Below are 72089 nucleotides of genomic sequence, written 5' to 3'. Positions count from 1 at the left end.
TATTTAAGGCAATATTTTTCTCTCTCTCCATTTCTTTTTGTTATTCCTATTAAAATATTTGTTTTTCAATATCAAAATATTTGTTTTTGTTTTTCCTAAATTAAACATGTTTTTACCATGTATTTTTATTATGTTGATCACTGCACCCTTGCGCAATTAAATCACATCTCTATATTAGCATAATTACGTTATCTATATATTTTCTTAATTTTTTGAAGGTGAATTATGAACTACTCGTGTTCGGAACTATATAACCATCAAGTATAATTTATTTATTTTTATTTTTTTTATTGTGCAAAAGAGGGGCAACTCCCAAAGAAAAACAATTTTTGTAAAAATTATTATGTTGCAAAAGAGGGCAACTCAAGAAAAACAAAGGTAATGGTAAATAAAATGGGACATATCTACCTCTACAACATCATCATGGAGAATGCAACGAACTACAAAGAATGTGTATCATTCCTTTATTCAAATTATAATTATTGCATTATTTTACAATGTAAATTTATCTTATACAACAACATGAGTCACAAAGGCAATGTGAATGTGGAGCTTGTGCCCCCCCTCCCCTCCACAGCTTGCGATACACTCTCCGATACACTCTCCATCTGAACATCTTAGATCTGGTGTGCAACGCCCACCTACTCCAAGTACTCCAATTTCGTGAGGTAACCTTGAGCTCGAAGCATTAATTACTGCTCTCATGATAAAAAAAAAATTAAAATAAATAAATATAAATTTATAATCCATGATAAAATTTGCACTATGTAAGGGTATGTGTGTGCTTTGGCATGCAATATGTTTCATGTGTACGTGTACAGTAGTATCATTTAAAAATGTAAATTGATTGTAAATGTAAACTTAATTAAAAAAATAAATTATTGACAGACAATACTAATTTGGATACAAAAATAACCTCTAGCACTTACCACAAGATAAAATAACTAATAGAACCAATATGAGAGTCATAAATGATGTTTTCGAGCATTTGTTAAACAAGAGTATGTAGTATAGTTTCTTATTATAAAGTAGGAAGATGGAGAATTTATGGAGATGTGATGAAGTTTTGGCTCTTTATATACTGTAAACTAGTTTTGTGTCCGGACGATGCTCAGAATATAAAAATTTAGGATAAACTTTTTGGCTATGTTAAATACAATCATATAATCCTTTTTGATATGCATGATATAGTGTACTTTTTGTAGTTTTATTTGTAATAGATATCTATGTTATTATTAACTTAAAATTACGTTTATTCAATTAATATTATATTTACATATTAAAACGCATTTAACTAATTCTCTATTATTTTTTTGAATAAATTAAATACTATCTCCGTTCCTGAAAGTTCGACTCACTTACTATTCATGTGGTCAAAACTTTGACCACATTTTATGATTTATACAATCAAAATAAATTAACAAATTTGATCTTATTAGATTCCCCTAATGATAAATTCTTCAAATATCAACTTTTTAAATTTTTACTTATACATAGCCGAAGTTATTAATGGTCAAAGATATTCATTGGAGACCGTGCAAATGCAAAGTGAGTCGAACTTTCAGGAACGAAGGGAGTATATTACAAATGGATTTTATTTTAAAGAATTTTTTAAAACAAATTTTATGATGGAAATAGAATCGAGTTATAAGATCTTTATAAAAAGTTATGATTAATTTTTTTTATATGAAATATTATATGTATATCGATAATAAAACTCTATACAATATTTTTATCTTACAAAAATTTATGTAAAATCTGTTTACTTAGCATCATATGTGTCACAATAATACTTATTTATCGCTTATGTAGCGCGACACTTGGCGAAAAACTGGAACACCAAGTGTCACTTTCTCGTGGTCTCGCAACGAGATCGACTTTATTTATTAGTGATATGATTGTTCTTATATTATCTGTACATGTAAATCTCTATAATTTAGTCCCTAGAAATTTAAATCTCTTTATGATTTACTCCCTAATTTAATATATGTAATTCTCTTTATAATTCATTCCCTAATTTATGAAATATCCTTTTGGATATTCACATATTCAAGATCATCATTTGTAATAACCTTTTGGACCTTCACAAATTCAAGACCATCTGTATTATCCTTTTAGACCTTAACAAATTCAAGATCATCATCTGTATTATCCTTTTGGCCTAGACCTCCACAAAGTCAATATCATCATCTGTAATATCCTTTTAGACCTTCACAATTTTGAAACAATCCTATGTAATATCCTTTTGGACCTTCACATTTTTAAGATCCTCATCTATAATATCCTTTTGGACCTTCATAAATTCAGGATCATCATCTATAATATCCTTTTGGATCTTCACATTATTCAAGATCATCATTATTTTCACAATTATAATATCTTTCCCATTTAATAAATAGATTTTTTGGACTAAAAAAAAATACCACTTACTTTATTAGTTTATCTCTAATCACAATTTACCAAATTGAAAATTAATTACGAATTAGATTATTTAAGTTATAAAACAAGCGATGATCCTTGAGTACTTCCTCCATATTTAATTACTTGTTTCACTTACTTTTTGCGACTGTATCTTATTAATTACTTGCTCCATATTTTTTTTCCTGAAAACTTTTAACAATATTTTACTAATTTTCTTCCCCTCATATCATATTTTAATATTTTAAACTTTATTCATTGAACTTTCTAACTTACCCTTAAATTTTTCACCGGCCTTTTAGTTTATTCTATTTTCTCTCTCTAACTTTTGTCTATAATTTTTTTTTTTTTTTTTTGACGGAAATGAGCAAAATTATTAAGTAGAAGAAAGGCTAAAATCAGCCATGACAACCTCATGTATCTCACTAGGATATTCTTCCAACCAAACTCTAAGAGAATTAAAATTACAACTAAGCTTGGCTAAGCTATGGGCAACCCGATTACCATCTCTCTTCACAAAAGCATAAGTACAAGCATGGCAGGAGCTAGCAAGCACGAGGATATCTTTGATGATTAAGCCAAAAGCTGTCGGTTCCACCCTACGCTTTTGCAAGCTGTGATACAACTCGATATTATCAGTCTCTGAGCATACCTTCATAAAGCCCGACTCTATAGAGATCACTAAAGCGTGTCTCAATGCCATAGCCTCGGCTATGTCTACAGCAAACTTGCCTTCAACCTGCAAGCATGTAGCAGCCACAACGTCCCCCACATCATCACGCATCACAGCCCCAATCCACCATATTTTAAGTGAAATGTAGCGTCAGAATTTACCTTGATTATACCAGATGGAGGAGCCTTCCAACGACATTCCAGAATTTCAGAAGTGGAATGGCTGCCATCTTGCTCTTTGGCATTCTTGAATTCACCTACAATGCTTACAACCTTATGAATAACATCAACCACTCATTCCTACGTAATCATATTCCCCTCACCATACTCCAAAAGATATTCCACCAGGAGGGGTCTTTAAGAGCCACACGCACCTCACCACACCACTCCGCAAAGCTGCTCCCATGAAACTTTTCTACTTCCAATCTCAAGGGAGAGAGATACCCACATCATATTTGCCTCTCCATAGAACACCATCATGTGCAGGATTGACTCTTGCGAGTCTCAACACATAGGGCATGTAGGATCAACAGCCATACCCCTGCTAATCAGTGTAGCACGAGCAGCAACAGACCCCCTAATAGCATGCCAAAAAAAATTTATTATATTTGTGGGGATCTCAGCATTCCATATACAATTCCACTCAAAATCTGTTGGAAGCATGGTGGACACACAAATATATTTCAGACAGTAATATAGAGAGGAAAACAAATGCACTAACAATAACTCTTATATGTCTTACAAAATGCGAGTCTTACTTTTCTACTTTTTTCTTCTTAGTACAAAATGAATTACATATTGCGTTTATATAATATTGGTGTATGCTAATAAATGAATGTTACTCCTAATAATTCTCTCGTTCTCACATTTTAATAGCTTTGCTTGTTTTTCTCATTTCCATGAATATATTGATGTCAAGTTTATTTATCTATTTTTAACACTCCCCCTTAAACTTGACTTTCTCACAATACCAATTGCTTCTGCATCCTATTAAAATCTTCAAACTTCAATGGCTTCGTAAAAGATATCTGCAATTTGATCCAAAGAATTTACTAACTTCAATTCAATTTCTTTCTGATCGATGCACTGCCATATAAAATGGAATCTTGTATCAATATGTTTACTTCAGTCATGAAAGACAGGATTTTTCGCCAAAGCAAGAGCTGACTTGTTATCAGTCATAATCTCAGTGGGTTCCTTTTGTGGCAGTTGGAGTTCCTTCAATAATCTCCTTATCCATATTGAATGGCATGCACACGAAGTAGCAACTATGTATTCTGATTCACATGTAGATAGTGTAACAATTGGTTGTTTCTTTGAACTCCATGAAACAACATTGTTTTCGAGTAAAAACACAAAGCATGTTGTACTTTTACGATCATCAATATCTCCAACAAAATCACTATCACAATATCCCCAAAGCTTGAAATCATGTGAAGTAGAGTATAACAACCCATGATCTAATGTGCCTTTCAAATAGCGGAAAATTCTCTTTGCAGTATTCAGATGAAGAGTAGATGGATTCTCCATAAAGCGACTTACTAGTCCAACAACAAATAATATGTCTGGTCTAGTACAAGTTAAGTATCTTAAACTTCCTACTAGACTCTTAAATAAGGTTGGATTTACCTTTTGTCCATACGGATCATTCTTCGACAATTTCACTCCACATTCCATTGGAGTGCTCACTGGATTAACATTCAACATATTGAATTTCTTCAATACTCCTTTTGTATAAGCTTCCTGTGAGATAAAAATTCCTTCATCACTCTGAGTTACTTCAATTCCTAGATAATAGGACATGAGTCCCATATCCGTCATCTCAAAATTCGCATGCCATTCTTTTCGTAAAATCTTCAAACATTTCAATACTACTTCTTGTGAATATAAGATCATCCACATATATGCAAACATAGAAAACATCATTGTTTTTCTTTTTGACATAGAGTGCATACTCATAAATGCACCTTCAAAATCCATTTTCTTGTAAATATCTATCGAGCTGACTATTCCATGCTCAAGGAGCTTGCTTCAACCCATATAAAGCCTTTTTCAATCTATGTACTTTATTCTCTTGTCTCTTGACAGCATAACCTTCTGATTGTTCAATGTACACTTCTTCTTCTAGAAATCCATTTAGAAAAGCATATTTTACGTCCATTTGATGAATCTTCCACTGAAATTGCGCTGCTATTGAAATTAGCAACCTCACTGTCTCTAGTCGGGCAACTGGGGCAAATACCTCTTCATAGTCTATTCCCTGCTTTTGCTTGTAACCTTTAGCAACCAGTCTTGCTTTGTATCTTTCAACATCACCATTAGCATTCCTCTTGATTTTGAATACCCATTTGAATCCTATCGCCTTTTTTCCTTTTGGGAGTGGTGTCAATTCCCATGTTTCATTCTTTTGAATGGCTTGTATTTCTTCATTCATGGCATGAATCCATTCCTTTTGTTTCGTTGCTTCATTAAAGTCATTGGTTCAATATCACTGAATAAGCAAAATAAAGAAGTATTATCTTCTAACCTTTTTGTCATTCATAAAAATCGGAAAGACTTTTATATTTCTTTGGTCCTTCACTTGAATCAGTTGAATCTCCATTTAAATGTAATGAAGGTGATAACATTTGAGGAGATGATGGTGGAGTAGTGGGAGCAGAAACATGTTGTGTTGAATTTTCTTCTTCAAAATAAGGAAGAAAGTTGTAAGATTCTTCCTCTTCTATGCTCCAATCCCATGTCGCCTCTTCATCAAACTCTACGTATCGGCTAATTACTGAATTGTTGGTGTTTGGATTAAACAGCTTATAACCCTTAGACTTTTCATCATATCCAATGAAAAGAAGTTTTTTACTCCGATCACCAAGTTTAGATCTCAATTGCTTGGGAACTTGTGCATAAGCAATGGAACCAAATACTCGAAGATGTGATACACTTGGCTTCCATCCACTCCAAGCCTCCTGAGGTGTCACATTCTTTAAACTCTTTGTTGGTGAACGATTTAACAAATAAACTGCACATGCAACTGTTTCTACACAAAATTCTTTTGGGATATTCTTATTTTTCAACATGGATCTTGCCATGTTGAGAATGGTTCTATTCTTCCTTCCAGCAACCCCATATTTGTGGTGTTCTAGGAATAGTAAGCAGCTAGAAAATTCTTTGGTCTTCACAATATTTGTTGAATTCATTAGATGTGAATTCACCACCTATATCAGTCCTTAAGGCTTTTATTTAATAACCACTTTCTTACTCTACTAATGCCGTGAACTTATTGAAAGTTTCAAAAGCTTCAGATTTGTTTTCTAAGAAATAAGCCCATGTCTTCTTGCTATAATCATCAATGAAAAGCATAAAATATGAACTGTTACCGAGTGATGGGGGTTTGATAGGTTTCAAAATCTGGAATGCACTAACTCAAGTGGCTATTGAGCTCTTGAACTAGTTTATTTTGGAAAGGGCTTCCTTGAATGTTTGCCAAGCAAACATGCTTCACAAAGTTGATTCGGATGATCAACATGGGGTAATCCTTGTACCATTTTCTTGTGACCTAGTTCCTTTAGTCCTTCAAAAGTAAGGTGACCAAATCTCATATGCCACTTCCAAGATGGATCTTCAATACACGTCTTCAAACACATAGGTTTAATTGTTTGTAATAAGTTTATCAAGAACATTCTATTCTTTGTCATAGAGACTATGGCTATAAGCTTAGAGTATCTATCACGTAGCCATAACTTTTGTCCCTCCATGATTATTTTACATCCATTGACCTTCAAGAGTTGACCCACACTTGAGATATTACTTCTTAAGTTAGGAATATAATAGACATCTGGAATTAATTTGTGACTAGAATCCTTTAATTCAATCATTGTTATACCTTTTCCTTCAATCTTTACTTTCGAGCCATCGCCAAAAGTAACGTTCCCTGTCACAGCCGTGTCAAGATCAACAAATTTGTTTTTGTCTCCTGTCATATGATTACTTGCTCCATTGTCAAGATACCATGTGCAATTGTCATCTCTCTTGTCTTCAATTTTGAGAGCTAACAGCATAGTTGAATCTTTTGCATCTTCTTTATCTTCAATAAGATTTGTATCTTCCTGCATCTTTTGTGAATAACATTCCCACCATATTTATCACAATTGTAACATTGAATATTAGTAATGTTATTATTTCTTTGAAACTGGTTCGTTCCTCTACCTCTTCCTCGACCTTGACCAACCGACAATTGCTCTGGGGCAGCCACAGGGGCTTGGGCAGAAGCCTCCCCTTCGGGAAAGAGGACTCTAGATTTGGATTTTCCGACGTCAGATGTGAGGTGCAAGTGGTGATGATCACCCTGGGGTATGCTCTGGTAGAAGTTTCACCTCTATAAAAATTATTGGTGTTTTGGTCTTCTCTTCCTCTTCCTTCGCCACGCCCATTTCCACGTCCACGTCCTCGTGAACCGCCTCTACCACGTGATTGAAATCTTTGCTTATCTCGTGTATCTCCTTTATTATTAAAAGAGATTTTAGCTTGCAACACTTGTTGCTCATCTTCCTTTATACCTTTTTTAACTATTCTTTGTTCATAGGCTCTAAGAGACCCATTTAATTCGTCAACCGTCATGGTATCCAAGTCCTTATTGGCCTCTTCGATAGCAACCACTACATGGTTGAAATCTGAATTAAGAGAACATAGTATTTTTTTCAACTACACGAGAGTCAGGCATTGACTCACCAAGCCTCTTCATTTGATTCACAACGTATAAAACTCTTTAAAAATAATCTGAGATGGATTAATTATCAGACATCTCAAGGTGTTCAAACTCTCCTCTTAGAGTTTGAAGACGAACCTTCTTTACTCTACTTACTCCTTCAAACGAATTTTGAAGAGTATCCCATGCTTGTTTGGAGTTGGTTGCATTAGCAACTTTCTCAAACATATCATCATCCAATCCTTGATGGATGACCTTAAGTGCATTTTAATCCTTTTTCCTCTCGGTTTCCAAAGCTTGTTTATCTGCCTCATTTAATTTTGAGTCATCTTCTGGTTGTATAAAACCTTTCTCAACAATCTCCCAAAGTCCTTGTGCGCTAAGAATAATTTTCATTTGTAGAGACAACTTATCATAATTTTCTTTTGTGAGTTTGGGGTATTGAAAAGCTACGACATTATTTTTTGTTGCCATGTCTTATATATAACGTGGCTCTGGTACCACTTTGTTGGAAGCGTGGTGGACACACAAATATATTTCAGATAGTAATATAGAGAGGAAAACAAATGCACTAAACAATAACTCTTATATCTCTTACAAAATGTGTTTCTTACTTTTCTACTTCTTTCTTCTTAGTACAAAATGAATTACATATTGCGTTTATATAATATTGTTTTATGCTAATAAATGAATGTTACTCCTAATACTTCTCTCATTCTCACATTTTAATAGCTTTGCTTGTTTTTCTCATTTCCATGAATATATTTATGTCAAGTTTATTTATCTATTTTTAACAAAATCAATCCTAGCCATAGAGGTAGTGGCTTTCTCACGAACATTCTCCATACTAAGCATGTTGTAAGCGCTTTTTACAAAGAATGTGCCATCCTTTGACCAGTGCCAAGTCTAGGAATTTGAACTATCAAAAAGAGGAATGGGGATATTGCAGATTTCACGCAATTCCAGAGGTGAGAAAATGGAACTCAGAGTATGTAAATTCCACTTTCTGCTATCCATCAAATCACACACAGTTGCACACACAAAAGCGAGGGAGACTAGGAACCCAAGGGTCCTTCCAAATGTCAATAGATGCACCATTCCCAACAATCTTCCTTATGCCCTTAAAACATCACGCGCCCCTAAGATCGATCTCCATGTGTAGCTCGAGTCAGAGGCAATTTTTGCATCCATGAAAGAGGTGTTTGGGAAATATTTGCCTTTAAGAACTTTAGCCATTAAAGAGTCCTTGGTGAGAATACGCCACGCTTGCTCAGCCAAGAGATCCCTATTGAAGCTTTTCATATTGCGGAAGCCGAGACCACCTTGCTTCTTTGGAATGTAGAGCTTTTCCCAAGCCACCCAATTCTTCTTTCTCTCATCCCCTTTTTGACCCCAAAAGAAATTACGGCACAATTTCTCAACCTCATTTAGAATACTCGTCGGAATGGAGAAACATTGCATAGCATAAGTCGAAATTGCTTGGGCTATTGATTTAATCAAAACATCCTTCCATGCTTAAGATAAGTATTTTTCTTTCCAACCCTTCACTTTTTTTCAGATTCGATCTTGAATATTTTCAGATTCGATCCCGAATGTTTTTTAGAGCTACCAATGTAGATTGGTTGGCCTAAACATTTGTCATGTCCTTGACAACCTTAAAAGATAACTTCATCTAACAAATATTTGTCTGTAATTGTACTTTTTACTTTTATTTTTTATTTTAATGTACATCATCCACTTTCTCTTTCCATTTCTTAAATACCGTGAAAAAACACAAACATAAACTATAAACTGGGACAAAGGAAGTAGTAGTTAGAGGTTAGCTGTTAAAATAGTGGGTAAAAGTTAGTTGTCAAAGCAAGTAACAATTATTAGTATAAATGTTTGGCAAATTTAGCGTGTGAACCCTAAAATACGTACATATTATTTAAGAAAATTACCAAATTTTGTCAAAAGAACTTTCTATTCTAGAGTAAAAAATTCAAAAGTTTTTCACCATTTTTCTGTTAAAAATGGGTTATCTAACAAAAGGATCCACAAGAGTCAACTACAACATTCTGAATGACTCAAATGTTAGTTCATAAATTGTTGAATAAGGTAGACTTTAATTAACTTATTGTAAGATGAATTAAGGGCATGTTCTGTTCACCTTCTTTTCACTTATGTCAGGTGTAAAAAATTTCAGATAAGTTCAATTCAAAGTGTTAACTAACTACAAATTACAACTAAAATAAGTTTTCATAAGTTCTAATAAATTTAGATAAGTTCAAGTATGTCTAGATAATTTCAAATAAGATAAATTACGCTAAGTTCAAATAAGATAAAACACATTTAGATAAGTGACAATCAGGTATGACGATAAATAACACCATCTTTATGTTGGATCAAAGTGAAGAATGCTTATGGATTACTAATTAAGGCTTAAACACATAAAACAACTAGCTTGACCCAATATAAAATGAACCAAGCATGCTAAACTTAAGCCCGATCAGTAATTAGGCCTAATCCCGAGATTAAACCTAATTTTGACGGACTTAGAGGTGCATAGGTTAAATCTAAGGCTGCCACAGGAAAAACCGCGCACAATTCAAGTTGTCGCACAGGCCTAAGATTAAGAATTTCATAAATATACTGAATTGATCTTACCATATAGCCACGTGCAAGACAATAGGTTGCGCCACCCATTGCAGCGCAGCTTAATCACTTGCGCGCAGCAGCCTCGCGCGACCTTTCGAGATACGCGCGCCACCTATCGCAACAGAATGTTCAAAACCCTAAACTCATTCATTCCCTATAAATAGAGGTTCAATATGAAGCTTTGAACACACATAAATTAACCCGAAAGTCAGCAGAAACTTTGTGAACTTATGCACTTATCATCCCCCTTGTCCTAAACACTCACCCTTTTTATTATTTGTTCTTACGATGGAGGTTCCCGAACAAGAAGGAGTCCATAAGTGTTCTAAACAAAGATCTAACAAGGAAAAGTGGTAAATTCCCGAGCACTTAGATAAATCACCTTTTCCTTTCTTGTTTTGATAACCTTTAATCAACTAATTAGTGTTGTTTGATCACTTTAAACAAACTTTTAATTAATCAATTTCACATAGTATTTTGCGTTAACAAGACTAGAATTGAAATAATTAATTGATTGTTTTATCATTTAAGCCAAGGCGAATCTTGTTTATTTTTGTTCTTTTCACGAATTCGAATTACAAAGAATAATGACATTCGTTGCAACATAATCTTTATGTGATCAATGTTTGTAAATAAAATCAACTAACTTAGTTTTAGTTGGTGATGAAATTGTGAAAAAGGAAGAACTAGTAGAGGCCGCGCTTGGGCTAGAATAGTAATTCCTCCCTAAAAGGAACGTTATTTTAGTACCCTCGCTCCCGAACTCATTTCTGGTACAAGTAGACCAATTTAGGCATGGGTAAACTTATGATTCATGCTAAATATCCCTTGAACCCTACTTGGGAGAAAGGCATGAATGAGGTTTATGAGTTTTCCTAAAGTTCATTGGCGACTCCTTATTACTTTCTTACAAAAAAGCGTAATGATAGAATCAACTCTAATTCAAGGTTCCACAAACAGTTAGGAATTCAAATCCTAACACACCTTAAAAAGTGTAAAGTCCTAGGCTTTTAAAGGGTCATGGGCATAGAGGAGAAGGATCCCCTACGACGGGCACACCCTCCTCACAGTGGCAACTCCTCTGGGGACTTAGAGGTTACAAGATTAGCTTTTGGTTATGGTTCAAGGTTTCCAACTTAGGTTACCTATGAGTTGTAACGAAGGGTAACTTGGATAATCTCTAGTTAGAGAGTGAGACTTGAACGCACAATATCTTCCTTTTTCACAAAAGTAAAAACCAAATAAGCAACATTGCATCATGCATAATCATAGCACACTTTAACCATTGGGGATTGACTCATTGACTAGGGGTCGCCAACACTAGGCTTCTATCCCGAAATCAATAACAATCATCCCACCCATATCGCCAACAAAATGTTGGGAGAATCACGACATGGGTTAACACGTTGAGTGATTGATTCGTGCATCGTTCTTATGATATGGTAACTTTGGACACCCAAGCCTTGACCATAGAATGGCATTGTATGCTTTGATGGTTCCTTTTATGTGCTTATGTGACTACATGAATATGTGCTTATATGCTCTGCGTCTAATCTAATTAATTCCAACTTGTTATCTAGAGATAGTAAAAAATTCGGAAAAAAAATGTGGTTCGACAACAAAAAAAAAAAAAAAAAAAAAAAAAAAAAAAAAAAGAGCAAGGTCAGAGTTGCGCGCGGCTCTTCCGCGAAACTCTGGCTCTTGCGCGCGCCCACTGTTCAATGTTAATTTTGACTCATTACGAGCAATGTTATACGGAGAGAACGATATTACCGCTTCAAGGTTAATCGTTAAGTAGGTGCTAATAATATCTCTTTAGCTAACAAGGTTGTCTAACTTAGTTGCTTTTACTTTGTTCGTCTTTTCTTTTTAAAAAAAATCCAAAAACATGTTTTTTATCGTTCTTTTATTTTTGCGTTTTGAAAAAATAAAATAAAATAAAATAAAATTACGCATGTGGCAGGCACTACTCTCGAAGTTGCACTCTCCACCTTAGTGCAAGACGGAAAATTGTGCGCGATACTGTTTTCGATTATGATGATTCATTTACGTACTTTTTAATCAAACTAATGACATAACTTCTTATAAGGTTCGTCATTAGAAGTTCGCATCCATTAATTGGACGTCATCAATATTCCCATTCTTAAACGTGCCTATTTTCGTGGTCGTCATCTTTTAGTTGTAATTAATCAACCTTGATTGAAGAGTATAATTTATTTACCTCTTCTATGGTTTAAAAAGAAAATCCTGAGAACCTTACTTGGGACGATTGCCTCACAAAAAAAAAAAAAAAAAGAAAAAAAAAAAGAGAGAGAAACAGAGCGAAAAAAAAAATCAAGGAATCGTTCTTAAAAAAAAAAAGTATGATAGAAAAAAAAAACTCAAAAAAAAGGAGAGAATAATGAATGATAAATCCGAGAAAATGATTTAATTATTTCTTGGGTTTTACGTTTAGAGGCAACCATTCTATTTAAACTTATAGCAATTATCCTTTAAAGATGAGCAATATGAGAATCTTAAAAAAAATTTAAAAAATAAAAAATAAAGATCTCTATCGTAATCTAAATGATCAACAAATACCAAACTCTAGTATATTGATCATTTAAAGGAGCGTATTCAGGTTGATTAATACTTCTAAAAATTTGATGAACACATCAATCCAACTTTCCCTTTCTTTCTCTTCTACCTTTTTTCGAAAACAGTTCACTTAAAGTAAAATCCTTAGATGATTACCTTGTTGAAGTCAATATAAATCATGACATTTCATTAATGATTGTTCGTGAATTTATTGACATTTTTCATTAGCATACTTTCTTAAAGTGAATTCATAATAGAAGGATAAGAAAAACAAACATTTTTGACTTTCGTTCATTGTTTGACTGCTTGGAAGAAAAAACTTTAAGTGAACGCGCTCAATTTCTTGTGATACACATTACTAGATCATATTTCACATTCGCATCTTAATCCAATCATGGGTGACAAAGCAGCATTGGAGAAACTTAGAGAGGAACTCCAAAACCTAAAGGCCCTACGAGAAGAAGAAGCCCAAATGAAGGCTCATAGAAAAGAAGAAAAGGCTAAAATAAAAGCAAAGAAAGAAAAAGAAAAAATTCTGCAAGAAAAAGCAAGAGCCGAAAGTATAGAGGCCTTGGAGAAACTTTTCCTTCGAGCTAGCTCAGGGACTAAGCTATTCAATTATGAGCTTGCACCACAACATAGTGGCAAGACTCTCCCAGAAAAGTTCTTGACTACGGATTTACCAACCTTTAAGGTTACGGACAATCCTAGGACTCACTTAATGAGCTTTCTTGGAATTATGGCATTGAAATGGGTTGAGCATAGCTTATATGCATGTACTTTTCCTCTTTCATTGGACCCAACTGCTAGATCATGATTTTATAACCTCGATGCAAAACAAACTTCCACTTAGAGTGACGTTATAAAAGCATTTTTAGCCTAATATGGAGATAACATCAAGCTCACAGCTACCTTGCGCGATCTTGAATCACTCAAGCAAGGGGAAGAAGAAGGCTTCATTCACTTCATTTCCAGGTGGCGATCAAAGGTTGCTCTTCTTTCACAAAGACCTCCGAATCATGAACTTGTCCCAAAGTTCATAGACAATATGTCTCCACTATACAAGTGTCATTTACAATACCTTGGTTTAGACACATTTCATAAAGTTTATACTGTGGGAACATTAATTAAAAGGGACTTGATAAATGAAACCATGAATCATATAGATGGACTAGATTTTTAGAGAGGATCTCACCTACGTTGGAAATGGACAAAGCTCGAATTGAAGACGCAATCTCAAGAAGTTGTCAACAATTCAAGATTTAGCATTTTAGGTCTTGTTTTGTTTCTTTCCTTTTTGTTTTCTCTATGATAGACTAAGAGATTTATGCTGTCGAATCTACTTATTATGTACTCTCATTAATTAATGAATAAAAATTTATATTTTCAAGTACGTCTGTCTATCTGTCTTTTCAATCACTTTGTTGTTATTAGCTCAAATTAAATGAAATACACTTACAAACAGGAAATATAAAAAATAAAAATAAAAAGACATACGTACTCTACACTTTAAGAGTCTTGATGAGCTTTGGCTTACAAGATGCATCGAATGAAAAGAGGCCCATCTTTTGGCCCACTGAGAACTGTGAGAAGGGATATGATGATTACACCAACACAGGAGGCAACTTGAAACTCCATGAAGATGATCCCATGTTTTTAACCTTAGAAAAAATCCATCTTTTTGGCAGCCCTTTTGAGCCTCGTCAATTAAGTCTTACTTATTACATTATTCCAAACCTTGGGATGGGATAGTGCAAAGAGATAGAAATGAAAATTTGGGGGAACGAAATATAAGAGGGGGACACAAAGTTAGTCTAAACCTGAAAAGGAAAGATCCAATGCAAAAGAAAAAAAAAAGTTCTAAAACCGAAACCAAACATGCCAAAACAAGAGAGAGAAAAAAAAAGGAAAGGCAAGAGAAAAACACCTAATGTAGAAGTGGTCAAACAAACTAGGAAGATTTGACAATGTATGCCTTACTGCCAAGTCATCACGATGATTCAACTATTAAGTCAATAATCCTTGCTTTTCGAAAACGTGTCTACTTCTCTATCTTTATTATTCTTCTATGGGAAATTTGGATTCCACTTCTCTTTTATGCAAATCCATCTTTTTTGTTCTTTTCTTTTTTAGGGGGTAAGTCGGGATAATCCTTCCCATTGGCAACTAAAAAACTCTGAAAATGGTAAAAAAAATTCCTCTTTGCCTCAATGGGGGCTCAAAAAAGCCAGGACATCCCCACTTCTCTCTATTTACAAATTTGAACACGCTAATTATGTTACAAAATCAATGTCATGCAAAGCTTATTACGAACCATCTTAATAACTTGAAATGACAAAGGGGAGAACATTACTTCCGACTTAATCAAATAATTCATGATAAACGTATGCCAAATCCCACAAATTGGAAACACAAATCCTAGGGCTTCGAATATGAGAAACATCACTAGGCGAAAAATGGTAATCAGCACCGGTTCAAAATCCCCATTTAGCACCGGTTTTGAACCGATGCAGATTTGAGGGATGCCAAAAACCAGAAGATTTCGCACCGGTTCAAAACCGGTGCCAATTCTTAGATTCCGCACCGGTTCTTGCTGTGAACCGGTGCTAAAAAAAATGGCCCAAAAAATAAAAAATAAAACTTTTGGCACCAGTTCTGTTTCAAAACCGGTGCCAAATATGCCCTAAAAAAATTAAAATATATTTTTTTGCATTTTTTTCACTTAAATTGATATAGAAACACTAACATATATATAAAGTTACATATTTAACTTATATATAGAAAACTGTTGAAAATTGAAATGTCTAAGCACCAATAAATGTATACTCCATAACAAATGTAAAATTCTCTACACCCTGAAACAATAAAGCATATAACCTAGCTATTAACAACGTTCCCACTGTCATAAACATGAATTATAATATATCATCAAATAATTGATATTCCAGATCCTTAGCATACTCCAAGTCATAATCTTGTTCTTCATCAGGCATCGAATGCAGTCAGATGGAGCCTGTTAAATATTGCCATTTACCAATGGTGATTCATTTCCCATAAGAAGCTCCATGAAACCAGTGTGTTGTAATTCATCCTCACTTTGCTACTGTTTAGCGGCAGAAAGTAGCATTGGTTGCTTGTGGTGTCTCTCTTCTCCCTGGTGATGAGTTACGACAGAATGCTGGTCTGTTCCTATAAACTGTGAGGCCATCTCCTTTTGATTTCCCTACTCCTCGTTTATTTTTTGAACTTCATCTCCAATTGTCAGCCTATCTTCTGCAATATGCTTAATGTTAAGGCGTAGTTGCATCTTTGGTTAATAGGCTGTCAGTAATGGGGTGCAGTAAAACAAGACCAAAAAGAGAAAATATACAATTCAAGAGGCTCGAGGCACAGCTAACTCGAGATAACTTTTTGGAATAATAAACCTGACCATGTAATAGCAACAGGAAAGAGCAATAAAGAACTGCAAAGAATACCTCTGATAGCAAGATTTTTAGTTCTTTCATATTCTTTGGCCAATTTACTGAGCACTTCTAGGTCAAGTTCCATGCCCTGTTCCAAAAATTCAAGCTATTAAGACACAATCAGCAGCAAAATTGCTTTCACAGATCCAAATTAAAAAGGCTTAGAGTACATCAGACTTGCGTATTGTATCAACTAATAATTCACCAAACAATTTTGTGAGAATGTTCAAAAGATGGCAGAAAAAAGAAGAAAAGAAGAGAGAGAATTCCTCAGAGTAAGTAATTACATTCTTTAGTAAAAGCTATTCTGTAATCTAACAAGTTTGCATGGTAGAGCGGAAGTAGAAACAGAATTAGATTTTTTAAGATTATAGCCAAAAAAAGTTACTAATGACCTCAAGGTGGTTCGTACATGATTCAAAATAAACAACTTTAAGGATTAAGCCAATTACTACACCAACTAAGAAAATAGAAAACATAATTGAGTGAGAAAGAGGGGAAAGAGAAGAAGGCACACCAGAGGCCTAGACATATCTAGGTCTAAAATGTGTGTGTGTGTGTCAATGTGTGTGTTTTGATCAATATGCCTTGGCATCAAATTATATGATAATGATAGATTATAAAATCACTTCAACAAGCTCAACCCCAACATTCCCACAATTCAATATGTCACAAACATCAAAATATACAGAACACATACAAATTCCAAATTATCAACATCAATAAAGCAATAAAAATTCAACAAAATTACGAATTCTCCCCAAAAATACCCTCAACATACATCAGGAAGTGCAGCATCAAGGTAGGAAACATTGATCTCAACAGAAACACCGTTAGACGGAACTCCAACAGTGAAAACATCAGCCGAACCCACCAAATCCACCAAAGACGCAATTGCACCACCATAAAGAGTATTCGCAGTATTCTACAATATCATCCCCAAAACAATTTCGGAGATTCAGAGTCAAATTAGAAACCCTAATTACAAAACCAAGCAAAAATTATCATAAAATTTGAAGAAAGAGAAACGAACCAGGAGACGTTGAGGAACATTGAAAGAGCAGAGAATACGACCATGTTCGATTTGATCAATGCGAAGACCATGAATGATGAAAGCGTGAATATAATGCAAAACCACCACCACTAGACTCGTAGCAGCAGCTCACGACCACGAAACCACCACCGCAACCACGAAACCACCACTGCACCCACAATACCACCACTAAACCCAAGAACCCACCACCACTAGCACCGACCACCGTCACCATAATCATAAAGAAATAAATAAAAATCAGAAATCCTATCATCTCACATTCTCACCATTAAATTCAATAAAAATTTCAATTGTTCATCATTAATCAAAAAAATAAAAAAAAACATAAAACCTAGATTTCAAATCGAAGAGCACATACCTCGAATTTGTATTTTTGAATCAATAATTGATTCAAGTTTGTTGTTGTTGTTGTTGTATTTGGTTCACATTGATGGCGGCGGCGATGGTGGTTGTGCTTGGTTATGGAGAAGGAGAAGGAGATCGAAAGAGAGAAGAAAGGAAAGGGAAAGTGGCGGTTATGGAGAATGAGATGAAGGAGAGAGAAGGAGGTTGAGGAAAGTGCTGAGAGAAAGCTCAGAAGCCCCTTCTATGGAGACTGTCGAGTACGCTTCAATGGAGGAGAGAGAGGATAGAGAGGCAGATGAGAGAGGAGGAAAGATCGAGGAATCGAAAGAGAAAGAAAGAAGATTATAACCGGTTTTTTTTTTTTTTTTGCAACAGCTTTCGCACCGGTTCGAACTTTTCGCATCGGTTTTGTTAAACCCGGTGCGATTAACTCATTTTTCGCACTGGTTTGGTTAGAACCGGTGCGAAAACTCTTTCCCTTAATCCCGCCAATTTTTTTTCGCACCGGGTTTAAAAAATCGGTTTGGCGATGCTCATTTAAGTTTTTCTACTAGTGCATCCCCTAGCATATGTATACATGAATTGCAAAAGCCACCTAAGTCTACACTTGGGGGCTACAAAAATATAGGTCTACCCTAACTTTTGAAAAGAATTAAGCCCATATTTTGGAAAGTGATTCGAATGATTTTACAAATTATTCTAACATTCTATCAAACCTAAGTTTGATAAATATTCATTTTCAAACCATGGTGCCTACTTAATGAGAAGAACTTCACTTTCAATATAATTAGCAAAATATGACAATGATGACAAACACAAAAAGAGACGATAAGATTGAATATACAAAACTTTGCTCACATTTTCATATCTTTTCGAGATAAGTTGCAAATTAAAACTTGCCTTCATCAATTTTGGACAAAAAGTCACACTCAATTACAAGCTAGGCTTTTCTTTCCATTTTGGGTCCAGTTTTGAAAATAACATGTTTATGTATTTTGCGTACAAGAAATAATGGCTTCACTTTATTTTCAAAACAAACTTTCATTTAATTTATTGGACCCTCTTCAAATTTTGAATTCTATTTTGAAATAACGTGTTTCCTACTCTCTCAAAAACTAGTCTTCAAAATTCTCTTTCTGAATTTTATTTCAATTTCTCAAAATAAATAAATTTTCAGAATTTCCATAACCTTTTGGACAATACATGCGTATACATAAATATTTCCAAAAGGAATGAACTAAGATTTGACTTCTTCTTAACTCGAACTTGTTCTCGCCTAGTCATCATGCGAATATTGGCTTAGGGATGGTTAACGAACCACCTACAAGATCAAAATCAAAGATTGATAAGAACAAAGAAAATATATATTGGAGACATTGTTCTAAGTCAACTCTGAGAATAATCTTACCTCAATGATCTCTACAACGTTTGGACATTAGGTAAAGTTTACTAAACCTTAACAACAATTGTTTTTGGTTTATAAACAAGCAAGGAACTAACTTGCTTTCTTAAACATGACTTTAGCTAAAATGCGTAAGTCATGTTACAATCCTAAATGTTCCCAAGACACAAAATATGGGATACATAGACCTATTTCAACATCGTGATTATATATATACCCTAAACAAAAGCAAGTCTTTGGAATTACCCGAATTTCAAGGCTCCAACACTTGAGAAATAGCAAAAAATGCGCATAACCCAACACATGGGGGCTCCAATATCCACAATAAACAAAATGAGATATTCATGCCATTCGAGCTACTTTCGAGAATCGCCTAAACTACAAATAGTTTACGCAGATCTCGAGCCTTACAATGTTCAAATGCATCACAATGATTCAATAATCATTTCTTTCCTTTGAAAACTAACTTTGCAACTGAACTTGGTCATAGCATAAGCTACAAACATATCACATATTTGATCCATTTTCAAGTTCAACTTCAATAACTAATCTTAGTGCATAATTGTTGTTTCAATACTTCAATTTACTCTAGAGATTAGAGAGTATGACTAGTATAGAGCGAAAGAAACAAAATCATGAGTATAAAAATAGAATTCAAACGCATACAACATGCCTGCTCATACGAAAGTTTAATACTCAATTGTTCATCATGAAAATTGTATCAAGACGCTTCAATAACACAAGACAAACAATTTCATGAGTTAAAACGTAATTAAAAGACTCCTAAGTTCAAAATTAAGGGGTCTTCAATCAGTAACAATATCTAAGCTCAAAGGAAAGAATTCAAAAGTAGCGAGAATAGAGGAAAAGTTGAACAACATTTCATTTTCCCTCTTACTTGTTCTAACGAACGACCAATATTACTAGACTTAGCAAATTTCCGTTGTTAAAACTATGAATGGTCGAAAACGATCTAAACACACTCGTTTAATCGTTTCCAAGATCCTAGTTGTTATCATAATAAGACGAAACACAAGATTTCTAGACCCATTTCGAGCAACATGAAAGGGTTTAATTTTTAAAAACAAACATGTCATCGAAGCCACCAAAAATTGGGGGCTACGATACTCAAAATTATAAAATGGGGGCTCATAAGCCCGAAATATAACCAAATTACATCAGTTCGATGATGTCTTCAAGAATTTCCTAAACTAACTAGTTTTATGCAAATCTTGAAATCATAGTTTTATAAGTGAATAATAATAACTGTCGATTATTGTTCTCATTAATTAAACCAATTTTGTAACTTAAGCATGAGCCACAAGAACAATTTCATCAAAGTTCAAAGTTTCAATCCTAATTTTAATGCATAATTGTCGTTCCAATACTTCAATTTACATTAAAATTGACAACTATAGTAAAAAAAGTAAAAAAAAAAAAAAAAAAAAAAAAAAAAAAAAAGAGAGAAATAAGTTCAAAGCATAAATTCGGAAATCAAATGAAGAAAAAACATATTTGCTTGTGTATACTCATACATGACTCCTTGACCACTTCACATGAAATTTGCTGCAATATATTCCTTAAACATGTCACAATGACATAGTACAAACAAATTCATGAAAACAAGTAGAATCGAATACCCCCAATTTCAAAAAATTAGGGTTCTTCTTTCGATTTTCCCTATTTTGTTGACCAAATTCAAAATTTGGTACAATGAACAAGGAGCAAGACTTACTTTCCTTGGCTTCAAACGATAGAGAAAATGGAGCTTTAGAGAAAGAGATTCGAAAATGGCGAATGACGAAGAAGAGCACGAGCCGCGGATCATGTTTCTTCAAAATTGTTCATTATTTAAGTTATGCGCGCAACTCACAAAGTTGCGCGAGACAACTGCGCGCAACTTCTAATATGGCGCTCGACACCCCAGTGCAACCCTCAAAGTTGCGCGCGGATACTGGTCAGCCAAAATGACCATTTTTCCGGTTTTTGTTTTGTCTTCCAAACCAAACGTTTTAGCTCGTTGGATTCGCGCCACGACAGGTTTTCTCACGAAGTTTTAAAACATTCAAAAACCTTTTATTGCTTGGCATCCAGTAGTTTCTTTTCTTATTTGATAGTTTTTTGCATCATCCTGCATGCACACCGTGCTTTGTGCCTGCCCCAAGGAAATGTTTTGGATGTTTTTCGTGAAGCGTCTTAAAATATCCTGTAGTGGTGCTTTACGCAAAAGCTCCCATAGACAGTTTGGCATTTTCTTGTGCTGCCCCTTTTAGAAATGTCACGTTTTTTGTATTTTTGTCGTCCATAACAAAAGTACTGTGTTATTGTGCAGCGTAAAATTATATGGCGTATGTGCTGCCTAAAATTGCACTAGCGACGTGATCTGCCTCCCGTTCGAAAACGGTAAAACTTCTTTTACAAACTTTAGGCGTTAGCTTAAACGAGTCAACAAGAGCGCCGAACCATCGGGGCCAGACGCCCCCCGATTGGAAGCAAATACGGTTAGTTAGTAAGCACCCTAGCTTTACCGGACAGTTAGGCTGTCCTTCCACCCCTGTATAAAGAACTGGTCCATGCTGAAGCCATCTAGACACGTGCCCCCTGTCCTGAGACACATGCTCTCATCTTGTGGACAAAGCTGCTGAGAAAGTTGCCGATTTTCTTCTCTTTCACTGGATTTGGATATGTGCCTCCAGTTCTGAGACATGTATTTCTATCTTGTGGACATCGAGTATTTGTTTTGGCAGCGTATGTCAATCTTTTATTCAAGTGCTAGGATACAAATGCTAAACACACCCCATTTATCATCTTTTACTTTGTTAAAATCATGGACTAAAGTTTCGATGACATATCGAGGGACTTTAGATCGCCGATGACATATTGAGAGGGTATCATCCTCTTTACTCTTTTTAAACCCGGTGCCTTCTCATAACATGACATCACCCAGGATCGCCTTTACTCATAAAAGTGTTCTACATTGGCAAAGGGTCAATCTAGATTCTTTAGCGCACTAAACCATAAAAATAATAATTTTTTTGGTCTTGACAGCTACTTGTCTCGCACACTTAGCAAATCGAGAATAGTTTCAACATTTTCAACATTACTGAATGATTCCTCGTCCTTGAGGAACTTCGCAGAATGAGTCTCGGATTTATATCCTTCACTACTTTGATCATCGTCTATCCTAGACTCGATCAAAGTGGGGGCTAACTGTAGACATCTACTTTTGTCCCCCTGTCCCGACCGAAAGTGCTATGACGATAAATAAAACCATCATTGTGTTTGATTAAAGTGAAAAATACTTATGGATTACTGATTAAGGCTTAAACACATAAAACAACTAGCTTAACCCAATACAAAATGAACCAAAGCGTGATAAAACTAAGCCGGATAAGTAATTAGGCCTAATCCTGAGATTAAACCTAAATTCGACAGATTTAGAGGTGCCTAGGTTAAATCTGAGGCTGCCACAAGAATAGTCGTGCGCAACTCAAGGATATATTTCATGGGTAAACTTGCGTAAGATTCAGAATTTCATAAATATACTGAATCGAATCTTACCATAAAGCCACGCGCATGATAATAGGTTGCGCCGCCCTTGCAGCGCAGCTTAATCACTTGTGCGCATCAGCCGCGTGCGACCTTCTGAGATGCGCGCGCCACCTGCTACGACAGAATGTTCAAAACCCTAAACTCATTCATTCTCTATAAATAGAGGTTCAATACAAAGCTTTAAACACATTGAATTTAACCCGAAAGTCAGCAGAAGTGAACTTATACACTTATCATCCCCCTTGTCCTAAACACTCACCCTTTTTATTATTTGTTCTTAAGGTGGAGGTTCCCGAACAAGAAGGAGTGCATAAGTGTTCTAAACGAAGATCTAACAAGGAAAAGTGGTAACTTCCCGAGCACTTAGATAAATCACTTTTTTCTTTCTTGTTTTAATAACCTTTAATCAACTAATTAGTGTTGTTTGATCACTTTAAACAAACTTTTAATTAATCAATTTCACATAGTATTTTGCGTTAACAAGACTAGAATTGGAATAATTAATTGATTGTTTTATCATTTAAGCAAAGGCAAATCTTGTTTATTTTTGTTCTTTTCACGAATTCGAATAACAAAGAATAACGACATTCGTTGCAACATAATCATTATGTGATCAATGTTTGTAAATATAATCAACTAACTTAGTTTTAGGTATCACGTTGCATATATTGTTTGGTGATGAAATTGTGAAAAAGGAAGAACTAGTAGAGGCCGTGCTTGGGCTAGAATAGTGATTCCTCCCTAAAAGGAACGTTATTTTAGTACCCTCGCTCCCGAACTCATTTCTGGTACAAGTAGACCAATTTGGGCATGGGTAAACTTATGATTCATGCTAAATATCCCTTGAACCCTACTTGGGAGAAAGGCATGAACGAGGTTTATGAGTTTTCCTAAAACTAATTGGCGACTCCTTATTAGTTTCTTACAAAAAAGCGTAATGATAGAATCAACTCTAATTCAAGGTCCCCCAAACAGTCAAGAATAATTCAAATCCTGACACACCTTAATAAAGTGTAAAGTCCTAGGCTTTTAAAGGGTCATGGGCATAGAGGAGAAGGATCCCCTACGACGGACACACCCTCCTCACAGTATGATTAATATGAATTTTGTTATCGAAAAAAAATAAATAATCTATTGTAGACATAAAAGAAATCTTTCATTTGTGAGTAGTTATGAACTTATTATTTTTTTTAATGATACTTTATTTTGTGATTGTGATAGAAGGGTTTTTTTTTTTTTCTAGTTATTTTTAATTTATGGAATGGAGATGAGAAAAATGGAATACAATTATTTTGTTAAACTACAGTCAATATATAGAAAAGCTTGAAGACAAGGGGGATGTAGATGAGAGAAAAAGTAGAACTTAAGGAAGAAAGGTGGGTAATCCGTATCACCTTGGAGAAGAAATGGTTGAAACTAAAGGAAAAAAATAATGTTTTTGTAAGTTGCAACATTCATGTATTTCAGGTTTATCAATACATAATTTCAACTGTTTGTATTTTTAACTCTATATTTATAAAAATTAAAATTTTATAAATTAGACATTGAGATAAATTTAACAAAAATAAAGTATTACTAAATGTAATTGAAGTTGTATGTGAATAGAGCACACTATTGAAAGGTTGCAATCAAAAAAAAAGAAAAAGAAAAAACAGTACTCCTCACAGTATAATTACCATTTAACTCCTCACAGTAAGCTAACCAACAAGAATACAAGTTATTTGATCCATATACGAACCAAAAGATTCCACATCTAAATAGGATATGGATTCAAACCCCGACTGAGTGAACATAACGATAATACACCTAAGATCTTTTGGGCACTACATATACAACAAGCACACCACATAAAATGACTCGTGCCGTCATGCCACCCCGAGCATATACACAGAGGGGTATGATGGATGCTTGTAATTATAAGACAGGTGGAGGAAAGCCAGTGGAAGAGGCTGATCACCTGAGACTGACATTCAGATTCAGTCATAGTTATATTTCTTGTAAACAGGTAGAAAGTGCTGGTTCCAATGTAGAAATATTGGTGCATATGCTGTCTCAGGTACAAGGTATTGCAATATGAATATTACAAAGTATCAACTGTAGGAACTGCTAAATTAGTAAGTTCAGATATAACACTCTCAATACCTAGGTTTGGTTAGTACAGCAGCAGAATGCTGAGTGACAGTAAAAGCAGCTCAAATCAATGAATCTGTACTTCAGTGTCAGTTCAAACTGGTTTATAAGCAAATGTATCCATCTTTAATCTAGTCTCTCTTTAGAGTTTTAGTCACGATTGTCTTGAAAATTTCAATGGCAAGATAAGAGAACCCTGTGATACCCAGACCTATTAGCAAGATAAGACGGTCATAAGCAGCATTTTGACGAGTATATACTCGAAGTCCAATGACATCCCAATTGCTTTCAGTCCAGACAGGGTCCGCCATGCTCATAGGATCTGTAGAATTCGGAGGCAGTAACTTCCAGGATCCAGACTCATACTGAAGACGGGTTGAAAATGCAGGGACATACCTGAATATATATGAAAACAGATCAATTAATATGACAACAAAATCAGCATAAGAATACTTTTCCACCCTATAATGTTACCCCAATCTATCATCATACTAAAGATGTTTTATGGTCCAAATATTGTATATAATAATAATGTTTTTGCCACCATTTCTATTTCATTTACAGCAATTAGTCTTGGGGAACTCAAGCATCCGTCTTTAACTCTAGGAATTATAACCTTTTTATTTGGACATCCCAATATACCCCGTGACAATAAGTTCAAGACAGAGGGTTTAGTTTTTTGGGGTCACATAGATGCAGCATCAATCATATTATACAATATTAGGGTAATATATGCGAGTTGTAATTAAAAGAGTAATGAATAGAAACTGTCACATATTAAAATGGAAGAAGCTATAGTACATGCTTCAGTCAAGCTAAAATCAGCAGACTGTCACATATTAAAATGGAAGAAGTTAAAGTACATGCTTCAGTCAAGCTAAAATCAGCAGTTTCTGGCACTGGAAGTCTGTAACAGCAAGATGCAGTAAACATCAAAACTTACTATTGGTTTGGAAGTCAGATATATGCTTCAATTGCTCTAACATAGAGCCAAATGGTCACACATTTCTTATTCAGAGAGCTCATTAGAATGACACAGATGAGGTCTTTTTCAAAAAGTCATTCATTTCTATTGCAACTCAATAACTGAGTTGCTAGAAGAAGCATTTTTGGAAGACTTCTGATCATTGTCAGTCGCTCATAATCAAAATCTTTCCCTCCCACTAAAACATGAGTGAACTAATACGAGTGTATATATAGCAGTATCGTTTCTACCTGGTGGTGGATTTAACGCAGACACCTATGTTGTCAGTCTCTGCTTTAATGCAAACTTCACTTTCGCTCCTACAGCCTTGTTGGCAGTTCAAACTAGTATTCTCCATCTTCATGGCTGTCTTCTCAGCTAAAAAGTTCCAGATAAATCTGGATATATCGCTGGAATACCCACGATATGGAGGAGATGAAGGATCAGTTACAATAACTCCAACATAGCTGCTAGGGCATGCACCCGTAGGCAAAATATAATTTTTCACCAGCCCACAAGACAAACCAGGATCACATTTCAACAGACAATCCAAAAGTTCATCTACCAAAGAGGCATTAACACTGATAGAATCCAGATCTGGGATTTTCGTGTTTTGCATGTCAGTGGCAAGTATGTAAAGAGAACGGGCAACAAGGGATGCAGCAGCTACAATGGATGTGGAGTTGATGTTTGCTGCAACAATATGAAAATTAGCAATTCTAGTTTAAACAGTATTTGGTATACATTTCCTGTAACACAGAGCAAACTACAGGAATAGATATTAACTCACATATATCATCAAGGTGACTGTGATAGAATCCATTTGCAAACATGTCATCAAAATCTTCTAAGACGACACCAGATATTTTAGAATCCTGTAAAGGCAAATGAACAGAATTAACAACAGTTAAACAGAATCTTGGAGCCAATCAGTGGACATTCTCAATCCCACAAGTAAAGTCATTTGCAAGATTTAAGATTCAGCCTTCAAAGTTCAGAGATGGTAAACAAGAAAAATAATGCCTCCTCCGTCTCTTCAGTATTGCAACAAGGAGGGCAATTTAAATATTTTTAATTATATAATGGTAATATATTGAGAAGAATCTAGCAAAACGCCAAACAGAAGAATATGTGAATATAGTGTCAAAAGTGCAAACGTTGCAATATTTAAAAAATGGAGGATAGATAAATCATAGAACTACAACAGGAAAGCTAACTTCTGAAACATCAAATTTCAATATCATTCACAAAATTATACTTTTTAGCAAAGGTTCTTCTGGGGTTTATTTACATCCCTGAAGAATTTCTACAATCCTTGACAATCCTGGATTTATTAGCACATGTCTATTATCCGCTGAACTGTGACAGCTTCCCTCCAATTTTTTACATAGAGTCTATATCTGGATAAACGGAATCAATGAAGTATAGAAGCATCAAGTGATTATAGTAAAACAAGGCCAAAACTGATAAGTACGTAAGCTATGTAACATTCTACAATTATTCTCAGGTGACAGTTACGTCTGTTTAATAAGCTCTTCAGCTAACTCACTATTTTATGGGATAATGTCCAAAAGATTGCAAATATTCCTAGTGTCTTTGGACAATCTGGAAAGAGAATAAGGTTGAACAGGTATATAGCTAAAATACAATGGGCTCAAAACAAGGGCAACTGACTTTATGGGGCCTCATCACTGCAATGGCTTTGAGCTCCATCTTAGATCTTGGCTAGCTCTAATTGATCTAACATAGAACTGGATTAAATTGGCAGTTCTAGACCCATAGCTACCATATATTAACAACATAGTTGGAAGATAGTGCAGCATTTTGCAAGTCATCAAGCTGAACACACCCCTCTGCTAATGCACTCCAGAAAGAAAAGTAAAGGCATGGATGTGATTAGTAGCAGAAGATAGATATGGGGAAATTATAGGGGATAAACACAAAGGTTGTTAGAGCTGAGAGAATATCAGCACTACAAATAAGGAACAGTAGTGATACAGGCATTAAGAAAATGTGTAGGTAATTGATAGCTTGGGAGAAAATCCTCCTCTGGAATGAGGATGGTTATTTTTTATACTTTGTAATTATTTTGACTAAGCAATTCAATCCTATTTTGTTTTCTTCTTTCTCTAATGTACATTTAATCTCGGCTATTCTTAGTTATATCGAAGTGAATTCCTAGCTTTTGGTAATGATATTTCACAGTAACCTCCCTTGCACAGTTGCACCACACAACTACACCACATTGTTGAGTCCCCAGTCTTTTATTGGCCAGATTAATACTTTTGTTACTCCTCGACCTTTTTTTGTTCTCTCTCGACTTGCCTTAATTCATGTGCAAATAGTTAATGTAAAGACCATTAAGGAGAAGCAGTTTTAATTTGCATTGTAGTAAGAATAGTTAGAATTATAGCTCCCTGAAACATCTTTCAAGGAAATGTTTTCTTTACAATACAAATTCATACCGTTAAATGAACCTCTTGCATATTCCCTCCGTTTCGGAATAATTGACACGCATTATTGGACACTTAATTTCAGAAAATATTGCGTGAGTGCTATAAAACGAGTTGTTTAATGTAAGGTTACTGGATTCATTTTATATTGTAAGAAAAATGGACATGTGAGGGTGGAGGAAGTAAGTAGGGCATGGTAGGTGAGGTAAAAAAAATAATTTAATAACGATAAGTCATATCTATATAAGAAAGTGTGTCAACTATTCTGAAACAACTAAAAGTGGAAAGTGAGTTAATTATTTTTTTAAAAAAAATAAAAAATAAAAAAAAATAAAAAAAAATAAAAACCTTCCCTGTACAAGTGCCCCAAGTGGAGGCATTTGGTCACAATACTACTAAAATACATGTTACATATAACAGCTAGAAAATGCATCTTAGCTAAAATACATACTTGTGCAACAATTCTAACCTTATTCAAAAATGACATCAATGAAGAGGGAGGAACTCCAGGATTCAAAATATTTGCGGCTGAGATTTTGATGTTGTCTGATTTCAGAGAAACCTGTGCACTTTGCAATGCTTCAAACATCTCATTTGCCACCTTTGTTCTCTAAAATAGTGATGGAAACCATCAATAAACAAGCATTTTGGAGTATTGGATTAGCAGGTGAGCGGAAACAGGAACAAAAAGCAAAACTCATGTGATTCGCAGTAAGATCCATACAACAGGATACCAAATGTAGAGTAATAATTTAAGGCTTTAAAATTAAAAGCAACACAGTATAAATCAACAATGCCTCACACCTGCCCCAAGTAAGCAAGAATTTGCACGACCGATGGATTAAAGGGGCAGTATGAGGATTAAAGTTATATGGGCGACAGGCAGTGGGATAAGGCATAAATTTTACACACTACATGCCCCTTTCCTGTCTTAATTTCATAGTCCACCAAACAATAATCCATAGTAAAAATGGTCGAAACTTGGCATTAGCAGACTAGCGGTAGTCCAGTAGCAACAGCACTGTTGCATGATATACTATGACTTGTGAGTAATTTTTTAGGAAGGTCATTATTCATGCGTCTTTTCTTCTATTCATAATTTCTGCATAACTTTTTCTCATTTTGGCCAAATTAACTTATATTCCTTCCATTGCTTCATAATTTCCTGGTCGTCATAGCAACAAAAACCAAGGGAAGTGAGTCTATGAAAGTGGGTCCTTACCTGCTTTTTGGATAGGAAAGAGAATGAGGATTTAAGTGCGCCCAACAAATAACAATGGTAGAAAAAGGGAAATTTATTCACCAAATAAGGAATATAAAAAACGAAGGAAGAACTTCATGAAATGAATGAGTACAGAAAGTAAGAGCTTCTAGAAATGGAGGGAGGCAAAAGCTATTAAGAAGTATATATATAGTGAGAGTAACTTGAGTGGATGGTCAGTTCAGTTCTAAATGGTTAAAATACAATTACCACATCTGATTTCCAGGTAATGTTCGGGTCTATTTCAGGTTCTTTAAATCAGATATGAGTCAATCTTGTCAGATTTGTATTTTTAACTCCCAAGTCCCTAGAGATAGATAAGCTGAAATCAATTCATGTCGATCACCTATATACCCAACAAGAACAAGATATTAATCAATAAAAGGATCAACATAACCCTAGAGTCCAGGCCTTTAAAAAGTCTGAAACCTGATTGATCAATAACAGTCCTTATTAACATTATCTAGTTCAACCCATTCTCTATTCTCATGCCTGGAAGTTTCTTCTAATCGAAAGAAAAATAGAAAGAAGAGTAGCCTCCCAGTCATTAAAATCATACACAAAGGAAGCTAGGTTACTAGAAATTCAGATAATCTTATTAAAATATAGACGAGCTAGGGCCTAGGGGGATATGTATTGTGATGATTCATATGCAAGATGATCCAAAATTTATCATGATAAAAAAAAAATAATAAATAAATTAATTAAATTAAATTAAAAAAAAAAAAAAAAAAAAAAAAAAAAAAAAAAAAAAAGAGTTCTTACACTGGATGAATGGACAAAAAAGTTCTTTACCCCACCATTAAACCCCTTTCCAACAGATCCAATCTCCAAAACCTGAACCAAATGTAAAGGAATGAATAGCAAAGGTTATCAATAAACGGAACAAAATTTGCTCAGGTACAAGAAAATGAAACAACAAGTAGATTGTACAACATCTTCTGCAATATGCAGCATTATCTAATGGGTAGGAAAAACTTAATTCCAGAAGCAACTAATTAATAAATGAGCCTGCATATAATTGGTAAATTTTGATCCAAAAGCACAGAGAAATAAATAAAGAACAAAATAAAAAACAAACAAAAAATTAACATAATTTCAGAACATATTTAAAATAGTTAGCATCTGCGTTATTTTTCACTTTCTTTCATAAGTAAATAAATAAAAGGGAAGAGCTAGTACTTTTCTTCAAGCATAAAGGAATCACAAGGTCAGAGAATCTTAGTCTCCTCATCAGAAAGTGGTTCACCAATTCCGAAAGGAACTTCTGAGATCATGTTGTTCATTCTTCTTTTGAAATTCACTTCAACTAAACTAGAACACTTTTGGCCTCTCGTAGGAAAAGACATTCAACCAAAAGAAGGTATATTACAGGTTTCAATAGAAGAGATTACAAACGCATCAATCAGGAATCCAGAAAACATCTCACACAATGCTAACAAAAAAGACATTGTAGTAAAAAACTTCAAGAATTGGAACAGAAATATGTAAGACCATATTCTCTTCTCTACATCTACTCTCTACAAAGGATCTGAGGTACATTAGGAAACACCGTAACTGGCAACAAAGTGTTTTCAAACACTGACAAGAAACACACAAGACAAGTGCAAGCAACACCACACAGTCCACAGTTTTATCTTTTCTTCTGTTTGGCATCATACAGAGCAAGAGAAATTCATAATTTCATAAAGAGAAGAAGAATATAAAAGATGAGTCCCTAACAAAAGAAACAGTTATAATGAGCAAATCCCACCCAATCTTGCTAGTAACAGGGATATGGCTATCAGCCCAAATAGCAACAATACAGAATACTGTGTATCCCAACACATCATTTCATTGTAAAAAAACTTATGTCGTAAACATGACACTCCCAAATGGATAAGATTTGCATACATGGCACTTAAATATTTAGTTGTACACATCACTATATTAAATCAAAAGTTAGTAGAGGGAAAAGCAAAGCGCGGGAGTGAGGATAAAAAGCTACTCTCCAATTCCAAATTACCCTAAAGTTACTGGTTCAACCAAATTACATTTATCATGTGCAGGCTTAAAATGAATGAAACCCATCTGCACCCTTGAAACCAGTAACTATGATAATAACAATGAATTTTTTTTTTTAAAAAAATAAAAAATAAAGTTAAAGAACTCCATAGTCCATACTCACAACCTCTATCATTGCCATCAGCACCTATATCTCTCCTCCACACCTTTTGGCACCACAAAACCACAACTGCCAACATCATCCAATAGGGATTTAGACAAGATTCCTTCCACCGATTTAACATTATCAGCTTCCTTGGTCATTCAATATTAAAATCAACATTTAATTTATAAGCTACAAATTATATGTGCAAATTTGATTTTAAAAGGCACAAAAGTAATTGAGGCCTAGGCGCAAGGCAAAGAAGCATGCCTTTTGTAGATGAGATGCACTTTATTTTAACAAGAAAATAAATTAATTACTAGTAAATAAGTCGAAAAAAAGAATTCTAAGAAAAGGTAAAAGACCATGTGACTAATAGCTAGTACCTCAAATGGAATTGGGGTATATGTTTTTTCTCTCCTCTAGTATTAAAGTATGTCTAACCATTGCAAAATCATGTGGTGTTTGAGCTTCTAAATCAATGTGAAATAGTAGATAATTGTTGATATTTAGATCACTATGGAATTACTTATCATAAGGTACCACATGTATCTGACTTCTTAACTCATCCTATATGGAAGAAGCTTCTTCATAGTCATTAAGATATATTTGATATTAGTTAATTAAATGAAAACTATCAATTACTTCAATATTAAAAGTTTGACCAATATATTCTGCCAAGTGCCAACACATTACACTAACATACAACTGTATGGAAATCTATAATTGTTTGGTAAAGATTTAAATCATATTTGCGACTTGTTTGAACTCACCCTGCAAATGCTAAAATCTGTCTTGGACAGTTATATCACGATAAGAATTGTTAGAATCCATTAAAAGTTTAAATTGCTATACGCACAAAGACTATTGACATTTACACAAAAGAAAACTTTATCCTATTTTTATCACTAAAAGCGTTTGGAATTTTTAAGTCCTTATATCATGTCTTTTTTCTATTTTTTCTTAAAAAAAAAAAAAAAAAAAAAAAAAGAATATATATATATATATATACACACACTACCACTAATTGAGAGTGCAGCAGCAATATTAATCCATGTGTAGTTGGTTAATTAAATTTCCTATAAACACTCTCAGAGTAAGTTAAGTTTTCATAACACATGCGTCTAATCACTTTGCAAGAAATATGTTCTAAACGTCTAAGTGTGGTATGATAGTCACTTTGGGATGGAATATAACTTACTGCATTTTAAAAGTGATAGAAGTATTTAATATAGTAAGGAAAATTTATGTTACGTGCAATATATTACCGTTTCAATAAATGTGTCATTGAGACCTGCAACAGCATCAGATTGCAGGTCAAGTTCATGCAAGAACCTTCGGCTACCAAGGAAACCCCAGGTCTCTCCAGTAAGAACCAGGAAAACAAGCTGCAAATACGTAAGAAGCAAATAAGATACTGAAAATCAACAGATACGTGTTCATATGAGTGTTACTTCTTCCGTTTTCCTAAGTTTTGCTCAATTTATTTGATAAAGCATACAAAAGCACGCACAAGCATGATCAACATTTACACTTTTCCTTGGTTTGCGTAGCTATAGTAATTAAGTAACACTCAGCAAAAGTGAAAAAGTAATTTGTAGACCTCCTCCCCATCCGTGGAAGGGTAATATGAATTCAGGGAAGGAAATCCATTTATTCAAGTAAAAAATAATAAAGGAAAATTAGTCAAAGCTCACCTAATTAAATTGAGCTAATACGACTTAAAAAAATTTTATTTTTTTTACAAGACTCATGTTTCTATATTTTTTTGTGAAGTAACAACTTTTATTTGCTACTTGACTATGTTACTCAGATAATGTTACTAATTAAGTTGTTGTGATTACTTGCATTACTACTTCAACTATGTTACTAATTAAGTTGTTCTGATTGTAAGCAAATGTAGCAAACTCACTATGACACTTTTTAAATGAATTTATCTTAATTCACCTCTTATATTCTCAAGTCCTATATTCCATCTCTCCTTCTCTAACTTATTATGATATCATGCAAAACATGCCTAACAATTTTTAACATCCTAACATACTCATTTGCATAGTAGAGAACCAAGACTTGTCCATCTTTCCAGCATTCAAAAAAGCTCGCTTCAGATAATGAAATACAAACATAGTGCATTTTGCCACTCCAACAATCATCATTCAATAGGCAATGAGCTTATTACAATTACTACTGTGCAACTTCATAGATTTATTTAGTCATGCTTATTAGTGATATTACCAAGCCTTAAATTAAATCTAAAAGCCAACAACGTACCAAAGAACATGACAAAATAGTTTGGGCACAGCACAAATTTAAAGATATTTGAGATATTATTGCAGCTACACTACGAGATCTTTCAGAGTCCCAAGACACAGCCCTTGAGAAAAAATTATTAAGTGGCCAATAAGTTTCAAAGAAAAACTCAATGAAAATCCATATGTGGTGCCTAATTACAAGCAAACTATAATCACCTGCTTCTTAAAGCTCTTCAAATAATCAGAATGAGAAAGAGCATCAGCAGCTGCCAACAGAGCAACTAATCCCTACAAAAATTTCAAAGAGATTTATTTAAAAAAGAAAGAATTCCATGCTTGTGAAGATTCTCTAAACTATCACTATATCTAACATAGTAACATCAAACAAAAGCTTACAGATAAAGGTGAATCTGCACCGAGGCCTTTGTCACGAAAAAAAGAAGCAGAATCCATAGTTCCCATTGCCAATATAATAGGCTTGGTTACATCCAAGGAAGACTGAATGATGGGAGGAAGAGACGACCAAACACTGCCCTTCAGATCAACAAACATCAACGTAAGATTAACAAAACAAAAACTTATATTATAGAACAGAAGAAACAACATATTATCCTTTTTGTAAAGCAAATAAAAAGGCGGCTGAAAAATATGTGAAAAGAAAAACAAGAAGCTAACAGCAGATGGCCTGACAAAGATTCCCTATGCCTTAAGCCTATTGCACTCAATATCCGCCAGTTCAACTGATAAAAGATTACACGAGATCACATCATAATAGTGTTAGGGCCGTTTGATTTTGAGTGACAAAAAGGGAAGTGAAAGAGATTGATTATCCGTACTTCCCAAAAGGGTTGTTTGAACGCACAATTTTGTTACTCCCTCTCCCCATTTTGATTTTCTAAAACCCCAATGCCCTTCTACATGATTCCCAATCCCTCCATAGAAAATAAGATTCCCTTTTTAGGAAGATCACACAACAAAAGATTCGCTTTTAAAATTTTGTGACCATCATTAACCCTCCCTATAGAATATAAATTATAATTTTATAACAAGTTATAAACACCCAAACCGTCCATAGAACTCAAGCATCAGTAAATCGGCGTAGACCAGCTATAGCAGTCACTACTAAGTACTAAACAAAAAACAGCACCCCCTCTAATTAAGAAGCACCAACCATAAAAAAGCCTTTTCATATTGCCTTTCCAGTATTTCACGCTTTGCAGTTTGTATTCCTTTCCTTCCCCCTTACCTTTATGCGAATTAAACAGCCTTTCTTAGATTTAGATTAGATTTTATCTCTTTTAAGTAACTTTCTGTAATACATTTAATGATTCAGCTATTTATTCACTTCATGGTTATAACTTCTCGTAATACATCATTGTATTTATATTATAATTCCAAAGGTGCAATCAAAGTGGTCAATCTTAGGAGTCCCCTGTTTACCCTTCACAAAAATTCAAGACAGGGACCAACATGTAAGTACTTACACTTGTAGGGGGCGTTTGGTATGAATATTGGAATGGGAGTAGAAAGAAAACAAATAAGGAGAAGGAAAGGAATCATTTAACCGTTACCTTTTCATTTGTTTGGTTTAAAAATAGAAAGGATTCACTTAAACTTAACTCTCTTTATTTTAGTTTGAGGGTAAAGGTAATTGTTACCTTAGCTTTTAGAGAGGTAACAAATGGGTGGAAACCATTACCCTTAGGTAAAGGTAATTGTTACCCAAGCCTTCTAACCAAACACTTGGTAACGGTAATGGTTTAATTGAATCCGTTTCCAACCCTAAAAATACTCTTACCAAACTTGCTCTTAGAAGGAGAAAGATTGAAAGGGATTTATTATCATCAATTGCGAATAAAAACTAAAATTGTTCATCATAATACAACAAAGTAGTTTAGGCTGCAATTATGTTTCAAAATTTTAAAGTAAAATGAAAAGAAGTTCCTTCAAAGAAAAAAAAAGGTATTGCCTTCACCCATAAAAATAAAAAATTAAAAATTAAAAAAAAAAAAAAAAAAAGAACATAATGAAGTTAATGGTATTCGAATTGCTGACTTAGTAAAAACATTAACCTTATTAACTATCATTACCACTAAGCTACACAATCACGCATGATAAAAATAGCATCACTAAGTTAATTATACGTATAATATTGGACTTAAAAGCAGAAAATTGGGCCCCTCTGTGGGCCTAGGGCAGCCCCCCCCCCCCCCGCGCGTTGCCAGGCTCAAATACTAGCAACTCATTTTCATCTTCTTTTATTTGCCGGAAATCAATTACATACGCTTCTTTCATGTATTTGAACCCGTACTCCAAATTTTGGAATGTAAAGGCAAGGATAATTAGATTATATGAAAATCAACATGTCAATAATAATAAAAAAAATTTGGAAAATGGTTCTTCTTGATGCTACGGCATGTGAACATTTTTTTATACTTCTTTACAGTGCATTCTTATTATATTTTTTATTTTTTAAATTAGAAGTTATGAGTGCGTGGCTATGTGAGGATTTATGAAGTTATATTATTTCACAATAAATTACATACTCATTTATTATCTATATTTTTATTACAGGAAGAACGAGAACCAATTCAAGGTATTATATTTACAAAGGATGTTAAAAGGGTATATCACCAATTCAGAATTTTATTGGCAAATTTCAAGAAGGTATAGTGAATTGTTTTAAAAGGGTACAAGTTATTCAAGCCGAAGATTGGTTACGAATAGTTCGTAATAACGGAAATAGAAATATCCTTGGTTGATACCAACATCGAAGATTTCCGAAATACTTTTACAACTTGGTGTCTTTACACGGAGTGACCTCATTCAAACACATCGAAAGAATTGTGATGATAGGTTACTATATCACCTTTCATTTTACATTTTTTAATTACAACGTTTTTCACCAAACACCCCCGAGCAATTCGCTTATTTACAATATACCCATGAAACTTTCCAAATACACCATATATCCCCAAGTTTAATAAAAATGTCCTGTATACCCAAATGACTAACAGACATCAACTCTGTTAGTCATTAAGGGTTAATTAATCTATTTAATTAATCTATTGATTGGCTGTTTTTTAATCTATTTAATTAATTATTAAGAAAAATCAAAAATTCAAAAATTAGGGCGGAGATGGTTGGGGGAGGGGTGAATTGGGTCCGCCGATACGGGGGAGGGGCGTTTGGGGAGTCGGCGGGTAGGGAGGGAGGTTTCTTCGAGGGAGGGAGGGGTTTAAGGTTACGAGGATGGTGGTTTAGGGGAAGGGGAAGGGAGATTTCATGGGGTCAGGTATGCTGGCGCCCGGCGCCGGCGTAAGGGTTAAGGAGGATTTGCGTCAGCGTCAGCACTAGGGCTGGCTTCAGGGGAGGCGGCGGTGGGGGGGCATGGAGGGTAGCTGAGCAAGGGTTGTTTTTTTAATAATTTTTTATTGTTCACTAATTATTGAATAATTATTTTAAAATTTAAATAATTTGAAACGAGAACCAATCAGGCAATCAACAGATGCCACGTGGCACAATACTTCCATTAGTCATTTGGGTATTTAGGGCATTTCTGTTAAACTCGGGGGTATATGGTGTATTTGGAAAGTTCCATTGGTATATTGTGAAAAGAATTCCTCGGGGGTATTTGGTGAAAAAAACCTAATTACAATACTAATTTTTTTTGGAAAACGTCAGTAACAATTTAATTATTATTTTACCTTTTATGATTTTATATTTTTTGGAAATTAGATGTTGTAGGACTAATCATATATGCAAGTGAAATTCACCGGAATGACATTACAGGTACTATTAAACAAGATATTATCTTGCTAGATCAAAGGTAATATATAAACTTGAATTGACGCACTATTATTTGCATTATTTTTATATATTACTTGATGTTAATCAAAGTAGATTTTCTATAAGATTGACAATATGGAATAGCTTTGTCAGCGAAATTGGTGAAAGAGCAATAGATGATTATGATCAAAATCTCACTTTACTTGCATGTAGTGTCCAAACATCAAAATTATAATGGTAAAGTTAATTACATAGAATTATAATATCATAGTTTGCTACCACAAAAGATTAATTTTATGTAGATATTGATTTTGTTATTCTAAACTCACCTTTTAGGTACACTACATTTGACATCCGGAAGGTACACAAGATTTTATATCAATCACAATGATTCTACTTCCCATGAAATAGAAAAATGGTTAGTAATAGTACTGTAATGCTTTCTTTTATTTTTATCATAGTAGTAATTTTTTTATATACATAAAAAATATTAAATTAACAGTTTCAACCAACACCAAAAATTTGCTCGGTAGCATCATATATATATATTAAAGGATTTTGTGGTAATTAGAATCACAAAATCAACCAGTTTGTTACTTAAAATATCTAATGCAATCTTAACTTTTAAAAAGGTATTGTAATGATAAGTTGATAACTTTGCTCAATCAAAAGCTGAGTGGATACAAACATGTGGTCTTTCGTTGTATCGGACACTTTTAATGTCAAATGCCCGTCGTACTACAATATCAAAGTTTCCATCAAGGCCAAGAGTAATATCTCACCATCTTTCAATACATACACTATTTTGGGATTGTTATACTTCATAAATAGTCCATATATTTTTTTTATTATAATTTACAGGAAGAGTTCTTGGGATATTGGTTGATATTAATGTCAAAAGCCTCACATGGTATGATGCATGCTCTATTTGCAATTATAAAGTGAATTATTTTGGTGATCAAAGGACATGTTCAAATTGCCACAAATTCTATTTGCAATTATAAAGTGAATTATTTTAGTGATCAAAGGACATGTTCAAATTGCCACAAATATAATCCTGAAATCATTCAAGGGTAAATTCACCAAATTATTTTTAATCACTTTTTATAATTGTTATGTATTTATTTCGGTAAATAGTTTATCACTCAAGACTACTATTGAAGACTAAAGTGGAATGCTGCATTTGATTTTGTTCAACCAACAAATTGAATTCCTTCTTCAGTGTCCCAATTGAAGGACTTCATAAACAAGTTTATCTATACAACATATTTTGACTTGCCATCTCATTAATTTCTTTTTCTAACAATTTTATGTAATATATTATACACTAGTAAATGAGAAAGAGATGATGATGTTGTTGCATACATATTATGATAACTCATATGTTTTTACACTTACATCCCAAACTTCTTTATCGTCACACTATAAAGTTATTTATGTCAAATTTGTTAATTGGGAGGAAGAATGCTCATATTTACTTAAAAGGTGAGCACATTCATAACTTATTTTAATTGAATGTAACTAAACTATTATATGCTATATTCACTATATTGATTCAATTTTTTTTTTTTTTTTAGGAGACGTAAATGACTAAAAATCAACCACGAAGCCAACTCGTTGGTGATGTTGCTCCATAAAGTTTTACTTATACAGTTTAGCACTTTGTATATATATATAAACAAGTTACATGAGACAACTTTTAGTTTAAACGTTATGTGATATGTAAATACATAGTTTGTATACAAATTTGGAGTTTTTTCATGTAATCTATGTTAATACTCTTTCAACAATATTTTCACAAAGAAATAAATGACAAAAAGGCTAACTGAAACAAAGAATTCATAAGTTATTGATCATCAACATAATATGTAAATATATACAGCTTTTTTTAGATTTCAACACATGTACAACGTATACATAAATATTCCATAATTAATTATGTAAAATAATGGAGGATAATTTTTATTTTATCTATTTAATCTTTAAAGGCAACTCCTTTTTTGATTAGGAATTTTCCCTTTCCAAAAATACCCTTATATGTATATACATATATATATATATATATACACACACACACACACACACACACACACACACACATAGGGTTGGGATCCAATGAAAAGGACCTTAAGATGAGAAGGGTGAGAAGGAATCTTAGTCATTCAAACAAAACAATATAGTGGCTTATATTAAAAACAAAAAAACAAGTAACTTTAGTTCATCATCCTCACCAAACCACTACTGATAATTCTGGTTTCAAAAAACAAAATTACCGAATTTGTTCTCAAAGTTTTGCACTTTTCTATTTTATCAAGCCAATTTCCTTGCCCCCGCTAATTCAACAACCTTTTATTTAATTAAGCCTGACCAATTTCGTTATCAAATTTTCACTCCTTGTGCACTTTTATCTGACATTCTTCTTCTTTTCTCTCTCTAAAAGTTATGACGTCTTTGTTTTTTATCAATAAATTTCAGCTTAATCGGTTGAAAATTGATGATTATAACATTTGGTTGCACAAATTTAGTCAGTTATATGGAAATACAAGAGTTAATTTGAGCGCAAATTAGGTAGCTGTAGACATGTTTGATGAAATTAATAAAAAGGTAGTTGTAGACATGTTTGATGAAATTAATAAAATTATGCCTGTTTGTATATCTAATTTGCAGGTTCTACTCAAATTAAAATACATTCTCTTTGTTTTTCATGCTTTTTCTAGTCAATAAGAATGTATGCACATATTGTTAAAATATTATGCATATTCTATGTAAACATTATGCATATTTAACAACTATATATGCATGGTTGAAAAAAAAAAATGAACATATCATTGCCAAACTAGTACTTCTTTTATGGTGTTGGATTAAGAATGACATGGTATATATGATATTCTGGAAAAATGAAATAATAATGCACATCATATTCAAACTTTATGCACGATATATTTGAAATAATTTTTTTTTTTTTTTTTGCACATTTAGTTCAAAAAAATTGCACATTCGGTATAAAAATTATGCACATAAAATCCTTCTCATTCTTCTCATTTTAAGGAACTTCTCATTTGACCCTTAGGGTTGGGATCCAATGAGAAAGATCTTAAAATGAGAAGGATGAGAAGGAACAAATGTGCATATATTTTATACTATATGTGCATTTTTTTTATATTGAATGTGCATAATTGTGTTTCAAACTGCTAAAATTTTATAATTTTTTGGAAAAACGAAAATTTTGCACATTTGTTAAAAAATTATGCACATCAAATTTGAGTCAATTTTTTTTTTTTTCACATTTAGTTCAAAATATATGCACATTAGTACAAAAATTATGCACATAAAATCCTTCTCATTTTAAGGAACTTCTCATTAGACCCTAATATATATATATATATATATATATATATATATATATATATATATATATATATATATATATATATATATATATATATATATATATATATATATATATACACTACTACAAACAATACCATTCCCTAATCTACAGTTCTTCACTACTACGATCCTCTTTTAACATTAAAAAAATAATAGAAAGTAAAATAACTTTAAAACGGTTTTCATAGTAAAATAAAAGTTTTTTTTTTAATTTCCTTAAGTTTTCTTCTCAAGTCTCTCCTATTTTTTTCTCCTTATCATCTTAAACTGATTTTTTTAGTGGTTACATTTTTAAGGGGAATCTAGGTAGTCTTTTTTTTTTTTTTTTTTTTTTTTTAAGAAGGGGAATCTAGGTAGGTAGTTACTTTAACATAAGCATTAAAAACCCCTTAAATAGGAAAAATCACCCTTATAATTTAATTCTACTATTATCAATTGTAAAGTAGTAGTCAATTCCACTTTCAAAGCGACTAACCCTCTTGCAGTCTTGCTTCCACAACCGATAAGTTTCTTTATTTAATTTTTATCAATAATTCATTGTAAAAGAACAATTACTGATTATGGGCTATGGCTACATGTAATTTATCCAAATATTAAGTAAATTTTCTTACTACATTTACCTTTTAATGTTGAAAAAAATTGGCACTTAATTTCCAACTTATTGTAAGTGCATAAGGCAATTTGTTCTATTCAAACTTCTTAATTTATTTCGATGTTTCCTTATAGAATTACTCCCAAAGTGAAAATTTGTTGAAATTTGAAGCTGATCACTCTAATAAGATAAAAGGTAATTTTAATCCATATCTCATTACTATTGGGAATAATGCTGCCACTCATAAATAATTTAAATGTTAACTCTATATGGTTATTTTTTTTTTTTCTTTCTCTTTTTTATTGCCCTAATTTCATAATGTTTTTAGAAGTATTTTATTGTTTTTAATAGGCTGTAGAAATAATGTGATATTGCAAGGTGAATTTTGTGTGTCTAATAATAGAAGATTTTGGTGAGTATTGAGTTTCACATACAACATTCATTGTCAATAATGAAGTACTTAGCTTCCTTTTGTCAATCATCAATTGAAGTTTTTGTTTGTTTTTTTTCCTTTCATTTTAAAAACCGAGTAGTATGGTCAATTAGTTGTTAGTAAAGAAAAAATTAAAGGTTTCAGCAACTGTAAGGCCTTGTTTGGTTCACCTTATTTTTACTGATCTGGTCTGATCTGATCTAATCTGGTGTGGTCGTCTGGTCTGGTTATCTGATTTAACCAAACTTAAACTTTGACCTTAAGTGTACGATAATCTATAAGGAAAAAATATATCAAGTGGGATCTTGTTAGATTCGTAATAATGTATAGTTTATTAATATGTAATTTTCACAATTGTTTTCATTACGAAATTAAGAATATTTAACGATAAAAAACCGCACATAAAACGATGTTCTGATGTGAACTTATTTTTTCTGAAATAAGTAAAAATAAGTTGAACTAAACAAGGCCTAAATCTACTATTGTACATTGGTAATCTTTGCAATATTTTTTAATAAAGGCTTATTACCATATTAAATTTCTTCACTCATTTGGTATTTTTGGACAGGACAAAAAAAAATTTATGAGGCCTATAAATGTTGTTTGCTACAAAGGTTACAGGGTAAAATGGCAATTTGGACATTGAGAAGAAGCAAATAAGTTCTATAATATTCTATTATCGTGAAAGGAAGAAATTGTGATGGAGGAAGATCAACTATTGTACCTTTTACCTTTAATTTACCGTTGTAATTCGTAACAAATCAAGTTCATCAAATATATGCTGCAATAATTGTGATAGATTTTACTTAGGATAAAGTTAATGATGTAGGTGTTTTTTTTAACAAATTAATGTAGTTTTTGTTGATATTGTAATTTGTAATGTATCATACACAAAAAACTAATTAATTATTTTAGTTATAACAGTTCAATGAATATTGTAATTATTGGATGACATGAGAAGGTAAGCATCTTTTTTTATTATAGTGAATTGGTAAAGTGGTAGTTTTTTTTCATATATATAGTGTGGCCATGTCGACAGTGAGATAATTATTTTTTCCTGCTATATAGTGAGTTATGGGTCGAGAGAAAGTTAATGTATGAGTAAAAAAAAAAAAAAAAAAAAAAAAAAAAAAAAAGTAATGGAACAATATCATTTATGCATGTTAAGTAATAAATTAACTTTATCTCAAACAAAAAAAAAGTACACACATTTTTATACGAGTACAAACATTGTCAAATAAATCGAAGGCAAAAAGAATCGTGCACGCATTGCGTGCGCGGTGCGCCTCTCAGCTTGTTTTCTTAAATGAAAGTCTCATTTCATTTAATTATTGTGGACTATCCCAAACCCTACCTCCGACAAATTCTTCCTCTATTTTTATTAAGTTGCAATTGTTTGACTTTTGCAATATTCACGCAACCCACTTTGACTCTCTTTAATTATTTATTTTTTAAAGGAAAATATAGTAATGTGGGGTCTTTTTAGTATCATCTCTATTTATATTTTCATAATTTCAAATTTTTAATATCAAATTACACATCGTCAAACATGATATGACAAGTGTTGCAACAAATGAATAATAGAGGAAGTTTATTCTTTCATCGCCCTCAAATAAATACAACCTTCGTTTCATATAAATTGCACACTTTGCCCAAAAAAATGCGATTTTTTTGGTTAAAGTGTTGTTATTTTTTGAAACAGAGGAAGCATATCATTTGACCGAAAAGTTTTTTCCAACATGAAAGTCTCAGTGCATGTAAATATTGGTTTCAATTGTTTATTTATTTATTTTTTTTATTTCCCTCTCCCATGTGATACTTTCTCAAGTGATGGGTCTTCACTTTCTCTCACCTCTATTAAGAAACATTAAACTAGACACCTTTTCTAAATCGTATATGATCAGCCAAACTCCACAATTTTTGTGTGCAAAGGGCAATTGGGACTTTTATACTAAATTATTTTGGAAATGGAAAAAATTTGGTGACATCACACAATGGAGAGGTTTAGAGGGATAATTTTCCAATAATTAGCCCCACCACCATAAACACATTATATTAGTAAAACTTCAGCTGACATGCAAAATAACCATTATAATTGATTATATTAATAGGAGCATAACTCACATCTTCTTGCGTAGATTGACAATGGAAAAGAGTTCTCACCTATATCCACCTAAGGGGAGGCACGTGCCTGCTTTCAAACAAGACTCCGAATCACGAGTATCAGACTTTGTTGTCTAAACCAAAAACAAAACAAAAAAAAAAAAAAAAAAAGTAACAGAATGTTATTGAATAGCTAAAGTTTGAATGCTAATATCGACTAAGTTTTTATTCTTAAAAATTGTAGAAAATGAATGTGGTATAAGGGATTATATGCAACAAAACTAAGAATAACAACGAGGTTCACCTGCATAACAAGATCAAACTCAGCAACATCCTGACTGTATGACCTATTATTCTTTTCATTCTTAGTAGCAACCTGCATAAATCAAATAGAAATCACTAACAATACAAATAGCAAGGACACTAACGCATAAAGGAAAACAGCAAAAGTGGCTAAACGGCTATTTAAACCCTTTTTCTTACTGCAATTCATTTCAATTGTCATATCACTCACATGTATGACATATAATAGAAAGGATGAATAATCAAAAGAATAAAAAAGTAAAAATAGCCAAACATACTTTAGGAGTTCTTTTTTTTTCAACTAATCATTTAGTTTAAACTTAGTTTAAGGGAATTTTCACTTGCAAAATGGAAAACACACATATGCATATGCATACACAAACACATGCACAGACATTCTTATTTACCTTCTAGGAGCTTTACCTGGCTGGTTTATGAAAGGCCAAGAGCTTATAGTGTTGTTAAAAATCAATATTATGAAGGGAAAAGATTTCAACATTGTACAAGTCTAAAAGAGAAATAAATTTGTATCGTATATATCCATCTTATAAAAAACAACCTCTTCCATACAAGAGAGGGGCGGAAAGGGATTGACACAATCCAAACTGTCTAACAACCTACTGAGTTTAGCCCGTGGGATGAAAAAGGTTATTTTGATGAGACAAATGTGAATGTTAGTGAGTCCTTAACAATCACATCATATCCTCTAATTTGTTATGGAAATTATACCCCTCAAGGTCACACTCATTGGAGGAAACTCTTCCTTTATGAATGTGGGGACATTAAAATAAGCTTTGAAGAGATTCAAAGGATGCAAAACCTATATTGCTTTATACATTCTTATGAATCAATTTTAAGACACTTTCATTTCCTTGCATTTTATTTTGTTAGGGGGAAAAAAAAAAAAAAAAAAAAAAAAAAAAAAAAAAAAAAAAAAAAAAATCTTACCTAGACATCAGGAGTCTAGAAATTGGTTTGTATGAAAAGAGAAAAGGCAAAAAGTGCCCCTTTTTGTTGATGGAGAGATACATCTGAAACTCTTATAATTTCAGCTTCATTGTTACCCAAATACCTCCTCCAATGAAACAGATTTGTGTCTAGCTCAAACGCTTACCAGCTCTCATCAACTATAAACACTTATTAAAGAGGTATCCCTAAAAAAACTATAGAATGGAGATCAAAATCCTTACAATGCCTCGGTTCACCTGCCCAGCAGTGACATGTGATTACCAATGCGGCAACGCCACTCCCCCCCCCCCCCCCCAATTAGACCTGTTAATTCGGGAATTCAAGTCAATATGACCTGAAGGTCATGTTTTGTCTTTTGTCTTCTAAAGTGCAGGCCTGGTTCATTTGAGTAAAATTCGTGTCGGGTTTAATTTTCGTTTCAAGTTGTATCGAGCTGGGTTTGCAGCGGGTTTATGGCAGATAATTCAGGTTAAAGTTGGATACCTTTCAATTCAAATCATTTTTTAGTTAAGTTGAATAATAGCAAGCCAAATCAAGTCAAAATTATATAATTACACTTATATTTCCATAATTGGACGGTTTGGACCAAGCATTAATAACATGTTATCAAACTTATACATTTGCAAGCGAGAGGTATATTATCGGAAGAAAATGTTTAAATATGTTGTTGAACAAAAATTTGCAATGTATATTTATCAAACAAATCTACTAATAATATTAAATCAATTTTTTCTATGCTTTACTAATGTAATTAAATTAACCTCAATATTTATATTGTTTCACTTATTTTGGGTTGGGTAAGAATAGGTCGTGTCGACGTGAAATTTTATGTTAATTTAGGCTGGGTTAACAATGGGTGGGGATAAAATCGATCTACAAGTCATCACAAATCAATCCAATAGCAAATTGTATCAGGTTATAATCAGTTTCAGATGTTTAATAGGTGCAGGTTCGGTTTAGATCATAGATTATCAAATCAGCTGCCGGTTAACTTCGGGTTTGGTTTGGTCAAGTACAAATCACTGATATCTCCTATTGTTTAGGTACAAGTTGGCTTGGGTTAAGTCAGTTTTTCACGTCATTGTTTACAGCTCTAGCCCCCATGTAATGGAGATTGAAGCAACTGACTCAGCAATAGGTACAAAACCACAATTGCCACATCCTTGATCTGAATACTTTGGCCATAGAGAAGTCCACATTAACTCTCTTCTCTTTATATAGTCATGATGAGGGTCAAACTTCTTACAGCAAAACCTTTGGATAACTATTCCAGAGTAGCAGTTCATATCTTAATCTTTTTAAGAATTATGTAACTTTCTATAAATTTTCCTGTTATCACACCACTTGGTCACTCCTTCGACAGGAGTATTCTTGGGTGGAGAATAATCAAGCAATTTGAATTTAAATTAGCATGAATCGTGTTCTAGTCCGACAAATTGTGTAACCAGTAGTATGAAGGTTGATCTAAGGCATTCCACTTATGTTTTGTCGAATTCTCAAGGTTATCAAAATATTATAACTACCAAGCACTAGACACTGAAGTATTCAAATTTTCCTATTTTGTAGAGTAAATCACAAGCTTTGGTGGTCTATGAAGCATTTCCTAATAGTTATCAAATTCTAAGAGCACATGATGATCCATAGCCTCTAACAAGGTTCTAATACTACTTTGACTCCATTCACTCAACAAATGTAAACTACGGGGCAATGTATGAAAAAAAAATAAATAAATAAAAAACCTCAAGGAGCATTGAAGCAAAGAGGGGTTTAGCTGCGATTAGGTGCGCCTCTTTGAAGGGAGGCACACTATATGAATAATTTAAAATTTTTGGCTGAAGTTCACTTCAGATGCACCTCTTGTGTACACCTCGGGTGTGCTTTTAGTGCGCTCCACCTGCGTCTAACCACAAACACCTCACCAGACCAAGTAAGCACTTACCCCCTAGGTGCGCTTTTTAAACACTGTTAAGGGGACTATAGTTGGAACTTTTAAGTAAAAGCTGCAAGGCCAAGACTCAAATTTGTTTGCTTCTTCTCCATCTCTTGTGTGGAAGGAGCAGAGGCTTCTCTCTAACAAGGATGGGAAAGAATCGCTGGCCATCGTTCATGAAGCAATGCAAGATCATTTACAAGCACGTTAGGAAGAAATCTACTAGCAGCTAAAGAGTTGAAAATTTAAATAGAAAAAGTTATACTTCACAGCCATAAAGAAGCAGCTGATTATGTTTCTTCCCTTCATCCTTCTTTCTATGATCTCTCGGATTTCAAAGTGGAACAAATTGTAAGGTTTTGATTGATCTCTTAGTCTTATCTATGGAAAAGTTTTGTGTGAGTCTGTCGTTATGCTATTCTATAATTACCATTCTACCACCATGAGTATAATAAATAGTTTCAATCATTCCCTCAGTCTTTCCAGTTTTGTCATAATATTTTACTGTGGGTGTTGTAAAAAGCTTGAATCACTTTTACTTTATTCCATTTTTGGCAACCCTTTTTTACACAAACATTCATAAGTTGTATACTTGCAAAAGTGCACTCGTACGTCAAATATAAAAGATTAGCTACACCATGTACATTTGTGTCACAATATCAAAGTAGAACTTCCAATTAGAAAATAGAAGTTTCATAATAATAGTATTATCACTATATGTCAGATGAAAAAGTATAGGTAAGAAAATTACCTCCTTCAAGATTGACGTATTGTTCTCAGATAGCAAAAATACAGGGAAATTGTAGTGGTGCCACATGATGCCTGATCCCTGATAAAAACAAATAGTAATAGAGTAACTTTCGCGGACAAAAAAGATAAATGAGAAATGACAATAAGCATGACCTTTTGGTACCAATGATTGTGCCTACATCAACATTGGCAAATTGGCTACAAGTCTATACATACATTCCTATAAAATATTTTGAACATAAAGGAAAAAATATTAATTTGAGTTTATTTTTTATTAGAAATATAATTCTGAAAACAAATCACCCATAAAAAAATTGTCAGTGAATAGCCACTTCCCCTGATTTCTGGTCAAATGCCACCAAAGTTATCTGATTTTCTCTAGTCATCTACGCATGTTGTTTCAAGTAAACTCTGCATCATTTTTAAAATAAATTGCAAAAATGTCCTTATTTAAGTAACCCTGTTTAATTCTTGTATCTTTGCTTTTTCAATGACCATCCAGTGATACATGGGTGAAGGAATCTTGGCCAAGGGAGCACCCTTCTAATTAATTATTATCTTTTAATACATCCACGATACATGCATAGTATTACAGCATACTATACTCCATACCAACCAAGATAGATTGTATATATTCCAACCTCACTGCTGACTTCTATACACTGTAATGCCCTTTTTGCTAGCTTTTAGGTTCTTTTGTCAATGTTCTTTATATAAAAGGCATTCTATGTGTTAAGGGTTTCAAATAATTCTGCAACATCAAATGAAATAGAAAACTATAAGATGATAGAATACACCATACATTAGGATTCCATTCATAAGTGAGATTCTTGTAGGGAGAAAATTTGGACTGAGGAAATTTTTCATCAGGAGAAAATCCTGCAAGAATCAAAATTGCTTGTAATCTACCAAACAAAAAACATTAAACTTCTCAAACTGCCAGTTTCCTGAAAATCATGGCAATGCATACCTTTCAACTTCTCTTTATTGGATTCTGCCTCAACTAATACACCACCGATGTTCCTTCCAAAATCAGCATCTGTAGCTACTCTAAGAGCACGAAACACACAAAGTGATACAAATGTCAGCAAATTATGAGTTACCAGATTTCCTTTGTGGGTTAATACAGATTCAATAATAAGACAAAAGCCAAAAAGTAGCATGGGTATTTCATCAGCTAAAAGCTATCAATATCGAAGAAGTACATATGAAACAGACCAAAATAAAGTGCAATAGCCCACAGCATCATGCATCATTGAAAAAAATTCCCAAATCCTGGATTAATGATAATAGATTATATCGTATAGCTCGGGGGGGAGGGGGGGGGGGTCAAAATACTTGCCTTTGTTCTTTTAAGAGGTCAAACACAAACACATTATAACCATGAAAGGAAGTTACATGGACGCATTCACAATAAGTAAGAAATAACTTTTTTCAAAGGTTTGCAAAGGTCAAGGTTTTTTTATTTTTTATTTTAAGAATGCTGGTCAAGGGAGACCAAGTTAGAAGGTACCAGATTATTCTAAAAACCCCAGACATATTGACAAATTTCCAAAGGAAGTCATAATAGTCCAGCCAAAAGCTTTTAGATTTTACGCATCATGATGAAGATTAAGCTCAAAATATATGCTTTTAAGGCAATTGTGTTAATGAGAATGTTGTGAAGAAACAGAATTGAGAAATACATACAATTGACGGTTCATTTTGAAAATGAAAATTGACATTAAAAAACATACGATAATGTATTTGAAAGTAGCCAATTTTGACAGAAAAGAACAGCACAGCCTCCAAAGCTATAGCAAAGTAAGGGAGTAGCCATTTGGCAGTCTAGAGGAGGGTTATGCATTCAGGTATCAATATGGACACACTTAGGAAGTGTTTGATTCACTTTATCAAATTGAAGTTATTTTGTCTTCATCAATTGTCTGGTTGTCTCATGAACCAAATCGAGGTAATACAGTTATATTCAACTACACTCTAAATACAATAGTCTAATAAATTTGATGAAAATGAGTTATACAAATTGTGGTAACATAAATCTAAGCCACAATTTGCAAGCTTGTTCCTAAGTCAAATATAATAAATAAATAAATAAAAACCGTAGTTGTCACAACTCAGCCTTGTTCTAATCAATTGAGCTCAATTATGTACAAGAGAGGGGAGAGAAAGAGAGATCTTAATTCGGGAAAATTATAGAGGTTAAAAATCGACAAAGCACAAAAGGGAAATTTAACAGCAAGCTACAGAAGATGAGCATATACCGGTTAAAGAAACTTTGAACTGCATCCACTGAGAGTAGGATGGTAGACAACTGATGTATCACAACACCATCACGATACCTCACAACAGGAGCAACAACTTTATCCCGTCCAGGATCTAGAAACATAAGTTAAAACACATTTTATAAGACAAATGAAATTTAGTATTCCAGTAATGTAAACAACTGGGGTAGAAGGAATTTGAATTTTTTTTTCCCTTACTTTTTCTTATTTCCATCTTCTTGGTCTTATTTCCTTTATTTTTCCTTTTCATTGGGGTGGGTGAGTAATTTTCGAGAAAAGGAAAATTCCATTAATCAGTCTCAACCGTTCTAAAAAGTTGGGACAATAAGCCAGATGGAAATTCAATGGAACTATCATTCAGACAAAGAAAACTTACTAGCACAGCCAATCTCCCCCGAAAGATTCAGAAGTCTCACACAAGGAAATCCATCAATCACTTTATACATTGACCTCTCAAGATCAGGAACGGAATCTAATGAGTTGCTCTGTCCTGAAGTTGTTTAAATGCAATTATAGTCCCAAAAGTTAGTAAGAGCATAACAGCTTATTTACAATCCTTTTTCATTAACAAAATTAATAAGTAAGCAATAGAAGAGGAAATAAACTAATTGCGGAAAACAAAACCTACTTGGAACCAAGTTAAAAAAACATATACAATACTATGTCCTAGATAAAAATTAACAGATCATTCCCAATATAAACAGATATTTTACCATTTGTTTATGGTCTCTACTCTGTTTCCCTCAATTCAAAGTTTTAAGTACATACCACGCGTATGTCTCATATACCTTGGTAGGAATTAGCCTGCTTCTTTGCATATCCACAGAATCAGTTAAGCTTTCTTATCCTTACAACTTGCTTGCATAGTCTCACCAATGCTATCATATGTCATAACCAAACTCAACATACAGCAATTTTAAGGCCACTTCCCAGCTCATAGACGCCACCAAAGTACAAAACTAATTTGTCATTTCATTTTCAGCTCTTTCTCCCTACCCGCCTCCATTGTTATAAAAGCACGGACTGAAGTAGGAGATGCACAAGCAAGAAGCTTACATAATTAGATTATTCAAATAGTGGCTAGCTTTGCACATTTAAATGGTGATTGGACTGAACGTTTTTGCTCTAATTCAAGCAACCATGTACACATTAGCGTGGGAATCAAAGAAAGCAGCATGTTAGATTGTTATATGTCAATTACGCCCCGTGCAAAAAAGCTAATCACGAGAAGAGTCAAACAGCAGAAGCAGCTTTTTCTTCTCTAAAGTGAAACTCGGTCTTTTGGTTGTTTAAGGCTTGCTGCACCTATCTCCAAATATCGTTTATCTATCAATTTCAAATTCGTACAGCAGCTACTTGGTGAGAATTGATAGCAATTTTCGGCCGAAGTGTCTTACTCCATAAATTGCAAACGAGATTTGTGTTCCAAGTTTACCTTTTGTTTTCGATTTTATATATACAAAAAATTAACGTTATCTGCTGCACATTTCAATCATTATGCCTAAACTTTGGTTCATTAAAATGCGTAAAATTCTTATTCAGATTACAATCAAATTAGCAAGTAAAATAGACCTAAAATTGAATCAAAATTATTACAATCAATCAATCAATAAATTTATCAACAACTACCAAAAACAAGTATGAATAAAATTCGTAATTAATCAAGCAAATTCAGCAACACACTCACCTGAGAAAGAAACGGAAAACTGAGCTAGAAAACATATGAGCAGACACGAATACTTGTAGTATGACGCCATTGAAGGATTTGAATTCGTCAAAGATAACAGCAGCATCCAATCCTTACACCGTTGTAATTTGCATTTGTTCTTTCAAATCAGTGAAGTCAATTTATCCTGTAGAAAATTGAATGTTGAAATGTTGCTGATGATCAGAAATGCTGAAAAATTAGGGGTTTTTTCGAGTATCAACAAAAATTGCTGAGAAAATAATAATCGATGAAACTGGGGTTGAAGACAACGATGGCTTTTTAGGCACTGCTGAAAAAAAAAAAAAAAAAAAAAAAAAAAAAAAAACCTCAACTCACTAGTGGCATTATAGTAATTAAGTCAACAAATTTTATTAATTTAATGAAAAATAAATATAAACTATTGAATTGAATTAGTCATTTCAAAACTTTATTAGGTGTATGGAATTTTTCAACTCTCGCTTGTGGGTCATATTTTTAGATATGGCGGCGCTCCAAGGAAAAGAAGTTAGAGATAAAAGAGTCGCAAATAAGTTTTAGGAACTTGTAAACCGTTCATGGGTGTGAAGGTTACACCCCATTCACGATCACGGAGATCGCTAACTCCATAATGGTCCGGAACCATGACTGGATGTTCGGAGATGATGGTACGAATTTGACCTAAGAGAAGTCAAACCCTCTCTAAATAGGCCTCTACTTAATTCTTATGATATTCATGTGCGTTTTTCGATCAACATACTTATATTAAATTAATCCTAAATCTGTTTAATTTACGTTGATTGATTATTAATGCACAATCAAATCTATTATTAGCGATCACTTGAATTAGAATCACATTAGCCTAAATTCAACCATTAATTATCTTATTAGGCGAGATTTCAAGTACAAATTCCCTTTAAACCTGCAGAAAGGGGCGTGATCAAGCAATAGCAATAAATCATTGAATAATCAAGCAACATATGATCAATGTAACAATCATCATCATAAAAGTATCAACAAAATCTATGTTAATCTTTAAAGGGAACTCCCTTTTTTGGTTGGGAATTTTCCCTTTCCAAAAATGCCCTTTATATAAATACTTATTTTCAAGAAAAATAGTTGTTAAAAAAAATAATAACTATTCATAATTAAAAAAATATATAATAAAAATTATAAAAAATACAACTAAAAAAATTGATACTCCATCTCTACCCTTTCAAAAGCCATAAGTTGTGTTACTGTTCCAATTCTACAGTGTAGTGACAATTATGCCCTTGCTTCTTTTTTTTCTTTTTCTTATTTCCCTTGTTGATTGACTTCAATCTTCAACACTCATTCTTGCCGAGGGCAACCCAGGCAATCAGCCTGATTGACGAAATATTGTCAATTAGTTGCTTATGTGGGCCCCCTTGCCAGATATATTAATTTTATATTGTTGATGGGGTTTTAAGACATTACGGTGTTACTACTAAGTACTAACGTCTGGGTTTTTTTTTACCATCTTCTCCAATCTTCCATCGGTAGCAACACCATAGCAACCATCTGGTCACCACCATCATCTCCACCACCACCATTTATCCGCCTTCCGCCGATCAAACCTACAAAAGCTTCCTCTTCGTCCTCTTCTTCCCGTCGTCCTCCTCTTCTTCCCATAGTCCTCCTCTTCTTCCTCAACAATGGTCGCTTCGCGGCGAAACAAAAAGACACCCTACTAGAAAAGAGTGTAAATTAGAGCCATATCAACCCTTTAGGGAAAGCCTTTCATTTGTGGCGGCATTTTGAACTGCCATAGGCGGTGGTACTGTGGAGGAAGAAGTGGTTTCTAGTTTTAGATTAGGGTTTCGAATTAGGGAAAACTTGGAAAGCTATGTCTGAGTTCTGGTTTTGGTGTTAGATTAGCATTAGCCCAACGTTTGCCAAGTTTTTTCTATGCTGACAATAGTACCCTTACTATTATGACTGAAAAGACAAAATTGACCCCTAATTTACACAAGTTGTCAATCAGCCTGATCAACATGAATTTTCTCCATTCTTGCCTTTTCCCCTTTTCATGCTCCACCATTCATTTCTTCCATTTGTTTTCTCTCTCCTTTGAACCGGTCTTTGTCACTCTCACTCCATCTCTCCTTTTTCTCTTTCTGCCATCTCCTTTCTCACTTCATTTTCTCTCTCTTCACTCTCCACTCGATCAGCTCTCCTCCCTCCATTTTTTCCAGTCTCGATCTGTAGAGACCCTAAACCTAAAAATAGAAACTTCTAGAATATTAGGGTAGTATCTTCTCTATTGAAGCCATATTCCAAGTTTTTCATTGAAGCTGAGGTATGATCTTTAGGTTTTTTTTTCTTTTATAATCATGGAATATCAATTTGACAATCTAGGGTTTGGTTTAATTTCATAACTATTTAATTGATAGTATAGACTGGGGGATGGAATTACTTAATTTCGCATCCCTTTTGCTCGATACACCCTAGCTGACAATTAGTGTGATGGTTTTGCAAAATTGGGTGAATTTCAAAAAACTTCTACTAATTAGGGAAGAACTCCGAATCAGAAGAACAAGAAAAATCCCTCATTATTAGAGAGAGAAAGAGAGGTAATTAGCTTAGTAAACCTACAAAAATGGCAATTACTACTTGTTTTAGGGATTTTTACACCCTCCACGTGGACCAACTAGAGTCTGACATGTGTCAGCCAAGGGAGAGCCTAAAGTGAACCTACCAGGGTTAGACACGTGGCAGGCAGATATCCCACGTAGGATTGGCGGCCTTCAAGGCCCAAACTCCTATGCAGCCCATCAATCCTAGGTTTCCTTAACCTAGGACGGGCACGAATCCCATGACTCTATAAATAGAGGGACATTCCCACCTAGGGAGGGGGGATGGAATACATTAAATCCACACAAATTACGAGAGTAAATACTCAGTTGTTCAGGTTGTCTATGATAGCCGGATGATCACTTTTCTCCTAAGAGGAGCCTGATCCCATTTACATTCCGCACCTTTTACATCCAAACACGTTCTTACTTGATCGTCGGAGGCGGAACTCCCACCCACCGGAGTCTCTGTTGTTTTGCATGTACAGGCGCCCGGAAATCAGTCTTGGAATTGTAACTCTCCCGAAGGACACAGAAAAAACCCCGAAACATTTGGTGCCGTCTGTGGGGAGAGTACTTCTGAGATGGCTTTACATGAGTCTTTACCGCCTCTTAATGAGAAGCGGCCCTCGGCCGAGGTCCAGGTCTACTCCGACCAGGACAATGGTGACGACTTTGACGTCGACACGTAGCTATTGATGGTTCACTTAGAACTAGGCGTACCCGTCCCTTGGAAATAAAGGAACGGGGCATTGATCAAGCTGGTCTAAGTGACCCAACTGAACAGTCGACTGGACAAAACCAAGCGGCCGAAGGCGCAGCCGCAGTTACCAAAAATGAGCTCATGGAGCTCATGACCAGTTTCAAAGGGGAGATTAAAGACTTGATCCACAAGCAGACGACTGTCTCCGGCATGGAACAGTCGGCCAAGAACCCTTCGTCCTCAAAGAAGAAGAAACTAGTCAAGGACAGAGTACCTACTCCCCATCCTAAATCAAAGGAGAGGAACCAGCCCTTGATTGACTTTTCCAGGATCCACTTCATTGAAACGGAGAAGAGGAAACCATCCGGCATACTCAATTAGATGGTACAAAAAAGATGTATTCTGATGCCCGGATGTTAATCCAGCAGAAGAAGAGTCAAAAAATGTCTGAGTGGCTTCAACGCCGAATTTCCCAGACATCTTTCAGAATACCTCTATGAGGTACTCGTCATCAAACCGAGAGGGGCAGACAGGCGGCCTGTCCGTCTACTCTGGCCCTCAGATGATCCATTCGGCTCTGTATGTGCCTCACCAGCCACACATGCCGTATGGGCAACCATACATGCAGCCGGCCCTCTTTTGGAGGCAGGCAGCAGGCGGCACAAAATGTCCAACCTTTGGACTAGCAACTCCGTCTGCTAAAACTTGGGGAACAACCTTCTGTGTTCTCTAAGGAAATAACCTTCTGTGGACAGTATTATCTTATCATTCTGGTGCGAAAGAGTTAGACGGCCAAGTACGCCAGGCGTCCTGAGGCCAACTGTCAAGCACAACAAGCGTCATAAAGCCAAATGTCAAGTACTACAGGCATCATGAGGACGAATGTCAAGAGCTAGACCGTCAAGAAAATTATCTGACCAGGGTTGCTTGGCACCCATTGTCGTCCAACAGCTCCATTGTAAGCATAAGACACAAGCGGCTCTTAAAAAGCCAGGAAGTCGAGATGTGAGCAAGGCCCCAGACCATGGTGCCGAGTGTGATGCCGAGAGCTTACTTACCATGTGAGCATGGTTGGACAACTACCTGGTCAAAAGGATGTCTGAGTATGTTTTTCAAGAGCAACCAGCATGCCCCCAACTCCGCAATCACAAGCGGCAACTATGTGGCGGGGTCGATATGAGGAATTGAAGCCCCAACTTCGCTAATGCAAACGGCTTGAAATGCCGACTCCTCATTGCCAAGCAACGGCAAGTTGAAGGCAGCAATTGAGACGGAGTGAACGCCGAGTGACATTCAAATGCTCACCCTCAAGAGAACTTGACTCCATCTATACAAGCAACAACTATGAGCCAAGCCAACTCCAATACAGGTGGCATTGACTCTTAAATTAAAAGCCGAGAGGTTGAGATGTTTAGCAAAGCATTCGGCCAAGATTCTGAGCATTGTGCCGAGCGCTCACGTTTATACAGCAAAACCGAGCCACTCTTCGCTTGAGAATAAGTGGAGCCGAATGATCATTATAACTTGTTGAAAGCATATTCCCTCAAATTCTTGTTCGAAAGTGGTTGTTGAGTTATAAGCATCCGGCAATGGTGATTTGGTGTGCCAACTTGAAAACCAATATCAAGAAAGTCGGCTGACCAAACTCATACACCGTCCGGATACAGGTCTGACGGCCATTCATAGCCTAGTACCACTTGCCAAATGGGGAATAGACCTTCTGGGTCGGTATACGCCTACACAATGGCCGACTGTCCGCCTGGTTTGGGGCAATCACCATAGTGATTGATTGACTTGGAAACCAATCATACTCTCTAAAGTATCAAAAATTTCCAAGTCAATCAATTTACCTTTGAAACCAGGCGCACAGCCGTCTAGGGGCAAAAACAGGCGGTATAATTAAAAAAAAAAAAAGGCTAAGCCGGACCAATGGCCGGATGTTGAGGCTACTGGTCGGATGGTATTTAAACCCATCTGCTCCGACATGAGCAGACATAAGCTAAGTCCAAAAACTTAGCAGCTAAGCGTTGTTCCTTTTGGAACAACCTAATAAGGACAATGGTCAAATGCTAAGGCCAATGGCTGGATGCTGAGGCCAATGGCTGGATGGTATTTAAAACCCTTTGCTCCAACATGAGCAGACATAAGCTAAGTCCAAAAACTTAGCAGCTATGTGTTGTTCCTTTTTGAACAACCTAATGAGGCCTATGGCCGGATGATCTAAGTCAGGCCTATGGCCGGATGATCCTAACGTATTAAAAAATACGTCTGTTCCAAAATGAGCAGGGGTTTGGCGACATCCATCAGGGTGAATTCGTCGTAGAGAGCATCTCCCATTTGGGTGGCACATTGCTCTTTAAACTTAAAAACAAACGGCCCTACCGATTGTCTAGTTCACAGCTGTTTGAGTTGATCAAATGAGGCTACGATAACAAAGACTACCGATTGTTATAATAAAAGTGGTAATCTGTAATATCTGGGTCAGATACCGACTGCTGTTGTCAGGGGCTATACAGACGGCTACATTTGAGGATATAAGTTAAGTCAAAAAACTTAACAGCTAAGCGTTGTTCCTTTTGGACATACCTAATGAGGCCAATGGCCGGATGCTAAGATATGGTCGACTGTTAAGGCCAATGGTCGGATGTTGAGGCCACTGGCCGGATGGTATTTAAACCCGTCTGCTCCAACATGACAGACATAAGCTAAGTCCAAAAACTTAGCAGCTAAGCGTTGTTCCTTTTGAAACAACCTAATAAGGCCAATGGTCGGATGCTAAGGCCAATGGCCAGATGCTAAGGCCAATGGCCGGATGCATAGGCCACTAGCTGGATGGTATTTAAACTTGTTTGCTCCAACATGAGCAGACATAAGCTAAGTCCAAAAATTTAGCAGCTAAGCGTTGTTCCTTTTGGAACAACCTAATAAGGCCAATGGTCAAATGTTAAGGCCAATGGCCGGATGCTGAGGCCACTGGCCGGATGGTATTTAAACCCGTCTGCTCCAACATGAGCAGACATAAGCTAAGTCCAAAAACTTAGCAGCTAAGCGTTGTTTCTTCTAAAACAACCTAATAAGGCCAATGTCCGAATGCTAAGGCCAATAGCCGGATGCTAAGGCCAATGGCCGAATGCTAAGGCTAATGGCCGGATGCTGAGGCCACTGGCCGGATGGTATTTAAACCTGTCTGCTCCAACATGAGCTGACATAAGCTAAGTCCAAAAACTTAGCAGCTAAGCGTTGTTCCTTTTGGAACAACCTAATAAGGCCAATGGCCTAATGCTAAGGCCAATGGCCGGATGGTATTTGAACCCGTCTGCTCCAACATGAGCAGACATAAGCTAAGTCTAAAAACTTAGCAGCTAAGCGTTGTTGCTTTTGGGACAACCTAATAAGGCCAATGGCCGGATGCTAATGCTAATAGCCGGATGCTGAGGCCACTGGTCAGATGGTATTTAAACCCGTCTGCTCCAACATGAACAGACATAAGCTAAGTCCAAAAACTTAGCAGCTAAGCGTTGTTCCTTTTGGAACAACCTAATGAGGCCAATGGCCGGATGATGAGGCCAATGGCCGGATGCTGAGGCCAATAGCCGGATGATGAGGCCAATGTTCGGATGCTGAGGCCAATGGCCGGATGCTGAGGCCAATGGCCGGATGAAGAGGGGTAGATGATTTAGGGGCACCCCTGACCTTTTCTCTAGAAGGTAAACGGTAACATTCCATCCACCCGACCGCATGTGACATTAGTCACAGGCGCCACGTGGCACGCCACGTGACCCATGTGAGGGGCAAATGTTTTGGGGATATTTACTCCCTCCACATGGACCAACCAGAGTCTAACACATGTCAGCCAAAGGAGAGCCCAAAGTGGACCTACTAGGGCTCGAAACGTGGCAGGTAGATATCCCACGTAGGATTGGCGGCCTTCAAGGCCCTAACTCCTAGGCAGCCCATCAGTCCTAGGTTTCCTTAACCTAGGACGGGCACGAATCTCAAGACTCCATAAATAGAGAGACATTCCCACCTAGGGAGGGGGGATGGAATACATTTAATCCACACAAATTACGAGAGTAAATCTCATTTACATTCCGCACCTTTTACATCCGAACACGTTCTGACTTGATCGTCGGAGGCGGAACTCCCACCCACCGGAGTCTCTATTGTTTTGCAGGTATAGGCGCTCGAAAACCAGTCTTGGAATTGTAACTCTCCCCAAGGACACAGAAAAGACCCCGAAACACTACTGGTTCATCTTCATTGTTGAAGGCTCTTCTTAATCCTAAGAAGAATGTCTTGGCTGCTATGCACAAGAGTTCCGTCGACCACCGTCTTCGCAAATATGGTTTGGTTGATTTTGATTGATTTTTGTGATTGATTTTGTGTTTTTTTTATTTGATTTGATTTTAGGTTTGATTTGATGATTGTTATTATCCAATGGATTGATGGAAGATCATGGTATCAAAGAAGCCCTAAATCAGCTTCCTTGTGAGATTGTTGACGCTTGTAATCAGCGTCTTTTGCGTGATGTGGACCTTTCTATGAAACTAGAGTACCATCCTGAAGATCTTCAAGTTCTCTTTTCTATCTTGCTTATTTAATAATTTGGTTTGTATTTTGTGATTTTTGGCTTGAAATGCATTTTGATTTAGGGTTATTGCTTTAATTATTGCGGAAACAAATATATTTTGGATTAGTAGTTACTTTTGTTGTTGGTTTTATGGATTAGTGAATTGCATTGTCAGCTAATTATGTAGATTGTGAACTTTTTTTTTTGCAAATGAAACGATTTTGTTGTTATAGAATGAGAAGTTTGAATCAATATTTGCTTAAAATGGCTTGTATAGGTTGTTATTTACTATGGATTTATATAGCGATAATTAATTATAGTTATAATTTACTTGCTGGTGGTAGTGTGGTACAACATTAGTTTTGTTTCTCTCTCCAATTTATGCCTCATTTTGATGCTAGGTATTGTTACTCTTACAACCATTTTCACTCTCTTTTCTTTGACTTTTTTATGGCATGTGAAAACGATTGGACTTTTATCTTTGGGTTACTTGATTGATTGTTTTTTTTTCATATGGGTATTTGATTATTTGGTAGGAAATTAAATTGGTTTTGTTGGGTTTCTTTTTTTTTAGGATTTTTTTGGTTTAGGTTTATGTGTGATATTGAGGTTTAACTGATCTTTCGGGGTTTTGTGGAATTGTGGTCTGAAGTTAAAAGTTGATACACTGATTTATGTTTTTGGGGTTTCAATTTGTGTTATAAGGGTTTTGTAATCCAAGATGGGTGATACAGAAAGGAGTAATATTGATATGATGGGAAATTTGTTTGGTTGCTCCACCTATGGTGAGCGGCTGGTGACTGCGACGAGAGACGAAGGGTCATGCAGGTGTATTTTTTTTAATGTAATTTCTTTACATATTTTCCAAGAGTTTGTAGCACTGAATTTAAGTTTATACGACGTGCGTAACTAGACTTTGAATGATACAATTGCTTCGTTTGGCTCCTTTTCTTCTGAAGTTTCTTTTGAACCGTTTTTAACAATTTTTATTAATGCTGGAAATTTTATAGAATGTTGTTGTGGTTATTGAAAATATGTATGAGGTAAGACACACAAGCTATAAGAGACCTTGATCATTTTCTAATTTGAGGTATTGTTATGCTTCTATGTTTTTTCCTTGTGGTAATTGAAACTAGTCATTGAGGTAAGACACACAAGCTACAGGAGATCTTGATCATTTTCTAATTTGAGGTATTGTTATGTTTATGTTTTTTCCTTCATCAAACGTTATAAGAAATGTAAGATAAACAGACTTTTTAAGAAAATGTTACAGCTTGATTATCGAAGATTCAATGGCTAATTATTTAGTTTTTTTTTGGGTCTTTATAGAATCAATTTGAGTTGAAGCTGACTTATTCTTTTGGGAATTCGAAATACAAAACGCTATTTTATTTTTCGCTATCAACCTCTTGGGTATTTCTCATTAATTTTCGTCTATAATGTCTTTTTTGTTATCTACTTCGACTTTTTTAAGGGTTATTTTTTTTCCTTCGTATAATTCTTTTGGTTTTGTGGTTTTAATTGGGGGTTTGATTTGTGGAATTTTGGTTACAATCACTTTGATATGAGGCAATAATGTTGATTTTCTGGTTTTGGAATTGATTTTGTGGAAGATCTGGGTTTTCTTCGAAAGCTGTGATCTTTATAGTGATTTCTAAGGTTGGAAATTCTATTTATTTTGCAGAAAAAATTGGTGGTAAACTGGTAATATCTTGAATTCCAAAAATATTCTTGTGAAACATTAAATACAATGGTAATACACTGTACAAACTAGAGTTGTTGTCTCCTGTGTTTGAAAGTAAAGAGGTCAATAATGCCAGTAGATGATTTGTTTAAATATATAGATTTACTAGAAACAATTATCTACCTATTTTAAATCTGCTTTGTCAGGCTATCACTCTCTTGATGTTAGTACATAAAGTGGTTCCATTAGTTTTTCTTTATCATCTTATTACCTTGTCTTCATTCGGATAGGGGAGGTTAGGTGGTTGTGGCTCATATTCTTTACTTTTTTTTTCCCCCTCTGCGCTACATCAAGTGACTTGATGTCTTTTTACAGGTTCGTGCTTATGCTGTGGTGTTTTTGAAAGAGTTGACGATGATGGACTATAGTGTTATCTTCTGCAGTTGTTCCCGGCCCTTCGTTTTGAGCACTCAGATAGATCACGCCTATCTCATTTCCTTGTGCAACGTTGTACTTTCTTGTCCTCTTTTTTCTTCAATGGATTATGTTGTTATATCGATTGTTTGGTATTATGTTACACATGCTATTTTGTAATTAGATATGTGAAATTAGAAAGTATGGTAATGAGACAAACTTTTGGATGATTGCATTGTTGGTAAAAATAGTAAATGCCTCAGTAATATAATACTTATGTTAGAAGCATTTACTTTGGTGCTTTTGGCTGTATTATTCATCTCTTGATCTGAATGTGTCACCTAATGATGCATTGCTAAATTCTTTTTGTGGTGGTTTTTTTATTAATATGCCATATTTTAAGCAATTTGATTGGATTCAAATTTTCTATTATAGATATGGAATGCGAATAATGTATGTAGGATTAGGTGAAGATGAGTTATAAGACCAACCCTTGGAAAGTGTTCTTATAGGACCTATCAATTTCAGTAACTATAGCTTTGATATTTTAGCCATAACTTCTCCGTCTTATTCTTAAACTTTCTGTATTTTAATCCTTGGTGGTTTGTTGTAATTGAAGTGAGTTTTTTTTCCTGGTTGGTATGACATATTCAAGTTAAAATTTTGTGATTTGCTCTGATTTTATTAGATCAGTTTATTTTGATTCTGCCTTAATTGGTTTAATTTGCTTGTAGTTATGAATTCAAGGGGAGCTTAGTTATTGGAGTTATCTTGTAGCTTAACAAGAAAAAGAATTCCTTTTTTTTTTCTTTAATGTTTGTTATCTTTATTTAGATAATTAGAATAATAGGTGTTAAAGTTTCTTTGAATTGAAAGGGTTTCTAAATTTGTTGGTTGAAGTTTAAATTTTGGTGTCTTAAAACAGGATGAACTTCTCTTAGTTGATTTTAAGCATAAATTGCAGAAATTTACCGATTTGATAACAATAGTCAATTTAAAGCTGATAACTTTATGTTGTTTGTTTCGCATTGTAAAAATTTATTATGCGCTTTTCAAATAGGGATAGCTGATACCCTCTTAATTTCTTATCTTATATCAGGTTAAGTGTAAGTGAATATATTCTCATTTCTAGTAAGGAGGTTGAGGAAGAGCATTAACGTTAGACATCGGGTCCTATACACTCAAATCCTATGGCCAAGAAAGATCATGTGCTTCAAAAGGAACTAAGGGGTTGCTTTCACAAAAGAAAAAGGCAATAAGAGGAGGTCATTACGTCATGTTGAACCATAACAACACAAGAAGTCAAGAACAATCTATTTGTAAAGGTTATTACGTGTCTTTGCACCTCTCATATTTTGTTTTGATAGAATTTAGAATACTTAATATTTTAGTCTTATGAATTATCTCTACCCGTGATGCTTGTGATGGAAACGGTGGCAATATAGTCTCATATGTAATAGTTTAGCAGTATGGTCCATGTTAGATTGACTGCATTCTTTCGTAACACAAAGTCCCCCACTTTCAAGGGTCGTTTGTGCACTCTTCTGTTGTAGGCTCTCGTCATTCTTAGACGGTATATCTCATGACGCAAGGCGGCATTGCCCCTGCGCTCCGGGAGTGAATCCAATGCTAGACGCATGGCCTCTTAATTGACCTCTTCATCATAGAGCATGATTCGAAGTGTTGGCTCGTAATGTTCAATAGGCAGAACGACTTTAGTGCCGTATGTCATGAGAAACGGGGTTTCACCGGTTGCCCCTTTTTTAGTTGTTCTGATGGCCCATAGGACATGAGGCAACTCATCTGCCCATTGACCGCCAACTCTTTTAATTTTTTTTAATGCCGTCTAAGATGAGCTTATTGAAGGCTTCAACTTGGCCATTTGCTTGGGGACGACTGACTGATGCAAAACAATGTGAGATCCCTTAATCTCCCAACCAGCCCTTGAGGGTAGGCATTTCAAACTGAGGGCCATTGTCAAAGACCATAGACATAGGTACCCAAAACCGGGTGATGATGTTTCTCCAAACGAAGGAGATGACATCCTTTGTCTTAATGCCATGGACCGCCTCTACCTCAACCCATTTGGTGAAGTAATCTACGGCGACCAAGATGTACCTCCGTCCGCCTATAGCAGGTGTATATGGACCTAGGATGTCCATGCCCCATTTTACAAATGGAACCGGGCTGAAGATAGCCGTCAAATCAGTGGCTGGACGGTGTATGAGTTTGCCAAATCTTTGACACTTGTCACATTTCTTCACCATTTCCATGGCGTCTGCCTCAAGAGTGGGCCAAAAGTAGCCTTGCTGTCTGGCCCTTTTCGCTAGAGTTCTGCCGCCTATATGTGATGCACAAAAGCCTGAGTGCAGATCTTCTAGAACTTCTGTAACACCCCAATAATTCTCTCTTCAAAACCTGTAATAACTTGTAGTAACCTGTAAATACTTTTAATAACCTGTGAGAGAATTACTGGCGTGCTACCGCCACGTGTTCAAACGTTAAGGCTAGTTTCAAATATCAGCAGGGGAAAACTAATTTAGTTTTAAAAGAAAATATAAGTTTCAAAACTAATAATCAAAACCAAATTTAGATTTACAAGTTGGAACCATAATGACCCTTATTCAAAACCCAGTAAAATAGGAGGTAAATGGAATTAGAACCAAAATAAAATTCAATCTATGGTATGAAATAATCTAAGTGGTTAACCAACGCTCTACTCAACTCCCATCACCCTGATGAAAGTCAGTTTATGCAAAAACCTGTGATTAATCTGCTCCCTAATATTACAAGTGTAAGAATTGGATCATTACAGGGTCATTGAAGGCGAAGGCCATGACAAAGAGAAACACACAAAAGCACGCAATCAGCAACACTGAGTACATACAAGCTACGAAATATAGTAAAGAGTCTTAGCATGATACTATCAAGCATTCCATACACTCGCAATATAATCATTGACTCGAACACATGAATCAATTGTTACTTATTACTAAGTTTTTATTTAAGTAGCATTGATCACTTTATTAATTTAATTGGATTAAGCAATAGACCGGGTTGTTCCTTTGTGCTTCATTCTGGAACATTAAATAAGAAAACCCTATGCCTCCTTTCGGAAGACATTAATAAACATCCAATGGCAGACGGGTGCGACTCCGTGGCCATAGCTAATATGAGATCTCATCTAACTCATTATAATTTTAAAATAATTTAAAACAAGAGACTCGTAGATCAGACGGCCTCTGAAAAGTGCACGGCTAATACCTCGTGAACCCCAACCCCTGTTTGTCATTACTCTAAATGTGCACAAATCTAGAGTTTTATTGCTCATCCTTCTTGCACTTTACGTGATTTACCAGTTTAAATTTGGTGATGACTCATATGCAAACAACACAACCAATCATACATCAATCATTCAAATCATTCAAGTTTCCAATTCAATTCTTAATTTATTAGTGACAAACAACATTTATTATTGAATCCTTTAACTACCTCGGTGTATAAAACACCTTAAGTGCATAAGGCACCTCGTATCCACAATTTTGTCTTATAAGACTTTAACTCTACCTTTACTCATTCCATTTCAATACAAATGAATAAGTAATTAAAATAATTCATTCCATATATCCTTGTATTTTTGCCTCTAAGCTTACTTTGCAAATTATTGCATAAATAATGCTCATAAGGAAAATCAATGCAAATTTTCTCATACATAAATTAAACCAATTATCACATTTATCATCAATCAACTCATTACCAAACAATGTCAACCAATCCACAAGTTCCCTAAACATGCTCCTAAAATCAAGTTTTCTCGTATTCTTATACGTACCTTAATTAAATCATCTTTCCAACTAGCCACAATGCTAGAAATTACTCAACTTAAAGTCTCCTACAATACCAAATACATAAACTCAATTACTTCCTTGATTACACAAATTTCTAGCAACTTTTAAACACTTTAAACCATCTCTAATAAGCTAAAATTTTGGTTTAAAACCTTTAAAACTCTTTCTTTAAGTGGGTAATTAAAACCACAAAGTAAAAACTCATTCATGGTGTTTATATAAAAATTCCAGCACACTTTTTAAAATTTAAACCCCCCAAATAAATCTGAAAATTATTTTTAAAACATTAAACCTTCGTCAAAAATCAAAAACTGTCTGAAAACCCTATTTAGAAGCTGATTTTGGCCACGAGAGGGTGGTACTCACTACCGAAGGTAGTGAATTATGATTAGAACGTTTTTTACACACGAAAAACACTATGTTTTTGTAAAAATCGGACGAGTTATAATCTCAGCGGGATTAAAACGTGATTTAAAATAATTAAGAACGGAGATCGGAATATAATTACCGAAAATTTGTTTTTATGTTTAATTAATCTTTATAAATTCAATAGGAATGAAAGCCCTAATTTAATTGATTATTAGAACCCTAAAAATAAACACTTTAATAGTTAAAACCCTAAATTTTAATACTTTATAAAATCATAATTTAAAACCATACAAAATCTGAAATTTATACTCTTTAGTTGTCAAAACACAATTATAAAATATACTAATCATATTTCAATAATTAAAATCAAAACCCAAAAATACATACTACATAAAACAATTTTAAAAAAAAAACAAGAGGAGAGAGATGGGTGGCTCACGGTGGGGGTGGTTGCCGACATGGATCGTCGGAGCTCCGGCTGGGCGCCAATGTGATGACGTGGAAGCGAGGAGGAAGCAAAGCAAGCAGCTTGCTTGCTTACGTGATGTTGTTCATGAACCAAAAGAAAAACAAGGGAAAAGAATAAGGAAAAAGAAAAAGAAAGAAAAGAAAAAGAAAAATAAGGGAAAAGAAAAGAAAAGTTACTTACCCCCAAAATCTGATTTTTTTTTTTTTGGATCTCTTGTGTGGGAAAATTTTGGGGTTTTGGGGGATATTTATAGAATAGAAAGTAGAAATTGGATTTGGGCCTAATAAATAGGTAGGCTTTAGTTATGAAATATTTGACCCACAAGGGTTCAAATAAAAGAATTGGGCTTACTTAAATGAAATGGGTTGGTCCACAAGGAGTATGTAAGAATTGTTTACATACTATTATTTAAACGAGCCCAACAATTAATAAAAGTTTAGCCCAAAATAAATTATACTTTTATAAAACTCACTAATTTAAAATACTTTAGCCCTTAAAAATATATATTATAATTAATTAAATAATTTATAAAATACATAAAAATACGGAGTATTACAACTTCTTTCCCCCTTTCTGGGGTAACACATTTCAGCAGCGGCTGGAGGTAACCCTTCTTGAAGAGTTCTCCATTATGGATCTCAAAACTTGCGGCTCGCTTCTTCAATGCAGCCGCTTCTAAAGGGGCATCTGGCAAAGTGCGTCTGCCAGATAAGCCCGGATGGCATCCATCTAGGTCGAGCTTCGGTCAAGAACTCCAGTGGGATCATGTTCAATGCTTCTTTTTTCCATGACTTCCCAAAAGACTAACCTAGGCGTATCACAAGAGGCGGATGATGCCAACTTAGATAGTGCATCCGCCTGATTATTTTCTGACCTGAGCACCTGACTTAGATAAAATTCGTCAAGTGTCCCGGCCTCGTCTTTGACCGCCTGCAGATATTTGATCATAGCCGAATGGTGGCCTCGTAGTCACCATGGTATTGGCTAACGATCAACTGTGATTCAGAACAGGCGTCAACCTTTTTTTACCCCTCCTGCTTTACACATGCGGATACCAGCTAGCAGGGCCTCATATTCCGCCTCATTATTTGAGGCTTGGAACTTGAACCACAGTGCATATTCATATTTGCCCTCTTCCGGAGACTTGAAAATTACGCTTGCACCACAATTATTCATAGTAGAGCTTCCGTCTACATATAACTTCCAAACCTGCTCAATATTTTTCGGCTGAGCCGGCCTTGTCATTTTGACAATGAAGTCGACGGACGCCTGACCTTTCACTGCCTTTCTTGGTTCGAAGGTTATTTCCAGAATTTGCATTTCAATAGCCCATTTGAGCATTCTGCCGGATGACTCCAAGGTTGTCATTGGCCGCTTGAGGGGTTGGTCTGTGTAGACCGAGAGCTGAATGCCGTCTCTCTTAGCTAGGAGAACGGTACGGAGGGCATGATCTGAGACCAGCCGTGGCAATGAGTGGAGGTGCTTTTTCAATTTCTGGAATGTCACCTCAGCATTTTCCCCCCATTCGAATCTAGTCTTTTTTTTATTGCCTGGAAGAAGTAGAGGCACTTGTCACCTGATCGGCTGAGGAATCTCCTCAATGCCGCCAGACAACCGGTAAGTTTTTGAACTTCCTTGACAGTGCGGGGTGACTTAATGTCAATTACCGCCTGTACTTTTTCCAGGTTGGCCTCTATCCCCCTTTGATCAATAAAAATTTCGAGGAACTTCCAAGACGCAACACCAAAGACTTTTTGGGATTAAGCATAACCTTATGCCGCCTGAGGGTGGTGAAGGTTTCTCGGAGGTCAGCAAGGTGATTCGTTTGTAGCTTAGATTTGACTATCATGTCATCAATGTACGCCTCCACATTCCTCCCAATTTAATTAATGAAAACTGTATTAATCATTCGTTGGAAGGTAGCAGGCACATTCTTCAGCCCAAACGACATCACTGTGTAACGGAATAACCCTTGATCAGTGACGAATGTCGTCTTCTCTTGATCTTTTTTCCACAAGGGTATCTGATGGAAGCCTGAATAGGAGTCCATGAAGCTCATCAAGGCATGACCAGTTGTGGAGTCGACTAGACTGTCGATCTTTGGAAGTGGATAGCTATCCTTCGGACATGCCTTGTTCAGATCTTTGTAATCAACACACATCCGCCAGGTACCATTCGACTTCTTAATGAGGACAACGTTTGCTACATAATCCGGGTAGTAACATTGCTGAATGAACCCGGCATCCATCAGCTTCTTGACCTCGGCGGTAGCCGCCTGAGATTTTTCCTCGCCGTGATTTCTCTTCTTTTGCCTTACCGGCTTCTTTTTTGGATCCACGGCGAGTTTGTAGATAGCATGATCCAGGTTGACGCTTGGCATCTCTTCCACTTCAAAGGTAAAAATGTCTTTGAATTCTTTCAGCAGTTGGTGCAAATCTGCACCCAACTTGGCAAAAGCAACCGTTCCCACCTTAACGGTTCGTTCCTGACGGTTGTCGTGAAGAACAATTTCAATATTCTCACCAGCCGGCTGGGGACGGAGATCATCTGACCATTCCCCGATCAGTGATTGCTATTGCTTTTCTTTTTTGACGGCCACCAAGTGGTCCGCCTTTCTCTTTTTGCCGGCTGCTTTGGGAGCAGGCGCGGCTTCCTTGAAGTCATCAAGGTCAATGGGTTCCTCGCCTTGGTCGGCTGCGGCCACAGTAGGCTTGACGTCTGAGAGACAGCACTCCCTTGCCATCTTCTTATATCCATTCAGGGAACCCACCGTCCCATCATCCCTCTCAATTTTTAGCAGCATGAGGGATGGGATGATGACTGCCTTGGACTCGTTGAGGGTTGGACGCCCCAAAATCAGATTGTAGGCGATCAATTCCTCAACCACCAAGAATTTGACGACCATGTGCCGTCCCTCCCTGTTTTATCCTAGCCGGATGGTTAGGTCAATCCTCCTCACCGGATGCACTACTCCTCCCCCAAAACCAACTAAGGGGTGAGAGACTTTGTGTATGCTGCTAGGCTTGTACTTGAGCTTCGCCAAGCACTGATAGCTGATAAGGTCAGACGAGCTCTCTGTATCAATGAGGATCTGGCCCATTCGCTGGTTGGCAACAACCTTGTATTCGATGACTATGGGGTCATCATGAGGTCGCATGACCTTGCCTCGATCCTTCTCAGAGATGATGACCTAAAGGAAGGTGTCTTTCGATGCCTGGCCCTCATCCATTGAGTTGACCTCCAGCTTTCTGAGGTTGTCCTTGGTGCCCCGGATGGTAGGACCCCCTCCCGCGAAACCGCTTGCTATAGTAAAGATTTGGTCTTCATTATTGTAAGAGCTTATAGCAAGGTTGTTAGGCTTCTTGGGCGGCTGACCACTGTTTGTTCTAGGGTTACCCTTGGACTTCAGTATATAGGACTTCAAAGCCCCCTCGCCAGCCAAACGATCTAGTAACTGCCGGAGGCTATAGGAACCATTGGTGTCATGGCCTATATCCTCATGGAAATGGCAGTACTTGCTCTTGTCGCGGCTTTTGATGGGACTTTTCATTGCAGCAAGCAGTACAGACTGCTGTGAAGCCATCTTAGAAGTACTCCACCCACAAACGGCGGCAAATGTTTTGGGGCTTTTGGAGTCCCTCGGGAGAGTTACGATTCCAAGAATGTGCGTCGACCATCTGTACCTGCAAAACCACGGAAAACTCCAATTGGGTGGAGTTCCGCCTCCGACGATCAAGTTAGAACGTATCCGGATGTATAAAAGTGCGGAATGTAAAGGTTTTCTCTCGGATTCCGAGAGAATTCCACAATTAATACTGCTCGGGTTTAGTGTGTATATTTATGAATATGCAATAAATGAGGATTTTCCTCTATTTATAGTGTATGGGGATCAGTTCCTCTTCCATGGGTTGGGGTGCCACGTGTCGCCAGAGGATTGGTTCTCTCATAACCCCTCTGATGCTGACACGTGTCAGCACACGATTGGTCCATGCGAACTAGGTAGTTTTACCCTAAACACCAGGCATGATACTAAACAGATTAATAACAAATCCTAGCATGTTACTAATAATAAAATCAAAGCGTTATCCTTACATGATACTAGCAATTAAAATCAACATTCTAAACATGATACTAGAAATCAAAATAACATTCTAAATATGATTTCTACTCTAAAATCAAAAGAATAATTAAGTAATTGAATAACTTATTTTGATGCCTCTACCTTCTTGCTATCAAAACAATACACATATTAGTAAACTTCAAGAAAGTTAACCAATAAAGTAAATAAATCAAATATGAATTGAAATATAGATTTGGGACCAAACCCTCAAAACTATCAACCATTCACGTCGAGGTCGAAGGCAACGTCGAGTATGGTTTGTGATTAGGGTAAAAATACCCATGTCACGTGGCCCAATCAGAATGGGACACGTATCACCCAAGGGCAGGTCTAATAAAGGCCACTCACCAGTTTACACGTGGCACTCCGAATCAGCAAGGGAAAAACACAACCTTCAGGGCCCAATTCCCTAGACTGCCAAAAAACGGCGCAGCCCATCAGTCCTAGGTTTCCGTAACCTAGGACGGGGCCACAAATCCCAATATCCTATAAATAGAGAGATTTACCCCACTTTGAAAGACACATTCAATGATTGCAACATAATCAATTCTCTCTCATCAGAGAAAAACACCTAATCTCGGAATCCGAGAAGATCTCACTTTACTTTCCGCACCTTTTTACATTTTTTGGCCGGTTCTTACTTGATCGTCGGAGGCAGACCTCCCACCACCCGGAGTCTTTGTTGTTTTGCAGGTACAGGCGCCCGGAATCCAAAATTAGTGACGCAACTCTCCCGAGGGACACAGAAAACTCCAAAACATTTGGCGCCGTTTATGGGGAGAGTACCTCTAAGATGGCTTCACAACAGTCTGTATCGCCTCCTAATGAGTAACAGCCTACGGCCGAAGCTGAGGTCTATTTGGACCATGACAGTGATGACGACTTTGAAGTCGAAACGTATGTGGCCGCTGATGGGTCACTCAGAACCAGACGTACCCGTCCTAAAGAAAGAAGGGAACGGGGCGATGATCAAGCTGATCCATGTAAATCATCCGGACAACCGTCTGGATAACACCAGGTGGCGGAAGGCACAACCCTAGTCACTCAAGTCGAACTCATGAAATTCA

The 72089-nt window shown here is 35.3% G+C and overlaps 1 protein-coding gene and 1 long non-coding RNA gene across 3 annotated transcripts; both read right to left on the bottom strand.

Annotated features, from left to right (window-relative positions):
- Nucleotides 1-361: 361 nt before the first annotated feature.
- LOC110722371 lies at nt 362-1091 on the bottom strand. The gene is made up of 2 exons (XR_002511577.1): nt 930-1091; nt 362-695 (listed from the first exon to the last, which is right to left on the bottom strand). It is a non-coding gene; the product is annotated as an uncharacterized LOC110722371 (long non-coding RNA).
- Nucleotides 1092-24374: 23283 nt separating this feature from the next.
- LOC110722427 (nicastrin-like) lies at nt 24375-52548 on the bottom strand. Of its 2 annotated transcripts, XM_021901695.1 has the most exons (16): nt 52255-52548; nt 50944-51057; nt 50547-50661; nt 49256-49335; nt 49088-49164; nt 48287-48364; nt 44638-44709; nt 44394-44467; nt 34423-34555; nt 34243-34314; nt 33043-33162; nt 30394-30465; nt 28837-28977; nt 26705-26789; nt 26166-26607; nt 24375-25346 (listed from the first exon to the last, which is right to left on the bottom strand). In XM_021901695.1, exons 1-16 carry the CDS (start codon nt 52358-52360, stop codon nt 25082-25084), a joined length of 2046 nt encoding a protein of 681 aa, XP_021757387.1. In that variant the 5' UTR covers nt 52361-52548; the 3' UTR covers nt 24375-25081. The 2 variants fall into 2 exon arrangements, with proteins under 2 accessions (XP_021757387.1, XP_021757389.1); XM_021901697.1 differs by lacking the exons at nt 50944-51057; nt 52255-52548 and adding an exon at nt 50766-50887.
- Between the last annotated feature and the right edge of the window lie 19541 nt (nt 52549-72089).

Source organism: Chenopodium quinoa, unplaced genomic scaffold (genome assembly GCF_001683475.1).
Source record: "Chenopodium quinoa cultivar QQ74 unplaced genomic scaffold, ASM168347v1, whole genome shotgun sequence".
Lineage (NCBI taxonomy): Eukaryota > Viridiplantae > Streptophyta > Magnoliopsida > Caryophyllales > Amaranthaceae > Chenopodium > Chenopodium quinoa.
This window is presented reverse-complemented; position numbering and strand designations above follow the sequence as displayed.

What these genes read in the sequence shown, in the direction of transcription:
- LOC110722427 (XM_021901695.1), bottom strand. Translation starts at nt 52,360, where the DNA reads ATGCTGCTGTTATCTTTGACGAATTCAAATCCTTCAATGGCGTCATAC. An exon ending in GGGGGAGATTGGCTGTGCTA is followed by an intron (nt 50,662 to 50,943) that starts GTAAGTTTTCTT and finishes TTATGTTTCTAG; the next exon opens with ATCCTGGACGGGATAAAGTT. An exon ending in CTTATGAATGGAATCCTAAT is followed by an intron (nt 48,365 to 49,087) that starts GTATGGTGTATT and finishes TGTTTTTATCAG; the next exon opens with GGATCAGGCATCATGTGGCA.